This window comes from Amphiura filiformis, chromosome 17, assembly GCF_039555335.1.
Source record: "Amphiura filiformis chromosome 17, Afil_fr2py, whole genome shotgun sequence".
NCBI lineage: Eukaryota > Metazoa > Echinodermata > Ophiuroidea > Amphilepidida > Amphiuridae > Amphiura > Amphiura filiformis.
Window position 1 is genome coordinate 703,636 of NC_092644.1, and position 71,423 is coordinate 775,058.

General features: G+C 36.1%; 5 protein-coding genes across 5 annotated transcripts in view; all 5 read left to right on the plus strand.

Annotated features, from left to right (window-relative positions):
• The first annotated feature begins 5,768 nt into the window (after positions 1 to 5,768).
• Positions 5,769 to 10,021, plus strand: LOC140136766 (cytochrome P450 2J6-like). Its single transcript, XM_072158353.1, has 3 exons — positions 5,769 to 6,386; positions 6,787 to 7,754; positions 9,140 to 10,021. Exons 1-3 carry the CDS (start codon positions 5,987 to 5,989, stop codon positions 9,203 to 9,205), a joined length of 1,434 nt encoding a protein of 477 aa, XP_072014454.1. The 5' UTR covers positions 5,769 to 5,986; the 3' UTR covers positions 9,206 to 10,021.
• An 11,317-nt stretch (positions 10,022 to 21,338) lies between these two features.
• LOC140138294 (cytochrome P450 2J6-like) lies at positions 21,339 to 28,403 on the plus strand. The gene is made up of 4 exons (XM_072160206.1): positions 21,339 to 21,519; positions 23,699 to 24,664; positions 27,060 to 27,194; positions 28,225 to 28,403. The coding sequence occupies exons 1-4, from the start codon at positions 21,339 to 21,341 to the stop codon at positions 28,401 to 28,403; spliced, it is 1,461 nt and encodes a 486-aa protein (XP_072016307.1).
• Positions 28,404 to 39,829: 11,426 nt separating this feature from the next.
• Positions 39,830 to 46,620, plus strand: LOC140136767 (cytochrome P450 2J3-like). Its single transcript, XM_072158354.1, has 3 exons — positions 39,830 to 40,124; positions 41,295 to 42,260; positions 46,186 to 46,620. Exons 1-3 carry the CDS (start codon positions 39,911 to 39,913, stop codon positions 46,362 to 46,364), a joined length of 1,359 nt encoding a protein of 452 aa, XP_072014455.1. The 5' UTR covers positions 39,830 to 39,910; the 3' UTR covers positions 46,365 to 46,620.
• Positions 46,621 to 51,535: 4,915 nt separating this feature from the next.
• On the plus strand, positions 51,536 to 60,719 carry LOC140136768 (uncharacterized). The gene is made up of 6 exons (XM_072158355.1): positions 51,536 to 51,631; positions 53,467 to 53,650; positions 54,325 to 54,393; positions 55,008 to 55,247; positions 57,032 to 57,107; positions 59,291 to 60,719. Exons 2-5 carry the CDS (start codon positions 53,504 to 53,506, stop codon positions 57,098 to 57,100), a joined length of 525 nt encoding a protein of 174 aa, XP_072014456.1. The 5' UTR covers positions 51,536 to 51,631; positions 53,467 to 53,503; the 3' UTR covers positions 57,101 to 57,107; positions 59,291 to 60,719.
• A 5,750-nt stretch (positions 60,720 to 66,469) lies between these two features.
• LOC140138295 (uncharacterized) overlaps positions 66,470 to 71,423 on the plus strand; it is a 4,992-nt gene continuing 38 nt past the window's right edge. Inside the window, exons 1-2 of the mRNA XM_072160207.1 lie at positions 66,470 to 66,529; positions 70,688 to 71,423. The exon at positions 70,688 to 71,423 is cut by the window's right edge and continues 38 nt beyond it. Coding sequence (XP_072016308.1) covers positions 66,470 to 66,529; positions 70,688 to 71,423 — 796 coding nt within the window. The remainder of the gene's footprint in view (positions 66,530 to 70,687) is intronic.

The following is a 71,423-nucleotide window of genomic DNA, read 5'->3' on the forward strand; positions in this document are numbered from 1 at the left end:
GGCAAATTTTTGGGATCCCAATTTACAAACCTTATTGATCTAGATAGGATATGCCTATTTTGCGAGCGCAGCGAGCAGGAAAAATTGCCTACTAAAGCCAGCTATGGCACGATTTAGGGTGTAATTTCTGTGTGAGGATTTTGTGCCGCACTCACATTACCGCCCTCTACAGTCTCTCCACATTTTTATGTATTCTATTATTTTGTGATTGGATTTCTTTTGTTTTATATTGGTTTGTGAGGCGATCATTTGCAGGAGAGATAAAAAAAACCACTATTTTATGTGTTCTAATATTTTGTGATTGGATTTCTTTTGTTTCATATTGTTTTGTGATGCGATCATTTGCAGGAGAGATAAAAAAACCCACTATGTTATGTTTTGTATTATTTTGTGATTGGATTTCTTTTGTTTTATATTGTTTTGTGAGGCGATCATTTGCAGGAGAGATTAAAAACACTATTTTATGTTTTCTATTATTTTGTGATTGGATTTCTTTTGTTTCATACTGTTTTGTGATGCGATCATTTGCAGGAGAGATACAAAAAAAAACTATGTTATGTTTTCTATTATTTTGTGATTGGATTTCTTTTGTTTTATATTGTTTTGTGAGGCGATCACTTGCAGGAGAGATAAAAATAACAATATGTTATGTTTGTATTATTTTGTGATTGGCTTTCTTTTCTTTTATATTGTTTTGTGAGGCGATCATTTGCAGGAGAGGTAAAAAAACACTATGTTATGTTTTGTATTATTTTGTGATTGGATTTCTTTTGTTTTATATTGTTTTGTGATGCGATCATTTGCAGGAGAGATAAAAACAAACGCTATGTTATGTTTTGTATTATTTTGTGATTGGATTTCTTTTGTTTTATATTGTTTTGTGAGGCGATCATTTGCAGGAGAGGTAAAAAAAACCACTATGTTATGTTTTGTATTATTTTGTGATTGGATTTCTTTTGTTTTATATTGTTTTGTGAGGCGATCATTTGCAGGAAAGATAAAAAAAAACACTATTTTAAGTTTCGTATTATTTTCTGATTGGATTTCTTTTGTTTTATATTGTTTTGTGAGGCGATCATTTGCAGGAGAGGTAAAAAAACCCACTATGTTATGTTTTGTATTAATTTATTATTGGATTTCTTTTGTTTTATATTGTTTTGTGAGGCGATCATTTGCAGAAGAGGTAAAAAAACCACTATGTTATGTTTTGTATTATTTTGTGATTGGATTTCTTTTGTTTTATATTGTTTTGTGATGCGATCATTTGCAGGATAGATAAAAAAAAACCACTATTTTATGTTTTCTATTATTTTGTGATTGGATTTTTTTTGTTTCATATTGTTTTGTGATGCGATCATTTGCAGGAGAGATACAAAAAAACACTATGTTATGTTTTCTATTATTTTGTGATTGGATTTCTTTTGTTTTATATTGTTTTGTGAGGCGATCACTTGCAGGAGAGATAAAAATAACAATATGTTATGTTTTGTATTATTTTGTGATTGGCTTTCTTTTCTTTTATACTGTTTAGTGATGCGATCATTTGCAGGAAAGATAAAAAAAACCCACTATTTTATGTTTTCTATTATTTTGTGATTGGATTTCTTTTGTTTCATATTGTTTTGTGATGCGATCATTTGCAGGAGAGATACAAAAAACCACTATGTTATGTTTTTAATTATTTTGTGATTGGATTTCTTTTGTTTTATATTGTTTTGTGAGGCGATCACTTGCAGGAGAGATAAAAATAACAATATGTTATGTTTTGTATTATTTTGTGATTGGCTTTCTTTTCTTTTATATTGTTTTGTGAGGCGATCATTTGCAGGAGAGATAAAAAAAACCCACTATGTTATGTTTTGTATTATTTTGTGATTACAAAATAAAACAAAACATAACATAGTGGTTTTTTTTATCTCTCCTGCAAATGATCGCCTCACAAAACAATATAAAAGAAAAGAAATCCGATCATTTGTAGGAGAGATAAAAAACACTATGTTATGTTTGTTATTATTTTGTGATTTGATTTCTTTTGTTTTATATTGTTTTGTGATGCGATCATTTGCAGGAGAGATAAAAACAAACGCTATGTTATGTTTTGTATTATTTTGTGATTGGATTTCTTTTGTTTTATATTGTTTTTTGAGGCGATCATTTGCAGGAGAGGTAAAAAAAAACCACTATGTTATGTTTTGTATTATTTTGTGATTGGATTTCTTTTGTTTTATATTGTTTTGTGAGGCGATCATTTGCAGGAAAGATAAAAAAACACTATTAAGTTTCGTATTATTTTGTGATTGGATTTCTTTTGTTTTATATTGTTTTTTGAGGCGATCATTTGCAGGAGAGATAAAAAAAACCCACTATTTTATGTTTTCTATTATTTTGTGATTGGATTTCTTTTGTTTCATATTATTTTGTGATGCGATCATTTGCAGGAGAGATAAAAATAACAATATGTTATGTTTTGATATTGTTTTTTGCAGGAGAGATTATAAAACACTATTTTATGTTTTCTATTATTTTGTGATTGGATTTCTTTTGTTCCATATTGTTTTGTGATACGATCATTTGCAGGAGAGATACAAAAAACCACTATGTTATGTTTTGTATTATTTTGTGATTGGATTTCTTTTGTTTTATATTGTTTTGTGAGGCGATCACTTGCAAGAGAGATAACAATAACAATATGTTATGTTTTGTATTATTTTGTGATTGGATTTCTTTTCTTTTATATTGTTTTGTGAGGCGATCATTTGCAGGAGAGGTAAAAAACCACTATGTTATGTTTTGTATTATTTTGTGATTGGATTTCTTTTGTTTTATATTGTTTTGTGATGCGATCATTTGTATGAGAGATAAAAAACCACCCTGTTGTGTTTTGTATTATTTTAAGATTACAAAATAAACAAAACATGACATAGTCGGTTTTTTTATCTCTCCTGCAAATGATCGCCTCACAAAACAATATAAAAGAAAAGAAATCCGATCATTTGCGGGAGAGATAAAAAACACTATGTTATGTTTTTTATTATTTTGTGATTGGATTTCTTTTGTTTTATATTGTTTTGTGATGCGATCATTTGCAGGAGAGATACAAAAAAACACTATGTTATGTTTTCTATTATTTTGTGATTGGATTTCTTTTGTTTTATATTGTTTTGTGAGGCGATCACTTGCAGGAGAGATAAAAATAACAATATGTTATGTTTTGTATTATTTTGTGATTGGATTTCTTTTCTTTTATATTGTTTTGTGAGGCGATCATTTGCAAGAGAGATAAAAAAACCCACTATGTTTTGTTTTGTATTATTTGTGATAGGGTTTCTTTTGTTTTATATTGTTTTGTGAGGCGATCACTATTTTTTAGGAAAGAGTAAAAAAACACTATTTGTTATGTTTTCTAATATTTTGTGAGTGGATATCTTTTGTTTTATATTGTTTTGTGAGGCGATTGTTTTTAGGAAAGAAAAAATCTTAATGTTATGTTTTCTATTATTTTTTGAATAGTTTTCTTTGTTTTATATTGTTTTGTGAGGCGGAGAGAGAAACAAAATCTAACTGTTATGTTTTCTATTATTTTGTGAGTCGCTATCTTTTGTTTTATATTGTTTTGTGAGGCGATCGTTTTTAGAAAAGAGAAAAAATCTTAATGTTATGTTTTCTATTATATTGTGAGTGGTCTATGTATTTAGGTTGGGCAATAAAACCTTTTTGCTTATCGAAACTGGACTATATTTCCCTTTGGAGTCTTTGTTATGATTTATAATACTGGTTACAATGTCGCAACCGTTTCCAATGCTAAAATTACATTGATGTATTTAATATATTTTCTGCTTTTTTATTGAATGTTTTGTGAGGCAACAGTCTTAGTTCTATAGAAATGTGAGGCTGTAGAAAAAAAAAGATCCGATTTGTTTTACACCCTAATGCAGGCGTCACTGTGATCCTTGATTATACCCTCCTCAAGGATCGACGCCAGTTCGACGACGCTTCACGTCGAAGTCTTTGGTCAGTAGCTTCTTGTCGATGTGATGTCCTAACGTTCATTTTCAATAATTGTGTGAAGCTTTACCGAACAAATTTTGAAAAGTAGTGAAGCTTTGACATACATTTTGTGTTTTCCGGTGAAGTGACATCGAATAGTATGTGCTGAATGTGTCGAAACAGTGTCGAAACAGTGTCGAAAGCTGTAATTATATTTTCTCAGGCCGAAAGTGGGTCGTGAAAACAGAGCCTTCAAATTCATCCCCGTAATATTCTTCATTCTTCATAAAATATGTAACGAAAATAGTACTGATAACCGTATTCCTATAACGTAATTACAAAAAGTCACATGTGATTCGCTGATAACCGCGGTGTTTCCATGCCGTAGGTTTCCAAGTCTAATGAAAACTGAAGCTCCATTGTGCATGGTACCAACGCACATAGCAAACCCGGAAGAGATCAGATGATTGGTACTTGTTCGCAGCAAATTTTGACGACTTTCTAGTGGGTTTGAAAGTGGCGATTTCGAACTAATTTTTAGGAAACTACTCTCCAAATATCTAACTAACAGAGTTTAATGGTGAGTTAAATTGAGCACACTGTGAATACATGTAGTTTTTTGTACATAAAAATGTTTGGTTAGATGAGATTGGATGGGTGCCTTTGCGCAAAAAGTGAGTGAACTGGGCACTTTGTGTAGTACGAAATGATTTGGCGACTTTTGCCAATGGGTGAAGGTAGAAAACGGGCAAGGTTTGCATACTAATTGTTGGGGGAGGGGCTATGGGGTTTGTTATGTATGATTACGTACGAAATAATAAAAAAAATTATGTAAGGTAGTGTATTTATGTTTTGTATGATTGAGGCCCTTGTTTTTTTCTTTCTTTTTTCTCTCTCTCTTCCTTCCCTTTTTTCTCATTTTCTTTCTTTCTTTTTCTTTATCCTTTCCATGTCTTTCATTCTTTCTCTTTTCTTTATCCTTTCCTTCTTTCTTTCTCCTCTTTCTTTCTTCCTTCCTCATTTCTTCCTTTTCCTCCCCTTTCTTTCTTTCTTCCCATTCTTTTATCTCTTCACCCCATTTCCTTCTCAAACACTGGTGAAGCCTGACCTTTGCAAATGGTTGAAAGTGTGAAACACTGGTGAAGCCTAACCTGTGGAAAAGAGACCAAGTGAAGCTTCAACGATGAAAATAATTGGAAGGTTGATGCTTTAACCTAACATATTTGCCAATAGGTTGATGCTTTGCCTATATTTTCTGGGAAGCAAGTGAAGTGGGGTGAAATCCTGACCTTACAATTATTCAGTTTGGGTGAAGAGAGGTGAAGGCTTGAGGAGGGTGGATCCCAGGCTCTCAGTGACCCCTGCATAAATCGTGCCGTATCTAATTAAAGCATTCTCCTAAGCCTTTTTAGAGCGTTTTGTTTAAAAGGTGCCCCATGAATGTATGCCAAAATCGCTTCCCCCCTCTCGGCTGGCCAAAATTTGCCCCCCCCTTCGCACCCCCCAAATTACTCTCCCCAAGGGCTCATAAATATTGCACAGCCCGTAAGTTGTAGCCATGGTGCATGGCCATAATTCTCTACAGTAACCAGTGACGACCAGTCACTAAACCCAGTTTGGAGCGGTATGGACTTTGGTTTAGCAATGTTTAGCAGTTCTCTGGATATAACCAGGGTTTATGAAATAACATGGTTTTGGATCGTCACGTGCACGGTCTAAATGCAGTAGGGCCAACCAACACAGTGTCCGTCTGCCAAGCGCGAGCATCGAGGGATCATTCATGAATGAATTCTATCGAAGTGGCTGACCTCGACCTATGAGCATGCACGGCGAATTGTATTTTGCTATCGCTGTGTCATGGTGGTCTATATAGGTTCAATATTTACGTATATAGATTATATAGAAACTATGTAAACACAACCAATGTCACGCAAAACGATTTTAAAGGTTGTCACACGTTCTACATGTATATTCAAGTTCATGATAGTGCCCGTGTAACATGGCTGCCTTGCAATCTTTGTATAGTTACTTGGCAGTATTTTTTGACGTTCGTGCTGTGTTAGTCGGTTTGATTGTATTTCTCGTATTGTCATGGATGGTACGTGGTTACCTCAATCAGGTGAAAAACCTACCACCAGGTCCAAAAAGCTGGCCCTTAGTAGGTTGCTTGCCTCAGCTTATATACATGAGCGTAAAGAATAAGAGCAACATTAATGAAATGCTTGAGACTCTGTCCCAGCAGTACGGACCGGTATGCTATTTATCACTTCCTTTCGGTAATAAGGTAGCCATGGTTAGCGGTTACAAAGCTGTGAATGAGTCGTTGACTTGTCCTGGATTGGGTGAAGATCGAGTGATGTTTCCACAAGATTTTCCAGATGAACTTCTAAATGGCGCTGGTGAGTTTTATGTGTTATTTATTATTTTGTTTATAATTTTTGTTATAATTATGAGCCCTAGGGGAATGTTAAAAATGGAGGGTGGCACTAAAGGGGGGGGGGGAAAGAATTTATTCGCCGGTCGAAAGGGGGAAGCGATTGTTGTTGTTACTGGTAGTGGTGGTGGTGGTAGTAGTAGTAGTAGTAGTAGTAGTAGTAGTAGTAGTAGTAGTAGTAGTAGTAGTAGTAGTAGTAGTAGTAGTAGTAGTAGTGGTAGTGGTAGTGGTAGTGGTAGTGGTAGTGGTAGTAGTAGTAGTAGTAGTAGTAGTGGTGGTATCATCGTTCATACTATGTACATAATATCATAGGTTGTGCTTAGCCATAATAATTATTATGATAAAAATGTATCTATGTCTTACAGGGATTATCGATTCATCGGGAGAACAATGGAAAGAGCATCGCAGGTTTTCCCTCACAGTTCTAAGAGGATTTGGCGTCGGGAAAAGAAGCTTCGAAGATCAGATTGCTACAGAGAGTTCGTATTTGATGAACGAAATTGAGTCCAGGCAAGGTCAACCATTCGAACCAACCCTTCTCTTCTGTAACGCTGTATCTAACGTCATCTGCGCTGTTGTCTTTGGGAAGCGGTTTGAATACGATGATCAAGAATTTAAACATTTGCTACATTGGATGGAAGGATTGCTTGACCAAGATAATCTTATAGGTTATGCTTTCCTTCTGATGCCAAAATTAGCTCCATATCTGCTGAGAATTCCATTTTTCCCGCAAGGCCCCATCTCGCCCTTGCGGAAACTTCGTAGCAAAATTCAGGATATCGTGGATGAGCACCGAAGTACAATTGATAATGATAACATGCGAGACTACATCGACGTGTATTTGAGCGAAATGCAGAGGAAAAAAGAACAAGGAGTTCAAACCTATCTCAGCGACGTGGAACTCCGTGCGGTCGTTCAGGACTTCTTTGTGGCTGGTACCGAGACAACATCAACAACATTACGTTGGGCTCTGCTCTACATGATGAAATATCCTAACGTTCAGAAACGGGTACAGGAAGAAATCGACTCGGTAGTTGGACGAGATCGTCTACCTAGACTTTCTGATAAGCCTGACCTACCTTACACCCAAGCTGTTATACATGAGATCCAGCGCTTTGGAAGCATTGTGTTCTTGCTTCCTCTTCGCTACGCTAAATATAGTACAGAGTTGCTGGAGTTTACGATCCCCAAAGGCTCTATGTTGCTAGCCAATCTGTCCAGCGCTACTCGTGATGCGTCAGTTTGGGAAGAACCAGATGCGTTCAAACCAGAGCGATTCTTGGACGACAAAGGACAGGTCATGGAACTTCCGAAAATATTGTGTTCGGTGCAGGTATGTTTAAGGGTTTTTTTTTGTTTCGTTTTGTTTTGTTTTGTTTTGTTTTGTTTTGTTTTGTTTTTGTTTTTGTTTTGTTTGGGCGATTATGTAACAGTTAGAGTATTTGTGGCTTATAACTCTACATGATTTTTTTTATTTGGCAGCGGGTCAGTGGAGAGAAGTTGCCATTTGCCCCCCCACCCCCTTTGGATATTTCACGCCTCGTGCGCACTAGCCCTGTAAACGACCACATTCAGTTTATTTTGGACTAAAATAATCTGAAATTGAACAATTTATTGTACAACCACCCAGAGACCAATTTTTAGTAGTCCACGTCGAATGGTCCCCTGTTTAAAAAGGGTCCAGACTGAATGACACACTGCTTTGGGAACAAATACCCTGATAGACCCTTAAAGTCGTAGTCCGGCAGGCACAGGTATACGTCACTTCGATAATATGCAAGTGACAATTCTCGCTATTCGCAATAAGGGCGCCGCCAGCGGTTTGCGATGTAATCGTGATGTATCATGGGAAAATCGTGATGTATCATTGGAAAAGGTCGACATCCAAGTCCGCGCAATACGAATATTACCATGCTATTACATAGGAACACGTGACAATATTTTTTAGTTTGTCAATATAACGGTATTACACGTAAATCGATAGAGAAAAAATTAATTGTGCACATTTCAAATCACATTATTAAGTAGTATTATTGAGTATCGATTCGCGTGTAACACCTTTATTTTGACAAACTAAAAAATATTGTCACGTGTTCCTATGTAATAGCATGGTAATATTCGTATTGCGCGGACTTGGATGTCGACCTTTTCCCTAGGGCTCATTCCCAAATTATGCCCGGTACGCCAGTGGTCTAGCACCTCTTCAGCAGTGTTTAACAAATCTCTCAACGCTCATTTGTTTCCCAACTAATTTATAAAATTTGTGTGTTTAGTTTTTCTTTGTTTATCACTCGAGGGTACAAAACTTTGGAATTGCTCATTTATATGTGCCTGCCGGTAATTAAAAAATAAAATGGGGTATTTAAAAAAATATGGGAATGGGAAAAGGAGTAAATAATAAATTTGTTGCAATTTTTGCAAAATTAAGAATAAAACTTTGCAGAAAAAAGTTAGAATTTGAGAGTTTCTGTATTATTTTATGGTATTTTGATGATGCAAAAGGGGTGTAGCCGAACATGAAAGGGGGTGTAATCGAGCAGAACTTTAAAAAAAAATGAGGGAATTTGGTATAGTCGACTAAAAAGTGGTCTATTGACAGGCAGTTGAGTGCTCCCGCGTTTATCACGTGCTTAAGTACGCCGCAATGGTTTTAATTGTGAAATAGCTGGGGTTTTTTATTGTATGAATAATTCAAGTCTCAATATTTGTTCATTTCAGGTAAACACGCATGTCTCGGAAAACAGTTGGCCCGTATGGAACTCTTCATCTTTTACACGCATCTAATGCATCGGTTTAGCTTTAAGACGGCTACAGATGCAGGGAGTTTGAATACTCAGCCTAAACCAGGAGGCGTATTAACACCATACCCATACAATATTTGCGCTACTGCACGTTAGAGTATTACATAATAGGACAAACATCACTAAATGTTAGAAATGTAAAATTGGGGTTTCCCCAGGAATCAATACTGGGCCCCTTATGTGCTCAATGTACATAAATCACCTACATTTTGCTTTGCTGTTTTAAATGAAACAAAAATCAACTCGCATGCTGATGATGCAGCAACGTTTTACTCTTCTAATACTGTTCACAATGTTGATGTTCTCCTCAATTTCGATCTTGTCCAAATTACATAAAAGTTGGTAAAAAATAAAACTCTCCATGCTAAAGCGACCAACGCTGGGCTCTTCAGTTCCCGTCATAGCATTTTTAAACTGATGATCTAGCGGTGTATTGAAATGATATTATTTTGGAAAATGTAAGTCTATTAATATAAGTCAAAGTTAATACCTAGGTCTCGTTTTGATCAAAAAATGAGATGTGAACCTTACACCAACCAATTTTGCCTTAATAAATCGGGTTTTTGGAGTGGATATAGCAACAGACCATCGAAATATTATTTCCAATGCTACTGTGCTGTAGTCTGGGGAATTGTAACTAGTACACATTAAATCACGACGGAACGTTCTGAGGATCCCAAAAGAGCTTTTATTTAAAATGTGAAAATGATGGTCATAATAAAAGAGCTGGCTCCTTTGGTAATATTCGCAAAAGTCCACAACCAAAGCTGAGAGACTTTCCTTTCTGAGGGGGTGTATGTGTGTGTGTGGGGGGGGGGGGTGCGGGGGTGGGCAAACTTGGAATCACTTTCTACGTATCTCAAATAACCTTGTCCGGTTAGTACCGTATTCAAAAACAAACTATTCAAGTAAAATTTACTCTTATTAAATAATTTACTTTTGTAGCTGCCATGCATTTTTTAACATTATGTTCAAAAATAATAATGTAAATCGTGGTATTTTAAGGTGGCACGAAGGATCACTCTGAAGTAGGGAATTTTAGACATTGATGTGTATTGTATTTTTAAAAGTAATGAAAAGTTCATAAAAGTATACATTTTCAGAAAGTAAACGGGGCAAGGAATTTGACTAGCACGACAGATTTCTACAAAAAGTTAACATTTGTGAGAAAAGCACCAAATTTGATTTTCCATGCCAATTATTTTTTTCGGCACGTCATAATAACTTACCCTAAATATCCAAATTGACGAATTAAGGTATATTTTTAACATGTCTTTAGAATACATATGGATATTTAGGGTAATTCTGTAAGAAATCATCTATTGAGTAAAACAAAATACGTTCTCTATGAAGTAATTTAATGTTCTCTTTTATTCTTCTTGTAGTTTATCATTTAGAATATAAATATTGATCTTAAGGTGACCTAGTGGTATCTTTCATGCTATGACCAATTATAGGTCTATGTTGTTACTTGTTAGAATAAGGAATTCACTCATGCATTGTGTTTAATTGTGCATTGTGTTTAATTCAGAAACACTGCGAATTTTCAACTACGTCCACGCCGACTGCGCCGACATAAAAACCAAGACCTATTATTTAAGGGAAGGTGACCTAATTTGGAAAATCAAATTCTTTAAAACTTATGTATTACATAAAATGTTGTCCCTTTCAAGCATCCATGCAAACAGATCATGTAAATGACATTCAATACAGCGTAAAATTGGTTGATCACAGTGTTTGTATCAATGATAATCATCATGATCATGTTATAAATTTATATCAAATAAAAGATATTTTCTCATTAACTAAAATTAGGAGTTCCAAATTAGTGTATTTCCGAAGATATCATCAAATAACTGCTGAATTAGTCGTAAACGTGGTGGTATACAAAAGTTTTTTGGCGATTTTTTCAGAAATAATACTGATTTGGAACGCCTAATTTCAATATGATAATGAGAAAAATATGAGCTTTTACCGGATATCAAAATTGTTATTTTGATAGGGTGAAGTTGGGGATGCTGCCCTCAGTCGTCACCCACTGAGAAAACTATGTGGAAAAAAAGTGACGGATTTTGACCGAGTTTGTTGTTTTTAGAAGTTCAGAGCGCGATCTTGTCACAGCGGCGCGTTACAGCGATGCGTAACACGGGCGCCGTCACGATATAGACTGTAAGATAATCAGTCGTCACTACGAAGCATACACAGTATTATGAGAAGTGTAGACGGCTGATTGGAAATAGTCCACCTTTAAGGTTAGCCGAGAGTTTTTCATGCGCTTGATTTCAGAGGGGCGTAAGTTCATAACGGAAACAGCCATGCAGAAAATGAACAAGCGTACTGGGAGGCCTCAGGAGGCCTACTTACAATAGAATATCGATCCACGGTCAAGACATGAAACTTGGCTTAGCTCGTGCCCGGAGCTCGTGAGTCGGGGGGGGGGGGTATCATGAGGGGCGGCATGCCGAGTCGGATGCCGGGGGGGCACAAGCCGTTTTCGGCAATTTTCATAAGGATTTTATCAATTTTAAAATTGATTGGGGGCACTTCATCAAGCTACGCCCTGGAAAATGTGTTGATTTTGAATTTATAGATATCTTTGATGAAATAAATAAATGCTCCTATTCCCCTAATTACAATGGTAATAGGGTACAACAATAACATCAACAACAATACCAAAAAGCAATTATTTGCAAATCGAATTTGGGTAGAATATTCAACAAGACAGACTTAGCAGGCCTACAAATTTCTGAATTATATAAAGTGAAAAACAATCAATCACGCACGATTCACTGCAGTCGGCGAATCAATCAAATAAAACTAAAAAGAAAAGAGCAAGAAAGAATAAAGAAATAGAGAAAGAAAGAGAGAGAGAGAAAGAAAAAGAACGACAAAGAAAGGAAGAAAGAAAGAAAGAAGAAATGAAAAAAAAAGAAAAGGAGAAAGAAAAGAGGAAAGAAAGGTAGTAAAAATGAGAAAAGAAAAAAAAAGAGAAAATTCAGCCACACGGGGACTCGAACCCACAAAAATTGTTCATAACAGATTCCCAGTCCAACGCTCTATCCACCAGGCCATACATCAGCTTACGCAATTGCTTGTTCTCGAAGCGGATATATAACTATAATTTTGATGCAATTACTTGATTGCCGGCGCAGCCGGAATCCACTACAATAAAAGGACAACTTTCGACTTTTAAATGTGAGTGGTGAGTTAATTTTATTTTTGCCATTGCCTTTTGCACCGCGAATTAGCGAAAAATTGTCAGTAGATAGCGATTATGCCAATTAAGGTTTGGAATCTGCAGAAACAATAATGAACACTGATGGCGCTATTTATCTTAAATCTTGTTTTCATCTTTACAAGGAGTAAACATGAATGATGGCATTAAAACATCATAAAAATGTGTAATGTACGTCTACAGCAAGGAATCCTGACCTTAATACATCCAAGCTATTATTTACGAGATCCAGCTTTTTGGAAGCATTATCTTCTTACTTCCTCTTCGCTACTCCAAACATGAAACAGAGTTTCTTGACTTTACCATCCCTGAAGGCTCTGTGATGCAAAACAATCTGCATAGCGCTACTCGTGCTGCACCAGTTTGGGAAGAACCAGATATGTTCAAACCAGAGCGATTCCTGGACGACAAAGGTCAGGTCGTGAAGCCTTCACAACATATAGTGTTCGGTGCAGGTATGTATGTATGTATAAAGCTGTGTTTTTGTCGGTCGCCAGCGCCACTTAAACCAAAGCAACGGCTTAACAACAATTTATCGGACCCTTCTACTAAATTGCACTGGTACACTTTTGCCACGCCTATTGATTCTTGTGACTCTTGTCCCACATTTGGTGTCCTGATACCGGCACTAAATGTTGAAGTACGTCCTTTAGAAACCCCATCTTCAGCCTCACCTTTCATATGCACACACTATACAAAGGGATTATATTCTTTTGTAAAGCGCTCCGTTCCTTGTGGGGCGCTCAATAAATGCCTATTATCTTATGTTATGTTATTACAACATTACTGAAAAAAGAGTTGAGTATTGATCCAATATCCTGTAAATTAAACATGACGTACTGGATAGAAATGTTCTTTGCATGAAACAAGAAAGAATGGAAGGTGTCACTTGGGGTGACATCATGATGCTCCTGTTTGAATAACTTTGAATGTAGAGACGAAGAAACTTTAGTTCAAAATGTCTCGATACCTTTAGGAGCCTATCATTTTTTTGTCGGAAGGTGGGGATCCCGAATATACGGCTGGGGGTCATAAATTTGTGGAAAGAAAAATAGGGGGGTGGTCATAATTTTTTTTGATGCCAAAAATGTAGGGAGCCACAAGATAAGTTACAGGATAGATTTCAAAACAATTTTAGCCTGTTTAGGGGGTAAGGTGTATCGGTAGTAGTGAGGGGGGTCATAAAATGTTTGCCGACGACATAGGTGGTCGCAATTTTATTCACCTAGCTTTTTTTTAAATTTGGGACCCCCCTCCCCCACTTCCGAATTTATATGATAGCCCACTTGCAATGGTCCCCAAATGATTTGTGGGAGAATACTTCATGGATACGTCGGGTGGAAGAAGTTGCCAACCTTAGAATACAAAGGTCCTTTTAGGTCTTGGCGACTCAGAAGACGGGAGAATACTTCATGGGTGTGTCGGGTGGAAGAAGTTGCCAGCCTTAGAATACAAAGGTCCTTTTAGGTCTTGGCGACTCAGAAGACGGGAGAATACTTCATGGGTGTGTCGGGTGGAAGAAGTTGCCAGCCTTAGAATACAAAGGTCCTTTTAGGTCTTGGCGACTCAGAAGACGGGAGAATACGTCATGGGTGTGTCAGGTGGAAGAAGTTGCCGGCCTTAGAATACAAAGGTCCTTTTAGGTCTTGGCGACTCAGAAGACGGGAGAATACGTCATGGGTGTGTCGGGTGGAAGAAGTTGCCAGCCTTAGAAGACAAAGCCCTGCTGGAGCGCAGCCAATTTTACACGCACCTTGGGGCTTTGGGGCTCGAACTCACGCTGCACCGCTATCATGAATTCTGAATAAGCCTAACGCCTTAGACCGTTCGGCCACCTAACTTGTTGGTATCCATCTTGAAACTTTTTTGGACTTCAACATAGGCTTACCACGTGACAAGCAAAGACAGGAAACGTACTATATTTTGGAATTTTATTTGCTTAAAAACACTAATGTGTATTAATAGCGCTCAATTGTTGATAACTGCGTGTTCTACATACATAAATCCGACAATAAATGGACCTCTCATACATGCACAGTTTTTGTATAAATTATATCGATTTTGACTCACCGGGCCACGTGCTACTCCTATATACATGTTGGCCAGTATATGGAGCCTACCATTTTTCGTGTATACACGGTCTGGATTTTTGCAATAACATTGATAGTAAAAGTCCACGTAGGACTTTTAGAAATACTGGTGTGGTAAACGGCGTCCACTGCTGTAGATTTGGACCGGTTTCCATCACCATAATCATAGCGCAATGCAACCTATTAGATCGTAGTGCATTTGTTATGTGTGTGAGACGAATCTAACTGTCGCGGTAGATTGAAATCATGCTTTGTTGAATGCATTTTGAATAGTCATGTAATAATTATTCTCTTCGAATAGAGTTAAACTTGTTTTTGCAATATGTATGCCCTTTAATTGCAAGGTCTCCACGCTTATTGAACGTCGAGGTCACTGACAGTGTGTTAATGTTGCCTGTATTAATATTAGTGTAGTAGCAGGTACAATACAACATGGCTGTCTTACTAACTCTGTACAGTTATTTGGAGGCATTTGTTGACGTTCGTACTGTGTTAGTCGGTTTGATTGTATTTCTGGTATTGTCATGGATGGTACATGGTTATCTCAATCGGGTGAAAAACCTACCACCAGGTCCAAGAAGTTGGCCCTTAGTAGGTTGCTTGCCTCATCTCATATACATGAAGGTAAAGAATAAGAGCAACATTCTCGAAATGATTGAGACTCTGTCCAAGCAGTACGGTCCGGTATGTTGTTTGTCACTTCCTTTTGGCAATAAGATGGTCATAGTTAGCGGTTACGAAGCTGTAAATGAGTCTTTAACTTTTCCTGCATTGGGTGAAGATCGACCACCGTTTTCTCAGGATTATCCTGATGAACTTTTAAATGGCCTTGGTGAGTTTAACGTGTTATTCAGGGGCTGTGCAATAATCTATATAAATAAAAGGAAGTCGCTAAATCTTGTGCGCGAATAGACTCAGAGATGATTTCACTTTCAGCTCTGATTTATTCGTACATTGATCGGGTACATATTGCCATTAAACCATCTGAGGTTCATTTTGCAAAAATTGATGGTAACTAAGAGAATAACATAAAAACTGTCGTGTTGCTATGCAAAATCGCATGCAGTGGCATTGTGGGTAATAAGGACAGTGTGAACCGCGTAATAATATTTCCATTAAAAAACCATACGCAGAGCAACATTGCCCTGTTTTCTGCCAACTGCGAGGTGGCCAAGAAATGATTCAGGCTATCCAGATGCACAACATCGCGTACTTTAAGAATGATCTTACGAGCTTTTTGCCCCTACACAGAGCTACGCACCCCATTTTCCGCCACTGCACCGAAGTTGGCAGCCAAGAGATTAAGGCTACGTCGCGTGAATTTTATTATTTATTCTAGGCCTATAATGAATCGTCGTTTAGTTTTACAGCCACATTCATACGGGAGATTGAGGAATATACGGGGAACGCATTGCACTTTATTTGGTAAAACGGTCAAGACCAAGAGTTGGCCTCAAAATCAGTGAAAATATGGTTAAAACCGGGGTTTTTCCCGGGATTTTTTGTTGTCAAAACTCAGTGGTAGCGCGTACCGTAACTAACTGGCAGCAGGGGGTTGTCGTTAGTACGTTGGCGTACTGAGCAATGTGACGCGCACGTACGGGGTGCCAGAGAAATAGAAAAGAAAAGAAAGGAAGACAAAACTGAAAAGGTAGGCCTATGGATGGGTCGGGTTGTGGATTATATGCATGGTACTGGATTCGGTTAAGAGATTACCCGCCAAGATGATAAAAATCGTTGAGGATACGAGAGGAAAGAAGGAAGCTAAAAATAAAAGAATAAATAAATAAATAAATAAATAAATAAATAAATAAATAAATAAATAAATAAATAAATAAATAAATAAATAAATAAATAAATAAATAACGTAAAAAAAACTAAAATAATGAGAACAGAATTAAATAGATAAAATTCAAACGGGAAATCACAAGCTAAGCAGGAAATATGAAAAACGGGAACAAAATGTAGAAAAAAAGCCAAAACTAAAAGGAGAAATGTAAGAAATGGTAGATTTATAAAATAATGCATGGGAACGGGGCTCAATAAATGAATAACATGGAAACGGAAATCACGAGCTAAGCAGCATGGGAACAAAATAGACCTATGCAAAAGAAACTGAAGAGAAAGAAAGGAGCTAAATGAATAGAAAAAAGAAGAAGACAAAAAAGGTAGGCCTACGGGTAGGCCTATTATACAGGTTATGATTACAGTAACTAAATGAAACGGGAGCAAACTAAAGAGGAAAGAAAGAAACTAATCAGGAAAATTAAGGGAAAAAAGAAGTTAAAATTAGAAACTAATCACGAAAAATAAGAAAAATAAATAACAACTGAAGGAAACGGGAAATCACAAGCTAAGCAGCTGATAAAAATGAAGCTATAAAGGGAAACGTATAAGAAAGGATAGATTTAGAAAATAATGGGAATGGGGTTAGGCCTAGATAGATAAATAACATGGAAACGGAAAATCACAAGCTAAATAGCATTTTGTTTTAATGGAAACAAACTAGGCCCGTGCAGAATAAACTGAAAAGAAAATGGAAATGCAAGAAGGGACCGGTTTAGAAAAATAAAATTTACCTTTCAATGATTCTACCTTTTCAGTAATTCCTCCTGTTTTAGTGATCGCTCCCATTTACTCATCTAGCGGGGACCCGCGCGAAGCGCGGGTATCCCGCTAGTTATAAATAAAATTGGGTTGGAGCAAGCCGGGGGATTTTTGTAAGGTCGAAAGGCGCAAGCAATTTTTTTTGCACATGATGGCGTAGACCGGGTACCTTTTACTCGAGACATCTACACATTAGTTTGGTCACCGATAGCTTCACATTCGAATTGTTGCGTAACTATTTGGTGCAAATTTAATTTAAGGCACACTTTAAATAGGAATCGGTTAGAGCAGTAAAAAAAGGGTGATGTTTCAGATTCCTTAAGGCTCCAGCTTATATGATGTAGGATGCCCGGGGTATGATGATATATCTCATGAGTATTTATTTTTAATGAAATCCACCAAAAATGAATAATATTAGTTATTAGTAATACCCTAATTTTGACATAAAATGGCCATTTCCAAGAATACGGATGCCCTAAATCTTATGCACCTTTCAAAAATGGATTCCGTGGCATCAACTAATTTGCCCCACAGGGCAACAAAGAATTACTAACCGTGAAATATGGATATCCAAAAATCTTAAGCTATAAAGTAGCCCCTGAAAGAGGGTACGGCTTGAAGAATGAGGGAAATTATAGGGTAAAAAGTAAAAAAACAAAGTAGGGTTAGGGTTAGGGTTAGAGTTTAGGGTTTAGGGTTTAGGGTTATGGTTTAGGATTAAGGTTAGGGTTAGGGTTAGGGTTAGGGTTAGGGTTTGGGTAAGAGTAAGGGTTAGGGTATGGGTTCGGGTAAGCGTTAGGCTTTAGGGTTAGGGGTATGGGTAGGGTTTAGGTTAGGGTTTAGGATTAGGGTTAGGCTTTAGGGTTATTATTATTATTATTATTATTATTTTTATTATTATTATTATTATTATTATTATTATTATTATTATTATTATCATTATTATTATTATTATTATTATTATTAATATTAATATATTAATAATAATATATTTAGCAGCCCTGGCGAATTTGTACTTACAGTACTACCTTTTTGTAGAAACCCGATAGGTGGGATAGGCCTATTTAATTTGTGGTGTGTAAATAGCTAAAACATTGGATTTGTCTCAGCAAAGTCATTTTGATAGAGTTTGTGTGTAGAGGTTAAATACCACTAATTATGTATTACACGGGTTTCAATGGGAAAATGCCGAATTTCGGGTGGAATTTTCACATATTCAGAACTCTCACAGTTCAATGCCACTAATATCAGGTGAAACTATATGATTTAGATGCCAAATGATCAAAAATTCAACATATGTTGACCTGAGACTTTTCTTGTTTTATCGCACTGAACCGTAAACACCTTAAAATGACAGTGCGCCCTCGAAGCTGAAAGTTACAACTAAAAACCGAAGCCGTGCGTATGAATTTTGGTACTATTACATCAAAAAATTCTTTTTTGGCTATATAACTTGATCAATTTCAGCGATTTTAATGCAGTCTTTTCGAATGCCGTGAAAACAAATAGTTACTCGTCGTATTTCAATGTATTGCCCAGGCCTATTAGTGGTATTTAACCTAGAGTTGGTTAGCAAGCAGATTTCCGCTTGGAAATTTTACCCGGTACGCCACTTGTCGGCACCACACTAGTAGTATTAACAAATTCTCACAAAGCTCATTGTTTCAAAACTAATTTATTTCTGTTTCATTTGTTTATTTTCAAATAATCAAGTTTCAATTATTGTCTCAACTCTTCGTCTTTTACACGCATCTGATACATAGATTTAGCTTCAAGAAAGTCACAGAGGGAGAAAGTTTGAATATTGAACCTAACCCAGGATTAATGTTAACGCCATATCCATTCAATACCTGTGCTATTGTGCGTTAAACGTGGCTATGCACTTGCTTGCGACGTGCCTTTCGTGTAATTATTTTTGATATACTTTTAATGTTTTTTAATGGACTAGTAATTGTAGAGAGTAGCGAGTTATAACTTAAATAAAAGTGTAACGCCTATACATGAATTAGAAAATAAATAAATAAATAAATAAATAAATAAATAAATAAATAAATAAATAAATAAATAAATAAATAAATAATATTTTTTAAATGTTTTCAAATTGTTATTGGAAAATACTTTTGCCAACATTTTTTGCCAAATATTTTATCAACAATTAAATAACATTATATTAGAATATTTTTAGTAGGTTATCAACAAAAATTAATGTTTTTGAATTTTATGAAAACGTTTTATATCCTTTATATATTCTTTGTATAACCCGAGATTTAATCGTTTTCTGGCAACTTTTTCTAACCTTTTCGGAATGATGTCAAAAAAGTTTTGTGTATTTCAATACAGCGATTATTTAGTGGTGTGCTCACCCAAAATGTTTGCTTTTGATTGTATTGTATTGCATTTTTTGGATTGAAATAGTTTTATGTTTTAGATAAACGTTTTGCTAAGTTTATTCCCTCAGAAGACTTCAAAGTTAAAGATATTGTCAGAAATTGTGAGAATTGAATTGAATTGTTGGATTTGAAGCAGTTTGGTTTAAGGTGACAAATCGGCACGTGTCCTTCAACCTCCCAAATCTGGATTGTATGTGAGTCGATGGGTGTGTGTAATTTTAAAATGTCGATTTACCAAAATATGTGAATACAGTATACTCATAACAATGTAGATTTACCAAACCATGCAGTGTCATGTATAATGCATGTAGATTTACCTGCGGTGTCACGTATAATGAATATGTAAACATAAGGAATGGTGCAATAATTATGTGTACCGCCGGGATGGTCAATTGTTTGGCAGGCCAAAAGGTGGGAAAGCATTTTTGGCAGGTCGAAAGGGGATTGGTGGTGGTATTATCAAGCGATGTTTGGCAGGTCACATGGAGGGGGGGGGGCAAGCGATTTTTGCACAGACAATTTGGGCACCATTCTATACTACGCCCTAACAAGGTGTAGAAAACGTTAGGAACACATTCAAATATGCAAAATATCCTAATAATCTATGCACACTAATGAAATCTGATTGGCTTGTGTTGAGGTAATGTTCTAATTTTCTATTTTTATGAATACAGTAATGAGTCTCATTGGCTTGTGGTGATGTAGTGATCTATTTTTAGAATTGATGCAATATACCATATTATGGGGATGATTAAGTGATGTAATTTACCATAAATAGTTAAGATTATTCTAGAATGATAAGAAATGGTATATAAAGCCTGGATAGGAAATAATTGCGACAGCAGACTAGAGTTCTAAGAGGCAATTCTGTGAAACCTATGTTGGCCAGTATTGGTACAAAGCTGCCATTATTGAGTGAATTCTTCAAACTTCTGTTCGCGGTTCTTGTGCGTGTGTTGGAGAGAATAAAATACGCCAAAAGCGGTAGTAGAGCCAATAGCGCTCGATTTTTGTCGACTCAAAGAAGCGGCAGACTGAAGTATCTCCAACAACGAACTGTGATATTTTGCTGGACTAACATAGTGTGTTATCCGTCTGTCAAGTGGAGCAGAAATCTTGCTCAGGAGATCTCCGAGAGAGGAGCTTAGAGTCAACATAGATGACCATTTGGAAAACACTGGCACAGCAGCTAGGATAGTGTGAGCATTGTCTTCAAGACTGGGACAGAGATTGTAGTAGACAGGATCCTGGACATTGACGGATCTTTGATCAAGAACTGAGATTATCAAATGAATCGCATCAGAAAGTCAGCCAATCATGATCGGCAGGCTTAGCTAAGTAACCATAGCATAAAGAAATCTTTATCGTAATTGTAATACTGTATAAGGATTTGATTGATAGCCATACTGCACTAATTAATAAATAATTAGAACTTGTTCTATATAATAAACAGTGTGTTTGCGTGTTGGTGTTGTGTGAGCTCGGAAGCAGGCGATTTTGGCCTGCGTCATTTTAGTGACCATAACACAAGGTACAAAGTACAAATGGAAATAAATACCGCGCCTGGGCAACATGGCTGTCTTAATAACTCTGCACAGTTATTTGGAGGTATTTTTGGACGTTCGTACCGTATTAGTCGGTTTGATTGTATTTCTCGTATCGTCATGGATGATACATGGTTATCTCAATCGGGTGAAAAACCTACCACCAGGTCCAAGAAACTGGCCCTTAGTAGGTTGCTTGCCTCATCTCATGTACATGAAGATAAAAAATAATAAGGGCAACATTCTCGAAATGATGGAGTCTCTGTCCAAGCAGTACGGACCGGTATGTTGTTTATCACTGCCTTTTGGAAATAATATGGTCATAGTTAGCGGTTACGAGGCTGTGAATGAGTCATTGACTTGTCCTGGATTAGGTGAAGATCGACCACCGTATTCTCAAGATTATCCTGATGAACTTCTAAATGGCCAAGGTGAGTTTGACGTATTACTGTGCAATACTTATTAGCGTTAGTGAGGGCAAAAATTGGGGGTGGGGCAAGCCAGGGGGGGGGGCAATTTTTGTCAAGTCGCAGGGGGGGGGGAGTAATTTTTAGCACATATCAACGTGGACCGGGTACCTTTTACACATTATTTTAATCACCGATATAGCTTCACATTCGAATTTTGCGTAACTATCGTGAGCAAATTAGAGGAGTTCTTGAGTAACGCTTAAAAAAGCTGAGGAAAACCAGTACAGTACAGGATGTTCAAATATGCAAAACATTTCAATATCTAGGTTTGCAAATTGGGAACCCTAAAATTTGGTATGATTTGGGGGGCAATTTTTTGGCAGCCCGAGAGTGGGAGGGGGGGCAATTTTTGGCATACCGTTTGGAAACTTTATCTCCGGTGCTCATAATTGCCAAACCAAATATTATCATCAGTATAGCTTAAGCTGTGACCAGAGCCCGGGAGGCACTCACATATATTGACATACGCCATGTGCCCATGAAAAGACCCCAGTATGTTTGGCAAATTCTGCACCCAATGACCCCGTTTTTCAGCAGCCTACACTGAATGACCCCTAAACAATTAGTCCCAAAATTGAAATTTCAACACGCTACGCGCGCATTTTCAGCAAAATGAACGAGTTTTGTCTATTTTGTACTGTACAATTGGGTAAAAAGTTATTTTTGATTGTCAATGATTTCCCCATTTTTGACGTTGCCAACACCGAATGATCCCCTTTTTCTGAAAATGTCTGCACCGATAGACCCCTAGTTTCATACGCTGGACGGCACAGGTACGTCACTTCATATTCGAATGCCCCCCCCCGGGCAAGAGCTAAAATTCAATAGTGATCCTCTCCCCCCTATATACATGAGTATATGTTATGAAATCTTAATTTGTCTTACACTTATATTCTGCATATTCTTTATTCATCATTTGGTTTTTTCTGCTTAGTTCTACATGAATGTATAAAAGAGAGTGGGGGTGTTTGTATGTATGTAATTGTATTTTATTAGCTAAATTAAGAAACTTTGTTCAGGCCTTTTTGGCCTTCTGAGCATCTCCTCATTCATGTGTATGTTTTGCTGTTATTGTATTGTTGTATTTTTGAATGAAATAAAGATTGATTGAATATACGACACGGTTTTTTGATATGATCATTTACTAATTTTTCTATCAAAACATTTATATAATGTTCAATTCTAGACCTGAATAATACCAACAACTATCACACTAATAAACAGTATACACTATATTTTCATATAATTTAACATAGATTTTCGTTTCTAAATCACATTTTTCTAGCTTTTTGTGGTAATTGTTATTCTATAAACTGCATATTTGTGTTTAAATTGAGGGCGCTATTTACATATATTTTAAATCTTATTTAGCCCAATTATATGAGTTATTCCTTTCATTTCGTGATAAAAAGTAGTTTGAAAATTTCCTTGCTATATGTTACTCATTTTTATGATTTTCTAATACCAATACACAAATGTCTACCATTTGTAAAAATGCAAACAAGATTTAAGATAAATAGCGCCATCATTGTTCAACTTTTCTTAAAAATGACTCCGTTTACATGCCATCAAACAACCGTGACGACGCCTCTATAGTTATGCCCAGCCCACCCCTACGTCCACACACATAGACTCCCCCCAAATAAATTCAAAAAGGTCGAGAAATGTGATATTTTGTTTTCTCATTTCAGAAAGAATGTACGCATAATGCGTGAATACTTTGATTGTAAATGCAAATAAGGCGCACGTATAATTCAGATGGCCCAACTTTAACTCAGCGTCCCATAGGACGTGCGCTAATTATCCTTAGTCAGTGCCATTTCCGATGATACTTAATAAATTTGAGATCAAATGAAATTTCAAAAACCTTCATTAGCATAATATCGTTATAATACTTATTTTATTCGCTATTTCGTGGTGCAAAAGGCAATAGCAAAGACATACTAAACTCACCACTCAAATTTCAAAGTCGGAAGTTGTCCTAATCCGTGCAGGGCATCGATTTGGAGACAAACTGTCGGATTATTATTATTATTATTATTATTATTATTATTATTATTATTATTATTATTATTATTATTATTAATATTAATTAACACTATATTATGCAGAATTTTATATCATTTTATCTATGTCATAGGACTACTCATGTCATCGGGTGAACAATGGAAAGAGCATCGCATATTTTCCCTCACAGTTCTCAGAGGATTTGGCGTCGGTAAAAGAAGCTTCGAAGATCAGATTGCTACAGAGAGTGCGTATTTGATGAAAGAAATTGATTCCAGACAAGGTCAACCATTCGAGCCAACCGTTCTTCTCGGTAACGCTGTATCTAACGTCATCTGCTCTGTTGTATTTGGGAAGCGGTTTGAATACGATGATCCCGAATTTAAACATTTGCTGCATTGGCTAGAAAGAATTCTTGCCCTAGATAATCTTGTCAGTTTCCTTTTCCTATTGATGCCAAAAGTATCTCTATATCTCTCGAGAATTCCATTTTTCCCGCAAGGCAACATACCCTCCTGGCGGAGTCTTCGAAGCAAACTTCAAGATATCGTGGATGAGCACCGACGTACCTTTGATAATGATAATATGCGAGACTACATCGACGTGTATTTGAGCGAAATGAAGAGGAAAAATGAACAAGGGATTCAAACGTATCTCAGCGATGTGGAACTCCGTGCCGTCATTCAGGATTTCTTTGTAGCTGGTACCGAAACAACATCAACAACATTACGTTGGGCTCTGCTCTACATGATCAAATTTCCCGACGTTCAGAAACGGGTACAGGAAGAAATCGACTCTGTAGTTGGTCGAGATCGTCTACCTAGACTTTCTGATAAGCCTGACCTGCCTTACACCCAAGCGGTTATACATGAGATCCAGCGTTTTGCAAGCATTGTATTCTTATCTTTTCGCTACGCCAAACACGATACAGAGTTTCTTGACTTTACCATCCCTGAAGGCTCTGTGATACAAAATAATCTGCATAGCGCTACTCGTGCTGCATCAGTTTGGGAAGATCCAGATATGTTCAAACCAGAGCGATTCCTGGACGACAAAGGTCAGGTCGTGAAGCCTTCACAGCATATAGTGTTCGCTGCAGGTATGTATGAAAGCTGTACTTTTGTCGGTCGCCAGCTCCACTTAAATTAACCAAAGCAACGGACCGCTTCTCTAAATTGCACTCGGAAACTTTTTGCCACGCTAATAGAGTCTTGTCCCACATTTGCACTCCCAACTAAATGTTGAAGTATGTTCTTTCGCCTGTGATCTACATATACAAAAGTATGCTACAAAAGAGTTGATTTTCGATCCAATACCCTGTCAATTAAACATAACGTAAACCCCATTTGGGAGTTGATAATTCCCAATTAAACCACACTGCTACTCACCAGAGAGGTTTACTGACACAACTGATAAATTGGGATAAAATTTGCATATTCATGAGGTGATGTAATTACTTTCATATTCATGAGGTGGCGTCACTTATTTGAATATTCATGACGTAACGTCACTTATTTGCATATTCATGAGATGACGTCACTTACTTGAATATTCATGGCGTGACGTCACTGATTTGTATATTCATGACGTTACCTCATTTTTTGCATATTCATGAGGTGATGTCACTAATTTGAATAATCATGAGGTGACGTCATTAATTTGTATATTTATGAGATGATGTCACTAATTTGTATAATCATTACGTGACGTCACGAACTAGAATATTCATGAACGGACTTCACTAATGTCCATATTTTGTAAATGACGTCATTAATTTACATGAGGCGACGTCACTAATTTTCATATCCATAATTCGTCGTCACTAATTTTCATATTCATGAATGGCGGCACTGATTTGAATATTCATTACGTGACGTCACTAATTTGAATATTCATTACGTGACATCGCTAATTTGAATATTCATTACGTGACGTCACTAATTTGAATATTAATAACGTGACTCACTTATTTGAATATTTATTACGAGATGTCACTAATTTGCATATTCATGAGCTGACGTCACTAGTTTGCATATTTATTAGATAATGTCACTGATTTGCATATTTATGTGACATCACTTATTTTCATAAATATTTGAGTATTCTTGATGTGACGTCTCTAATTAGTATATTTATGAGGTGACGTTTACTATTTTGCATATTCATGCGGTCAGCTCGCCAATTTGCATATTTATTACCTGAAGTCACTAATTTGCATATCCATGGGTGACGTCACTAATTTTAATATTCATTACGTAACGTCACTTATTTGCATGTTCATAAGGTGACGTCATTAATTTGCATGTTCATCAGATGACATCACTAATTTGCATATTCATGAGGTGACGTCATTAATTTGAATATTCAATACGTGACATCACTAATTTGGATATTCATGAGGTGACGTCATTAATTTGCATAGTTATAAGGTGACATCACTGATTTGCATAGTCATGAGGCGATGTCACTAATTTACATAGTGTTGAGGTGACATCTTTAATTTGCATATTCATGAGTTGACGTCACTAATTTAAATTTTCATTAGGTGACGTCATCAATTTGCATGTCCTGAGCTGATGTCACTCATTTGCATATTCCTGAGAAGACGTCCCTAATTTGAATAATGATGACAATGATATTCATGAGGTGACGTCACTCACATAGGGCCTGCAGCACGTGGCTTCCATGCTATCCTACTTTCATTCAACTCGAGCTGGGAAGGTAAATCCCATAAGCCTTTGCGTGTACACCTGAGAACTTGTCATTTTACATCACACCGATTAGCGCTGATGCGCACATCCTTGATCGAAAATTTGTACTGCACCGCATAAAATATTTTACACAACACAGAGGAAAAAGGTCACAGCTCAACAGTTGAGTAAAAAATTACTCAACATTGAGCTCATAATTATAGGTCACAACTCAACAAATGAGTAAAAAATTACTCAACATTGAGTAATTTTTTACTTATTTGTTGAGTTGTAACTCAATGTTGAGTATTTTTTTACTCAACTGTTGAGCTGTGCCCTTTGTACTCAGTGTTGAGTAAAATATTTTTTGAATTGTGCGCATTGCAAGTCGACGAAAAGTCGAAAAGGAAAGCTCATGCAGCACACTTTTCTTGGCATCGCTGAAACAGGGCGGAGCCCTGGCGAATTTGTATTTTTTTTGCAGAAACACGACAGGTGCGATAGGCCTATTTGTGGTTTGTAAATAGCTAAAACATTGGATTTGTCCCAGCAAAGTAATTTTGATAGCGTGTTAGCAAGAAGATCGTGCAATTTTACCCGCACCAGCAGTGTTCACAAATTCTCACAAAGCTCATTTGTTTCCAAACTAATTTATTTCTGTTTCATTTGCTTATTTTGTGGTCATTGTTTTTCCTTACTTATCATGTGCTTTGGCACACCACTATGGGCTTGATGAGATAACACAGGGGTTTGTTACTGTCCTAATTGTATAAATAATCAAGTTTCAATTTTTGTTAATTTTAGGTAAACGTGCATGTCTCGGAGAACAGTTAGCCCGTATGGAACTCTTCATCTTTTACACGCATCTGATGCATCGATTTAGCTTCAAGAAAGTCACAGAGGGAGAAAGCTTGAATATTGAACCTAACCCAGGATTTGGTTAACGCCATATCCCTTCAATACCTGTGCTATTGTGCGTTAAACGTGGCTGTGCACTCGCGACCTGCCTTTCGTGTAATTATTTTTGATATACTTTTAATGATTGTTAGACACGACACGATCGAACAATCGGTCCTCATGAATATGCGAGAACTTACACCATACAATACACGGGGACTTTGACTGATTGTACGCGCTCTGTTTCTTCCTCCTCTGTGGTGGCGTCACTCACATAGGGCCTGCAGCATGTGGCTTCCATGCTATCCTACTTTCATTCAACTCGAGCTGGGAAGGTAAATCCCATAAGCCTTTGCGTGTACACCTGAGAACTCGTCAGTTTACGTCACACCGATTAGCGCTGATGCGTACATCCTTGATCGAAAATGTGTACTGCACTGCATAAAATATTTTACACAACACTGAGCAAAAAGGTCACAGCTCAACAGTTGAGTAAAAAATTACTCAACATTGAGCTCATAATTATAGGTCACAACTCAACAATGAGTAAAAAATTACTCAACATTGAGTATTTTTTTACTTATTTGTTGAGTTGTAACCTATTATAAGCTCAATGTTGAGTATTTTTTTACTAAACTGTTGAGCTGTGACCTTTTTGCTCAGTGTTGTGTAAAATTGTTGCATTGTGCGCATTGCAAGTCGACGAAAAGTCGAAAAGGAAAGCTCATGCAGCACACTTTTCTTGGCGTCGCTGAAACAGGGCGGAGCCCTGGCGAATTTATACTTTTTTGCAGAAACACGGCAGGTGCGATAGGCCTATTTGTAGATATTTGATAGCTGGTTAGCAAGAAGATCGTGCAATTTTACCCGCACCAGCAGTGTTCACAAATTCTCACAAAGCTCATTTGTTTCCAAACTAATTTATTTATGTTTCATTTGCTTATTTTGTGGTCATTGTTTTTCCTTACTTATCATGTGCTTTGGCACACCACTATGGTCTTGATGAGATAGCAGGGCTTTGTTACTGTCCTAATTGTATAAATAATCAAGTTTCAATTATTGTTAATTTTAGGTAAACGTGCATGTCTGGGAGAACAGTTAGCCCGTATGGAACTCTTCATCTTCTACACGCATCTGATGCATCGATTTAGCTTCAAGAAAGTCACAGAGGGAGAAAGCTTGAATATTGAACCTAACCCAGGATTTGCGTTAACGCCATATTCATTCAATACCTGTGCTTATGTGCGTTAAACGTGGCTGTGCACTCGCGACGTGCCTTTCGTGAAATTTAACTTTTTTTGATATGACTTTTAAAGTTTTTAATGGACTGTTAATTGTAGTGTGTAGCGAGTTATAGCTTAATTAAAAGTGTAAAGCCTATGCATGAATTAGTAAATAGATCAGCGAAATAAAAAGTGGGCAGAAACAGGTTTGTATTTTTGAGAGCATGTCAAAACAGTGAGGGTGTTATTTACGGGCTTGTACCGGGAAAACGAGGTTGAAGACTACCTATATATTGGAACATATGTTAAACTTTTATGGATTTGCAATCGACTGGTTATCATAAAATCTCAAACAGCCCCGGAAAAGCCTTAAAACGAGCAAAGAAAGATGGCATACGCAGCAAACATACACAAAAAAATTCAACATTTTAAACGTGTTATATTTTGGGTTTTGCTTTAGATAAAAACATGTTAATGACAATAAATGTCGAGTTATATAAAGGTCATGGAAACGTTTTGTATGAAAACAAACTACAACAATATTTTTAAATGTTTTCAAATTGTTATTGGCAAATATTTTTTGCAAACATTCTTTAATTGCCAAATATTTTGTCAACAATAACATTATGTTAGAATATTTGCAGTAGGTTATCAACAAATGTTTTTGAATATGTTATGAAAACGTTTTGTATCCTTTATATAACCAGACATGTAAACGTTTTCTGGCAACCTTTTCTAACCTTTTGGGAATGATGTCGAAAACGTTTAGTGTATTTCAATGAAGCGATTAAGTGGTGTGCTCACCCAAAATGGAAGTTAGCTTTTGATTGTATTGTATTAAAAAAAATGTTATTCAAATGTTTTTTATGTTAGGGAATATATTTAATTATGCATTAGATAAACGTTTTACAAAGTTTATTCCCTCATAAGCCTTGTGAGAAAAATTGTGAGAAACATAAGATTTCTTAGATTTGAAGCAGTTCAGTTTAAGGTGACAAATCGGTTCACTATCCGGTTCGTCCTGAGCGCTCAAAAAACTGCGGTTATCGCGACTGGACCTTTTTCAGAGCCCAGGAGAAGCGTGAAAAATCAGCTTCACAGGACGAACCGGATAGTGAAACTTCCAGGGGGTTCACAATAACTTTACCTTAGAAGGAACTTCGGAGCAGCTTCGCCGAGCATTCCAAACAGCAGGTGTTCCCACAGCCTTCAAACCATACCGCACACTCTGACAAACACTTGTGTCACCGAAAGATAAAGTAGACAAATTAAAACAGTCAGGGACCGTCTACGAAATCTCCTGTTCAGACTGTGATGCTATGTACATTGGTGAAACAGGTAGAAAGTTGGAAAAACGGCTATCTGAACATAAATCAAAGGCTGCCGGTTCAAAATCGCTGTACATGAGCATATTTCCAGGAGCAAAAACACCCATCAAATAGACTGGGAAACGTAAATGTGCTGGAAAAAGAACCCAAAGAATTTTCCAGAAGGGTCCTAGAAGCCATTCACATCAGGAAAAAAGGACCAAACTTGAACAGAGACACTGGACTGGATTTAGATCCAGTTTGGGACAACCTACTCATACCCAAGACCACCAGGGGGACGAGGACAACACCTTTGACGTCATCTTCTTCTAGTGTCAGCAGGGGCGGACTGGCCACTGTGGCGTTGTGGCGATCGCCACATGGGCCGCTTGGTTCTGGGCCGCTCAGGGCCGGTTGCTCAAAAAGAAGAGAAAAGGAAAGAAAAAGGAAAAGAAAGGAGAAGGGGAGAAAAAGAGAAAGTGAGAAAAGGAAAAGAGGAGAAAGAAAGGGAAAATAGAAGAAAAGGGGAGAGAATGGGGAAGACATCTTAAGACATAGGCCCTAGGGCCTGAGGCATAGGTCTGAGAACCGAAGGCGTAAGGCCCAAGACATATGCCCTAGGGCTTAAGGTATAGGCCCTAACACTAAGCTATTATAGGCCGGCCACTAGTACACCGTCGCGGTATCACCTACAAATGGCCTTTTGAATCAATTCTCTAGACCGTAAACACAGCAAAAGGCCAATACTCTAGATGCGATACAGTAAAATTTTTAAATTTTAAGCCAACAGCAAAATATTGGGCTGGCTGTCAATGGAATATTGGTATTTCATTGCGGCTGCGGAATGAGGCTAGGGCCGGTATGGTCATTTGGTATTAGGCAGACATAGGAGAAAGAAAGGAAAAGAGAAGAAAGGAGGGGGATCATTGAGGGGGATGAGTAATATAAGGGCCTACACAGTGTGCCCGCTGTTTGTCTGCATAGTGATAGGGCCTAAGGCCTGTAGAAATAGGGGCTGATAGGCCTACAGACACTCGACTTTCGAAGTAACGGGGATGTGCGGACATGGGACACCAGTTTGAAACTATACATGCTATAGGGGTCTTTTGGTGAAAGCTTCGACACCATATAACCAAGGGGGTCATTCAGTAAGGAGGCCACAAAAGGGGGTTCTTGAGTGAGACCTGGGACAAAACTTGGGTCAAAATATAAAAGTTGACAAATTTTTGATAATTGTTTTTCAAAAGTCATCAAAATGGAAAGTGTCAATTTTTTCGCGCATCGCGCGAATTTATTCCACTGCATCATCACCAGTTTAGCTTCAATATGCCAAAAATGTCTGTGCGCTTCGTGCGCATTTGTACAATAAACTTATGTCGCCAAAAGGTGCAATTTCAAGAATATTTTTCCAACCCCAATGTCAAAAACAAATCTACGCCACTGTGGAGTTTTTATCACGCTCGCTATGAAATGATCAATGCAATTTTTGCCAAAGCTCACTACCATTCGCTAGATGCTGTGAACACCAAATCGCAATAGTTTTAAAAAGTTGCTATTAACCTTTACCCAGTAGGCCTAAACAATTTGTAGCATTTGTCTTTTAATGATTGAATATATATACTCACGATATGATAACACAGTTCTGCAAAGATGTAATTCTATATGTATGCAAATGAGTCAAAACATAAAACATGCACACTACTTATATAAATTGAATAACTGTTGGTTTGATCTTGATTAGATTATTGCAAGTGAGTGACAATGTATAAAGAATATTTCAAGTCTGTACAAATGGAATTTGGCTTCAGAAATCGTTGTCAAATCCGGGCTTCCTGACCCCCTAGAAGAGCTAAAACCCTTAGTTGTCCGGGGGCTTCGCCCCCTGGACCCCCACCAGGGGCTTTGCCCCTGGACCCTACCAGGGGCCCTTACGCGGGCCCCTGGACCCCATGCGCTGGTCGCTACGCTCGCTTCGCTCGCTGCGCTCTATATGAGTAATAGCGCCGGTCTTAATAAATTTGCCACGGCCGCCTAAAACCACCAGTCCGCCCCTGCTAGTGTGACGTCATCGAAGGTTGTCAACAAGTCATAAATCATCAGAGCCATAACATCCGGCTGAGGACGCAGTTGGTACTGCGAAAGCGTTCCCGGTAAGCGATCAAATTTTAAGTAGTGTTGAAGTCAAAAAAATCTTCAAATTTACTTTTATTATATTTTAAGAAAAATATTTTTTTAAAGTAAGATTTTATGAACATCAGGTATCCTTTGAAGCGCATAGGCCCCTGAGTACTACCTGCCGATCTAACATTCCCTCTGATTGGTTAATTACATGATATCTTCACTTTAATCACCAATCAGAATGGAGTTTTGCAAATAATTCACCCCAATTTTTTGTGTGGTGGAATTATTCCAACAATGTTGCTGATTGGTCCAATTAATAATAAAAACTTCTTTTTGGCCAATCGGCAGGTAGTTCTCGTGGGGTTAAGAGATTCTGCCAAAATTGAAGTCGGCATTAGAATGTAAGTCTTACACACGTCCAGTGCAATGTCTACAATACCAGAATGATATCTTGCATGTATAACGGATATGTAAACAGGGTCATTATAATTTACAAAACCTTGCTATGGCGTATATAATAAATAAATGTGTAAACATAATCATAATTTTAAAATGTAGAGTTACCAAATACTGCAGAGTCATGTATGATGGTTATGTTACATAAGCATGCTAATGTAGATTTACCAAACCCTGCAGTGTCATGTATAATGAATATGTAAACATAATCATGATAATGTAGATTTGCCAAGCCCTGCAGTGTCATGTATAATGAATATGTAAACATAATCATGATAATGTAGATTTGCCAAACCCTGCAGCGTCATGTATAATGAATATGTAAACATAATCATGATAATGTAGATTTACCAAACCCTGCAGTGTCATGTATAATGAATATGTAAACATAATCATGATAATGTAGATTTGCCAAACCCTGCAGTGTCATGTATAATGAATATGTAAACATAATCATGATAATGTAGATTTGCCAAACCCTGCCGTGTCATGTATAATGAATATGTTAACATAATCATGATGATGTAGATTTACCAAACCCTGCAGTGTCATGTATAATGAGTATGTAAACATAATCATGATAATGTAGATTTGCCAAACCCTGCAGTGTCATGTATAATGATTATATAAACATAATCATGATAATGTAGATTTACCAAACCCCGCAGTGTCATATATAATGAATATGTAAATATAATCATGATAATGTAGATTTACCAAACCCTGCAGTGTCGTGTATAATGAATATGTTAACATAATCATGAAAATGTAGATTTGCCAAACCCTGCAGTGTCATGTATAATGAATATGTAAACATAATCATGATAATGTAGATTTGCCAAACCCTGCAGTGTCATGTATAATGAATATGTAAACATAATCATGATAATGTAGATTTGCCAAACCCTGCAGTGTCATGTATAATGATTATGTAAACATAAGCATGATAATGTAGATTTACCAAACCCCGCAGTGTCATATAAATTATAATGAATATGTAAATATAATCATGATAATGTAGATTTACCAAACCCTGCAGTGTCGTGTATAATGAATATGTTAACATAATCATGATAATGTAGATTTGCCAAACCCTGCAATGTCATGTATAATGAATATGTAAACATAATCATGATAATGTAGATTTGCCAAACCCCGCAGTGTCATATATAATGAATATGTAAACATAATCATGATAATGTAGATTTGCCAAACCCTGCAGCGTCATGTATAATGAATATGTAAACATAATCATGATAATGTAGATTTACCAAACCCTGCAGTGTCATGTATAATGATGAATATGTAAACATAATCATGATAATGTAGATTTGCCAAACCCTGCAGTGTCATGTATAATGGATATGTAAACATAATCATGATAATGTAGATTTGCCAAACCCTGCCGTGTCATGTATAATGAATATGTTAACATAATCATGATGATGTAGATTTACCAAACCCTGCAGTGTCATGTATAATGAGTATGTAAACATAATCATGATAATGTAGATTTGCCAAACCCTGCAGTGTCATGTATAATGATTATATAAACATAATCATGATAATGTAGATTTACCAAACCCCGCAGTGTCATATATAATGAATATGTAAATATAATCATGATAATGTAGATTTACCAAACCCTGCAGTGTCGTGTATAATGAATATGTTAACATAATCATGAAAATGTAGATTTGCCAAACCCTGCAGTGTCATGTATAATGAATATGTAAACATAATCATGATAATGTAGATTTGCCAAACCCTGCAGTGTCATGTATAATGAATATGTAAACATAATCATGATAATGTAGATTTGCCAAACCCTGCAGTGTCATGTATAATGATTATGTAAACATAAGCATGATAATGTAGATTTACCAAACCCCGCAGTGTCATATAAATTATAATGAATATGTAAATATAATCATGATAATGTAGATTTACCAAACCCTGCAGTGTCGTGTATAATGAATATGTTAACATAATCATGATAATGTAGATTTGCCAAACCCTGCAATGTCATGTATAATGAATATGTAAACATAATCATGATAATGTAGATTTGCCAAACCCCGCAGTGTCATATATAATGAATATGTAAATATAATCATGATAATGTAGATTTACCAAACCCTGCAGTGTCGTGTATAATGAATATGTTAACATAATCATGATAATGTAGATTTGCCAAACCCTGCAGTGTCATGTATAATGAATATGTAAACATAATCATGATAATGTAGATTTACCAAACCCTGCAGTGTCATGTATAATGAATATGTAATTATAACCAAGATAATATATAGTTATCAAACCCTGCAGTGTCATATATAATGAATATGTAAATGTAATCATGATAATGTATAGATTTACCACAATATGCAGTATCATGTACAATGAATCTACCAAAAAAGCCTCTGTTTTGTGGTGAATGGCTAATTTGTGTGTGCCTTTAATTTAAACCAAAGGAACAAAAGAAAACTGAAACAAAGTAGGTGACAAATAAAATGAAAGTTATGAAAAGTGCAGAGAAGTAAAAACTGAAATAAAAACTGCTTTAAATAAAGCTTCATTGAAGAAACTGTGTTGTCTCTTTGTTGCGCTTGTTGTAATCTTTTTGCGCCTTGGCCAGTTTGACACTTTTAAAACTGGACTTTTGTCTATTCAATTGCTTGTAACTTTACTTCTTGAGGTCACATTGGATCCAATGTGGTGTCATAATAATAATTTTTTCGTAAGAGCATGTTTATAGTGAGCCAAATTATCCGATATTTAGCGTATATTAGCGTATAAGTACTTTTCGGTAAATCGCACAAGCCTTTGTACACCTGATGCGCACATCGTTTATTGAACACCGTTACCGTACGTGACGTCAAATAACGAGTTTTTAGGTGTACTCGCAAAGGCTTATGGGATTTATCGAAAAGGTCAATTGTTATTGCAGTATTATCTTTCCATATACAGCCTATGATACGGGTTGAACTGGTTATTATTTTCGTGGCTTTATTGTTAATTTCCTTGATTTCTAAATTTCAGAGCTGTGAATACTGAATAGATGTGTTTTAAATGACGAAGATGTCATGATAGTCAAGCATGGTGAAAACATCTCAATGGTGAAAGTATATGTGAGCATTTTTGACATTTCATAATTTGAATAAAAATATAAGCACTGGACAATAAGCTTTAAAATGATACCAAAATTATATACATAGCATAAGTACTTTTTTAAGATATGGATAATTTTGTAAATGATTTGATATTGTTGGTCAATTCCTTTTCTGAGTAATGGGCTAATTAATTTTCCGCTTTACACAGGGTTGAATAGGGATTATCATAGTTCAGCTGTCATTTATTGATTAAATAAACCTCTTTTTAATAAGTACTTTCAAGGATTTGAAATTCCACTCAGTTCCAAGGTCAATACCATGAAATTAAGAATTCCAAAATTTCTTTTATGGGAATGTCATCTTTAAAGGCCTATAACTCATAACATGGCTGGCGACTTGTTCCGGGTTTTGTAGGAGCTGGTCACATATGTGAATCAAAATCAAACATGTTTGTTTGATAAAATACGTTAAAAAAATATAATATCACAATAGTAATGGATGGTTAAAATGGTGTTATTCTTGATTTATGACAATAAATTGGTTAATAAAACATTAAAAAAATTAAGTGATGGAAGGTTTCAGAAAAATCACAAATGGATTAGAAGTCATCCGGGCTTTAACCGCGTTGCCACGGGGATGTCCCGATGAACAGCGCGTGAAAATGGAGTATTTATTGATATGAATGTATGCTGTGGTCCTGAAAGAATAAAAGAATTGTGAAAAACTTGATTTTTTTTTGGCGAATGGGGTCCAGAAGTTGTCTAAAATCTAAATCTAAACAAATACTCAATAAATAATAAAATCGCAAAAGCGACATCTAATTGAGAAGAAAAATGGCCTACGATGAAAACACAAATACTTATACGAGAATATCGGGTATCTACCAGGTTTTAATGTGCATCCCCCCCAGGACTCTACCAAACCAACTTTTTTAGCTTCCTTTTATGGTCCTATAACACATTCAAGATGCTAACATAAAATATTTCCCGGCACTCCGGCCATATTCAAGGTTAAAGGTCAACACAGTGGTCAAATTTCAAAGTTGCTCAAATCTGGTTAACAATCACACCAAATTATTCCTCTCATTGCAAGGATTCAGAAAAAGTATTCTTTGACCTACCTGCGACTTACCGTTCTTGAGTTATAAGTTATTGTTAACCAGATTTGAGCAACTTTGAAATTTGACCCCTGTGTTGACCTTTAACCTTGAATATGGCCGGAGTGCCGGGAAATATTTTATGTTAACATCTTGAATGTGTTATAGGACCATAAAAGGAAGCTAAAAAAGTTGGTTTGGTAGAGTCCTGGAGGGGATGCACATTAAAACCTGGTATGGACCGGAACTTCAGAGGATGATATTGTCTGGTGCTTGTGACGGTTTTTTCATTGAATTGCTTTATCTTCTGATTGAATTTTATACATAGTTGCAAGACGTATATTTTTTTGGCATTCTTGTAGTGTGGGCCAATTTAAATCATTTGGAATGCTAGTTACGGTACCTTCGGTTCTTTTATAGCTCTGCGCTGCACCATTTCTATTTTTTGGATATCAGATGTTGTATATGGAGCCCATACAGCGCAGGCAAATTCTAAATGAGGACGAACAAGAGCCATGAACATTGTTGTTTGATGGACTTGGGACAACGGTGTAAATTTCTACGTATAACCATAGGGCTCTGCTCGCCTTGGCGACAATATTGTTTATATATTTAAACCATTTTAAATTAATTTGACGCCTAAGTATGCATTATGCGTCACACTTTCAAGAATTTCATTTCCCATACTATAAGTACACACAATTGGATGACGCTTTGTGGTGACTCTAAGTGTTTTACATTTGGAAATATTGAAACTCATTTGCCATTTGTTTGACCATTTGTACAGTGATGTAAGGTCAGTTTGCAGGATGTCGTTATCATTAGGTGTTCTGATAACCCTATAAAGACGAATACTGGTTGAACTGTCTATGTGGGAGGCAATGTCGTTTATGAAAACCGAAAACATCAAGGGGCCTAACACCGTTCCCTGCGGGACACCAGATAGAACTTGGGCCGGTTGGGCTGATTCGCCATCAACGACAACTTTCTGCGTTCTATTCATTTACCAATTTTGTATTCATTTCCAGATTGAACCCCTTTTACCATAATGGTCTAGCTTCTTAAGCAGTCGTTGATGCGGGACGGTGTCGAAGGCTTTTTGAAAATCGAGAATTTGTAGATCTGTTTGCAAGCTATTATCAAGATTTCGTGCAAGGTCTTCTATGGTAATTATCAATTGAGATTCACAGCTATGGTTTGATCTAAATCCATGTTGAAAGTCAGAAAGAATATTGTATTTTTCTAAATGAGACATTATGACGAAAGAGAATGTGCTCCATGATTTTGCATGTGACTGACGTGAGGGACACTGGCCTGTAATTGGCCGGATTGTTTTTTCGGCCCATTTTTAAAAATTGCCGTAATATTGGCAGTAAGCCAGTCACAAGGGATGTTACCTGTTCCAAGTGATTGGGAAAATATAACTTGATAACGAGAGCCAGTTCCTGATTGAACTCTTTCAGTATATATGAAGATACTCCATCAGGTCCGGAGGCTTTCTTTGGATTTATGTCCTCAATGAGTTTTCTCACTCCAAATTATTAATAGTGGGGAAAGGGTCACCTTCCATTTTGGGTATTTCCGTGGTGTCTTCAATTGTAAAGACACTCGAATACTGGTAACTGAGGGCTTCTGCCTTTGCTTTGCTGCTGGATATTTCAACTCCGTCCACATTAAGCGTTGCAACTCCACAACTTTCACGCCGGATTGTTTTGACGTGGGACCAGAATCTTTTCCCAACAGTTGTACTCCATGTGTTGGGTGATTCATCTACCAGACCTCTCAGATAATCATTTTTGGATTTGGTCATTTCTCTAAGAACAGTTTTTCTAATTTTTCAGAAATGTTCCCATAGAACATCAGACTTGTATTCCTTTCTTATAAACCCGTTATTTTTTACGGATGAGCCTTTAATTTTATTTCGGGCGATAGCCAGGGTACATCCCAACGCTCCCTGATATTTTTTGAGGGACATGCTTCTCTACCATTCCATCGACTTCATTGGTGAAGTACGACCAGTTTTCACTGGTAGAACGCTCATTGCTCGTAAGAAACATGTTTTGGAAAGCAAGCGCATCATTCTCAAAACATTCCTTGTTCATTTTCGTGTAAACAAACATTTTGCGTGGAGGTTTTGTAATACGCTTAGCTTTAACATTGATCACAGCAATCCTATGATCGCTCATTCCAGGACAAACATCGACCTGCTCCATCAGATCTGGGTTGGTGGTTAATAAGAGGTCTATCATGTTATTCAAACGTGTTGGTTCCTTTACTTGTTGGATTAAACCATGTTCTTCAACGGTATCCAATAAAGCTCTGTTGACTTTGAGCCATACTGAGGATTTGGCTTAATGGTGTTGGTTGCCCATTCGACATCTGGAAAATTAAAATCACCACCCAGGATGACATTAGGTAACGTACCATTTTGTGTTATCTTGCTTAAAGAAATACTTAATTGTTGGATAGGTTCAGGTTTGTAATCGGTGGGTCTATAAAACGATAGAAAGTTGTATGTAGGGTATCCAGGAAAATGCTGGGATATATTTGAAAGATAGTCTGAAAAAGTAATGCCACAGTGACTCGCATGTAGGGCTGTAGCAGTGTGGAAAGATTGTGGATATCAGTGGATATCAGTATGATTTACCACTAATTTTGGCTATGAAATACCGCGTGAAATGCAGCAAGATTGTTTGTTTATTATCAAACAATCGGATTGACTGTAAGATTGGTATCACTTTTTGAATTAATGAGTTATTAAAATTACACTTGGGACAGTAAATAAGATTTAGCATGGTTTTAGATAGATTTTGTACCCAGCGAGAAATATCATAGAACAATAGCGGTTAGGTTACGTGTAAATATGTCATGCGATCAAGCAAAATCAGTCGGAACTCGGAAATATTAAATTTTCAGTTTCTTATAATAAAGTAAAAAGTATTTACAAAGCTTGATTTTGCAGGAAACCCTATTGAAATTGAACAATTAGTTTCAAAGATATGAGCAATTAAAGAGTTTCCAAGACAATAGGAAACTAAAGGAAATAGTTCCTTTGTTTGGCCATTATCTCAAAATCAATATTTCCGAGTTCCGACTGATTTTGCTTGATCGCATCACATATAGTCTCGCTGGAGTATCTGTTTATTCTTCTTTATCAGTCGTTTTTTTTTTAAACTTGCTGGTCATGCTACCGCGTGAGTCTAATGTAGTAACAGGTACAAAGTACAAATGGAAAAAGAAACACCACATGGGCAACATGGCTATCTTACTAACTCTGTACAGTTATTTGGAGGTAATTCTTGACGTTCGTACTGTATTAGTCGGTTTGATTGTATTTCTCGTATCGTCATGGATGGTATATGGTTATTTCAATCGGGTGAAAAACCTACCACCAGGTCCAAGAAGCTGGCCCTTAGTAGGTTGCTTGCCTCATCTCATATACATGAAGATAAAGAATAAGAGCAACATTCTCGAAATGATTGAGTCTCTGTCCAAGCAGTACGGACCGGTATGTTGTTTGTCACTTCCTTTTGGCAATAAGATGATCATAGTTAGCGGTTACGAAGCTGTAAATGAGTTGTTGACTTGTCCTGGAATGGGTGAAGATCGACCACCGTTTTCTCAAGATAATCCAGATGAACTTTTAAAAGGCCTTGGTGAGTTTGACGTGTTATTTAGGGGCTGTGCAATAATTATTAGCAATGTGGAGGGTAAACTTGGGGGTGGGACAAGGGGGGTTGTCGGGGGGTTGTCAAAGGGGCAAGCAAATGTTGGCACATAAACGTGGATGTAGCCACACATTATTTTGATCACCGATAGCTTCACATTCGAATTTTGTGTAACTATTGTGAGCAAATTCGAAGAGTTCTAGAGTAAGGTACGCTTTAAAAAGCTAAGGAAAACAGTACAGTATCAGTTTGCAAATTGGGAACCCCAACGTTTGGTTTGTGGGGGCAATTTTTAGTAGGCCGAGAAGGGGGGCGGCAAGCAATTTTTGGCACACACCGTTTGGAAATTTTATCCTCGGGGCCCATAATTATTGCACAGCCCTTTATTATTATCAGTATATAGCTTAAGCGTAAGGGGTGTCATTTTGTGATCATCTCTTTCCCCCTAAATACGACGCCTCTATATTTAATGATCATGACTACCCCTCATGCCAACTCCTCCTTCTTCCACACACACACAGACCCCCCCCCCCCTCCAAAAAAAAATAAAAAAAGGTCGAGACTTTCAGCAAGAATGTTTCGCATAACGCGCGAATATTTTGATTGTAAATGCAATTAAGGCGCGTGTATATTCAGGGAGCGCAACACCAATTAAGCGTCCCATAGGACGTGCGCTAATTCTCCTCAGTCAGTGCCATTTCCGATGATATTTAATAAATTTAATATCAAATGAAACTTCTGTAGATTCCAAACCTTAATTGGCATAATATCGCTATCTACTGAAAGGCAATGGCAATACATTCTAAACTCGTCACTCACTTTTCAAAGTCTAAAGTTGTCCTAATCCGTACAGTATAGTCTTTGTCAAAGACTACTCGCGATTTAAGGGGAGCTGCGAGTCACAAACCGCGATGCCCACGAATAGCGAGCGGAGCGAGTTTATCTGCCTATGGATAATATAGGTATACGGTCTGTATTATTATTATTATTATTATTATTATTATTATTATTATTATTATTATTATTATTATTATTATTATTATTATTATTAACACAATATTATGCAGAATTATGTATCATTGTTTTCTTTTATGTTCAGGTGATATAATTCCATTTCCAACAATTATTATTATAAAACATGTTTTCTATATCTTACAGGAATTATCATGTCATCGGGAGAACAATGGAAGGAGCATCGCAAGTTTTCCCTCACAGTTCTCAGAGGATTTGGCGTCGGTAAAAGAAGCTTTGAAGATCAGATTGCTACAGAGATTGCGTATTTAATGAAAGAAATTGAGTCCACGCAAGGTCAACCATTTGAGCCAACTCGTCTCCTCTGTAATGCTGTGTCTAACGTCATCTGCGCTGTTGTCTTTGGGAAGCGGTTTGAATACGATGATCCAGAATTTAAACATTTGCTACATTGGCTAGAAAGAACTCTTGCCCTAGATGATCTTGTCAATATTCTTTACCTATTGATGCCAACATTTTCTCTATATTTGGCGAGAATTCCATTTTTCCCGCAAGGCAACATGTCATCTTGGCGGAGTCTTCGTAGCAAACTTCAAGATATCGTGGATGAGCACCGACGTACCTTTGATAATGATAACATGCGAGACTACATCGACGTGTATTTGAGCGAAATGCAGAAGAAAAATGATCAAGGGACTCAAACGTATCTCAGCGATGTGGAACTCCGTGCGGTCATTCAGGATTTCTTTGTAGCTGGTACCGAAACAACATCAACAACATTACGTTTCGCTCTGCTCTACATGATCAAATTTCCCGACGTTCAGAAACGGGTACAGGAAGAAATCGACTCGGTAGTTGGACGAGATCGTCTACCTAGACTTTCTGATAAGCCTGACCTGCCTTACACCCAAGCTGTTATTCACGAAATCCAGCGCTTTGGAAGCAGTGTCTTCTCAACTCTTCGCTACGCCAAACACGATACAGAATTTCTTGACTTTACCATCCCTAAAGGCTCTGTGATGCAAAATAATCTGCATAGCGCTACTCGTGATGCGTCAGTTTGGGAGGAACCAGATGCGTTCAAACCAGAGCGATTCTTGGACGACAAAGGTCAGGTCGTGAAGCCTTCACAACATATAGTGTTTGGTGCAGGTATGTATAAAAGCTGTGCTTTCGTCGGTCGCCAGCTCCATTTAAACCAAACCAACGGCTTGACAAAAATTTACTACACGACCAGTTCTCTAAATTGCACTCGGAAACTTTTTGCCATGCTTATAGATTCTTGTCCCACATTTGCACTCCCAACTTTAGGAATCCTGGTACTGGCACTAAATGCTGAAGTGTGTCCTTTCACCTGTTATCCACACTCTATACAAAATTATAAGCGGGCACAAAAGGAGAGTGCGTACTTTGAAGTGAGTAATCTTTTGTATGCTTCTCAGCTGAAAAAGAGTTGAGTATCGATCCAATACCCTGTCAATTAAACATGACGTAAACCACATTTGCTCTAACAGTGAAGGTTATTGGGACTTGATAATTCACAATGTTGTAAACACCAAACCACACTGATAAATTGGCATAATAAAATAATAAATAGTCTCTTATCATTGTTATCTCTTATAACAATTTTCATATTCGTGAAATGACGTCGCTAATTTGCATATTCATGACGTGACGTTACGGTTTTAATATTCAAATAAGTGACGTCATCTTATGAATAACGTCACTTATTTGAAAATCCATGACGTGACATCACTAATTTGTATATTCATGAGGTGACGTCATTATTTGCATATTCGTGAGATGACGTCACTAATTTGCATATTCATGACGTGACGTTACGTTATTAATATTCAAATAAGTGACGTCATCTTATGAATAACGTCACTTATTTGAAAATCCGTGACATGACATCACTAATTTGTATATTCATGAGGTGAGGTCATTATTTGCATATTCATGAGGTGATGTCAATAATTTGAATAATCATAAGGTGACGTCACTAATTTGTATATTCATGAGATGACGTCACTAATTTGGATCATCATTACATGACGTCACTAACTACCATATTCATGAGTGGATGTCACTAGTTTACATATTCAGTAGATCGTCTCATTAATTTGCATATTCATCAAGTGACGTCCTTAATTTGCATATTCATGACCTGGCGTCACTAATTTGCATATTCATGAGATGACGTCGCTAATTAAAAAATTCATTATGTGACGTCACTAATTTGCATACTTATGAGCTGACGTCATTAATTTGCATATTTATTTGATAATGTCAGTTATTTGAATATTCATGTGGTGACGTCACTTATTTGCATATTCATTACATTACGTTACTAATATGCAAATTCATTGAGTGACGTCAATTTCAATATCCTTAACGTGACGTTATTACTTTGCATATTCATCAGATGATATCACTTTTCCCCCAAATCGGTAATCAACTGGAACAATCTGCCTTACTCATTTATACAAATTCAAGACCCTGCCAGCTTCAAATCTGCAGTGATGGAACAGCTAAGACAAGACTAAGCAACCCAATTCCTACACGTCTGGTTCCAGTAGGGAGCGTTGTGTAGTACTAACTACAGATACAGATACAGATACTAATTTGCATATTCATGAGCTGACATCATTTATTTGAATATTCATTACGTGGCATCACTAATTTGCATATTCGTGAGGTGACGTCACTCATTTGCGTATTCATGAGAAGACATCACTTATTTGCATAATGATGTCCATTTTTTTGGATCTTATTTTTACTGCTTGTTGTCTTTATGGTGTCCTTTTTGATGTTGTAATGTATAGTCCTACATGGCGAGATGATAATCAATGTAGTCCTGCTGGGACACATGTTTACCGCGAGAGGGGGCTTTTTCTGTTTTTATCTGTTATCATTGACTTCTTGAGTCTGGAACTTGTGGTTAGTAAAATCAATGAGGCAAACCATTACCTAGTAAAAACATCCAGTCATAACCTTCATTTTTAGAGCGAATATGAATTACTAGATGGAAATATTCGCATAAAACAAGTAAGATTTGGCTAATGGAAGGTGTCACTTGTGTTGACATCATGATTCTATTCCAGTGCTTGTATTGGCGGAAAGGCGGAAATTCGCTTGAAAGTAGAGACGTAGAAACTTCAGTCCAAAAATATCCTGATGCCTTTACAATGGTCTCCAAATTATTATTGCTTTTTGCAAGGTATCAGGAAAATTGTGGTGGGAGAATGCTTTACGGATGTGTTGCCAGCCTTAGAAGACAAAAGTCCTTCAAGGTCTTGGCGACTTAGAAGAAGAAAAGACAAAGACCATTAACGCGGCTGTGTACTCTAGCCATTGTTTCTTTCTCAAAATTGAGTTTTATGATATGTTTGTACCTTGTTATGTTTTTTATAAATACAAGGAATGAAAATCCAGATTTGTAAACTCAACTGCAATATTTTAAGGATTTTATTTCACTATTCCACTCGTGTTTGAAATTGAAAAGGAAAGAAAATCTTTGTTGTACCAGCAAGGTACACGCGCGCAACAACTCATCGCGTTGCGTATCGCGCAATTTGTTAACGCACAAATACGCGACGCTTATCTGCATGCGCGGCGCATCTTATGGAAACACCACGGAAGCACTGATTTTACAAAAACCTAGCGGTCAAATGGCTCCGTTTTAGCTGATAAAATGTGGGTTTTTTCAAGTTCTTTCCCCCGATTTAAATATCAAGTTTAGAATGGATTTCGCTCAAACTTCTCAAGGGGCTGTGGATTTACCCGATGTTCACGTAATATAAGTTACAAAAACGAAAACTGTCGCATTCTTCTGTGAGATTCGATGAAAGTGCAAAATGTGACCACTTTAAACTTCAACGGCCATTATTTCAATGTTCATTTTCTCGGTAAAATGACGATTTAGGTACACGATAACTCAATAAATACAGCATCTATAGGTAAGCAAATATGATCATCGTAAAAAGCATGATCGACTCAAGAAACGGTTTTCTCATTTTTTATATTTTGGTCTATTTCCGATTTGGGGCATCATTTTGTGCAAATAGGCGTTTTTGAATTTTAAAAAGTTCATTTTGATGCCTTATATGGTCAATATCTCAAAAAATAAGGCCAATATCAAAAAAATAAAAAAACCGTTTTTGGAATGGAGCCTCAAGATTGAGCTAAAAACAAAATAAAATATTTTGGAAAGAGTGTTTTTTTGTTATGATGTACCTAACAAATATTGCCAAAAACTCACTTTTTGTGATTTTCTTCAAAATTGTTGTTTTTACCCCAAATCTGTATTTATATTAAGATTTATTGATGTCTTGCCTTCATAAAAATGTATACTTTTATATGTTTTGCGCGAATAATTACAAAGTTATTGCACTTTTACTACATGCATGTCTGAGAGTACACAGCCACCTTAAGTCACTTGATAACCATTACACTCATCAAAATCATTGTCTTTTGTGTTCATTAATTGTTTAAATGGCATTGTGTCCTTTATGGCGTAACCACGTGACTTTATAATTGTAATTGAAATTCTCCCAACCCAACCCTTGCAAGACGTCAACAATTTTGACTGTTAATTTCATCCAATCATCAAGGATTATATCTGCTTGGGCAAACAATGTGGTTTGCATAGTTGCTGTACAATATTAACCATTATTCCTAAATGGTTTCTAGGATTTGTGGTTTCTCTGGGCTATTTTTGCACATAAAGCCTTCTGTGCCAAATCACTTGGTCTAGAATATGGGTGACATATGTAGGTGACAACAACGCACTACCGATATTTCTTATTAGCGCAGCTTAACGCAGGTAGCAGGGCCAACCTTGAGCTAGCTTCGCCCGGCCCCGCTTAGATTAGAGCGTATCCAGAGCGGGCAGCCCTGCTAGAGTGCAACCAATGTGTGCTCTCGTGCCTTATTTCTGTTTCATTTGCATATTTTGTGCGCATTATTTTTCCTTATTTAACACGTGCTTCGGCGCACCGCTATGGTCTTGATGAGATAGCAGGGTTTTTTTATTGTCCTGATTGTATGAATAATTTTTTTCAATTGTTCTTTACAGGTAAACGTGCATGTCTCGGAGAACAGTTGGCCCGTATGGAAATCTTCATCTGTTACACGCATCTGATGCATCGATTTAGCTTCAAGAAAGCCACAGAAGGAGAAACCTTGGATCTTAAACCTAACCCAGCATTTGTGTTAACACCAAGTCCCTACAATACTTGTGCTATTGTGCGATAAACGTGGTTGTGCACTCGCGACGTGAAATTGCGAGAAATTTTACTTTTTTGATATACTTTTAATGTTTTTTAATGGACTATTAATTGTAGAGAGTAACGAGTTATAGCTTAAATAAAAGTGTAACGCCTATGCATGAATTAGAAAATAGGTCCGCGAAATAAAAAGTGGACAGAAACGGATTTGTAGTCTTGAGAGCATGTCAAAACAGTGAGGGTGTTATTTACGGGCTTGTACCGGGAAAACGAGGTTGAAGACTACCTATTTCAACAACTCTTCCTATACCTTTGTACAGGAGCCAACCGTTGTTAATCCGTGATGAATCCACACTTTTACTGTAGCGTATACGCGAACGCGAGCGAGACTACGCGTTACGCGAGAGCGCGTCAAATTCGTCATGCCTGGAACCTTTGTGCGTATGCAAGCTTACAAGTTGAATTCAGTATTTTCAGATAGCGGCTAAATTTTGCCGTTTTATTCTGTAGTTTTATTGATGATATTAACAGAGAAATCATCGAAGTTTTTGTAAGGCTTAGTGACAATGATTAACTGACATTTCCTCGTGAAATAATCGTGAATTATACGATCTTTAGCTTCTTTTCGTTGTTGAAAGGGATTCAATCATGTTTCACCGTTGTTCATCACCGTTTAACAACTCGCGTCCGGCGCGTCTGCGTGGTTTACTTCGCTCGGGCAGCTAAAGCTGCCCTCGCGAAGTAAACCACGCAGACGACGCGGCCGCATCGTTGTTAAACGGTTATGAACAACGGTGAAACATGATTGAATCCCTAAATATTGGAACATTATGTAAACTTTCATCGATTTGCAATCGACTGGTCATCATAAAATATCTCACATAGCGCCGAAAATGCCTTAAAACGAGCAAAGAAAACTGACATACCCAGCGAACCAAAAAATGTTTTTAAAACGTTTTAAACATGTTAACATTTTAATAACATTAAATGTCGGGTTATATAAAGGTCATGCAAACGTTTTAAAACACACTACAACAATATTTTTAAAATATTTTCAAAATGTTATTTAAAAAAAAAATTTCAACAATTAATAACATTATGTTAGAATATTTGCAATAGGTCATCAACAAATGTTTTTGAATGTAATGATGTAATGAAAACATTTTATATCCTTTATATATCCTTAATATTGCCCGACATTTAAGCGTTTTATGACCTTTGCTAACATTTTGGGAATGATGTCGAAAACGTTTTGTATATTTCAATGCAGTGATTATTTAGTGGTGTGCTCAGCCAAAATGGAAGTTTGCTTTTGATTGTATTGCTTCTTTTTTTTAATTTAAATAGTTTTTATGTTAGTGAATATATTTACTAACTACTTTACTATTATATATGTTTTAGATAATCGTTTTGCTAAGTTTATTCCATCCGAAGCTTTCAAAATTAAAGAAATTGTCAAAAGTTGTGAGAAAAATAAGATTTCTTGGATTTGAAGCAGTTTAGTTTAAGGTGACAAATCGGCACGTGTCCTTCAACCTCCCAAATCTGAATTGTATGTGGGTGTGTGTGTGTGTGGGTGGTGTGGGTAGGGGGGTGTGTCGGGAGGGGTGGCTGTGGTGGTGTGGGGTGTGTGTAGGGGGGGGGGCGATTGTTACGAAAGTATTAGTATTAAACCGGATTTTATCAGACGGCAAAAACTACATCTAGAGAATTGGAATTTAATGCATTTTAACATTTGCATCTTTTGGAATTCACCATGTAACTCAAAAGGGCATTTCTTGATGTGAATGTCACAGAGCACTTTCATCAGTGTTTACTCAAAACATTTTATATTTTAAGAAAAAGATTTTTAAAAATTAGATTTTATGAACATCGGGTAGGCTTTGAAGCGCCTTAGTGTACAATCGTGCTTTTGAGAGATTCTGCCAAAATTGAAGCCATCCAGTGTAATGTCTACATTATAAAGAAAATACACAATACCAGAGATTATATCTTGCATGTATAACGGATATGTAAACATGATCATTATAATTTACAAACCGTTCTGTGGCGTATATTATAATAAATAAATTTGTAAACATAATCATTATTGTAAAATGTAGATTTACCAAACTCCGCAATGATGAATATGTAAATGTAATCATGATATTAAATGTAGATTGATTAAACCCTACAGTATATAATGTCTACACAGACTTGACATTAAGTATGGAATTATTCTTCACGAAGTGCCAAGACTATTCTGGAAGTTTGATTCATCGCTGTCTGATGCATTTGTAGTGCTGAAAATTAAAAATGTTAAATGGAAGTGCGATAATATCAAATCGCTTTAAGTGAAGCCTTCACTTTGAACATGTAGGAAAGAAGGCAGGAAGGAAGTCTATAAGCTTTTATGAGATTCAGACAAAAAATTAACAAAAGTTAAGTTTCTTGGATATGAATTTGTATCCATGCATTAACATGCAGCAACCGAATAAGACACCAACATGCCAAATACGATTGATCATTAGGCTAAAAATTATATAATCATGCGATTTTTACGGGATTTTTTGGCTAAAATTAAAAGAAAATATTATGTCGCTCAAAATAGTTTTGTAGGAGCAAACATAAATATCAGTGAGCTTCAAAACACTCTTGCTCTCTAGTTTGATCAGCTCGTAATCTGCGGGACTTAATAATATCGCGGATTAATATCGATATATTTCGAGAATTTTCTTGTGACATCTCACCAGAAACATCATGGATAATTCATTCTAGTCCTATTATACTCTGTCTACTTTCTTTAACACGCACATTATAGACCAGACAGGTCAAATATATCACTCTCAACGTAGGTCTACTTTTTGGCGTAATGGTAAAAGCCTAACAATTCTCGCCAAAAATACGAGCTGATCAAACTATAGACGTTTGATCGTCCAACCAAGTTCGGCTGATGTGGTAGGTATAAAATAAACAATGAGCATAAAGGATGGTCCGACGATTAGCCCAATTGCAAGTCTTTTGGTGGCTAAGTGTTTTAGTGCAGGTATGGGTGGAACATTAGGGGGTAGTATCTCTCTATATATTTTTTATTTCATGTTTGTCATTTTAAAACGCATGGTGAGGATGCCTTAAATAAAAAGTATTACAGCATATTCAACAATTGTAATTAATGAATCTATAATATCATAGTTTTTAAATAGATTCTTAATTTATAATAACATTGCAGAATGATTTTATTCAATACATTAATAGGTTATTTTAATTCTACTTTGTTAAACCAGCATTGCGCAAATACTTGACGTTTATATAATAAAGAAATAATAACAATATCATGAATTAGATGTATGTTGAATACTTATTGATTACATTAAACATGCTGCTTGCTTAGAATATCCGGTCAGACGCTTTAAGGAATGTTTATACATTCAACAATTTATAGTGAATATATTCCTTGTACTGTGGTCATGGTGATTAAAGTATTTTTTGTTAGCATTTTTTAAAGAAAAACAAATCTTGTTATTACTATTTATTCCTAACAGGAGTGTTACCAAGGTATCTTGTTGATGTTAATTTGGTAGTAGTCTTAATAATAATAATAATAATAATAATAATAATAATAATAATAATAATAATAATAATAATAATAATAATAATAATAATAATAATATTTGACAGCTTCATTGCTTTTCTTACATTATTTTCATACTTAAATTTTTAACAAATAATATTGCAAGGTTTCAATCTAATTGCAATACTCTACGTGTTTGAAGATATACCACAATCACAGTTATTGTTATCAACAGCTTAACCTAAATTCTTTTGCATATAATTCTTAATTAAACACCAGATAGGTCAATTTCAGTGAACAAAAATTTGCATGGAAATAAACGGCCCTGGTCACGGACCGAGAAGCACAATAGTAAAACACTGACATGTACAGATATTTACTTTTGGCACTGAACTTCACGCACGAATTCCTCTTTTGAAATTTTCTTCAATTAAGTAACAATAAAGTATTTCGCTGGTCCCTTTGTATCTTAAAATATCATAGAGTAGTCGTGTTATTGCTATTTTGTCATGGAGCCAGTTTCGTAGGATGAGTACCAAACTGAGTCTAGTTAGTAACAAGAACTCCAGTCAGGGTGTGTCTATGGGATATTGTATTATGCAGAGTTCAGGCGCAGGAAGTAGTATATCGAAAAGCTGCTCTGTGTATTTTATTGTATTAAAGCCATAATGTACGATTTCCATCAAATTTTAATTTTGTTATTTTTAATATTTAATTTTTAGGAAAGGTTTATGTCCGGTCCATTGTATTAAAGCAGATATAAAAAGATAGAGTGAAAGAACCCCCACTGGCTATTTTGGCCGTTTAACGTGGAGATCTGATTCCATTTAGATTTTGGGGAAAAAATGGATCAATTTTATATTATGAAATTGAACATTTTGGCTTTAATATGGGCAATTGAATAATATACATTTTTCTAAATGGTTAATTACGGAGGAGTACGGGCCAGGAAATACAAGATATAGGCCTACAGTTAAAAGCCTGATGTCCATTAAGATAGTAATATGTTCATGAAAATATATAACACAAGTTTAAAATTAACAATAGCAATACAAACATGAACAAAATGTTTTTCATTCGCCGAGTCCTTTTAAAGCGTTAGTTCTCGTATGTACGCACACGTCGTCTTAAAAGGCTACACGACGTATTGCTGGTCGAAGCAGCCAAACAAAAAAAAATCAATTTTCATTATTTAAATCAATATATTATTGATGCTTTGCGAAAGTTCATTCTACAAATCATATATTTTGAAAACGTGCTTGATTTATTGTTGTTAATGAGTTATGTACGTTTTACAAAAGTGTTGTTGTTTCAGCCCTCTTTATAACATAACTCAAGAACCATAGGACCTAACAAAAGTATATCTGTGATATTTGAATTCTTCTACACGCTCGCTATGAAATGATCAATGCAATTTTGCCAAAGCTCACTACCTTTCGCAAGATGCTGTGAACTACCAAATCGCAACAGTTTAAAAAGTAACCTTAAGTGTGTGCATAGGACCTATTGTAAAATAATATGCGCTGGAGGGTAAGTAATATGTTTAATATGTGAAAGAAATTTAGCAAAACAGTATAATACTGATTTTTTTTTTGTTGAAATAGCTAAAGGCAGCACATAAGACATGTAGCATTTGGGCGCCCGAATTCTATATTATGCACCTGTAGCAAGGTTCAATGGTTTTCAACTTAGTGTTGTGAATGGTGTCATAAATATCAGCTCGTCTTTCTGGATATTCTCATCAAGTAAGTACTCCAATCTATCTATTAACTTATGCATATCGGTTGTTTTTGTAAATTCTAAGCATTAAAGATAAGTTACAGTTACTTTTGTAACAAACAAATTGCTTAAAAGTGAGGAAAGTAAGGCTTAATCATGAACGTAAAGTGAACTGACGAAAACACCTTAGTATACACATTAACCATGCAAACTATATTGTACACGTACATGTACACAATTTGTACATGTAAGTATAGAACCTCATAATAATTAAGTAAAATTTACTAATAAAATAAAGTTTAATTACGGAAATAAAATGTTACATAATAGATATTACATAGTTCTGAGGTATTTTTTTCTTAATTCTTATGCTGTTCTATAGCTTTCTATACTTACATGTTAACGTTATGTAAATATTTCTCTGCGTGTGGAGAGAGTCAAGTTGACTGTCATGCATGACTAAAAACTATAATAAGATAAATACAAAAATAATTGTTGACATTTATATAGTGCATTTCACGTGTATCAAAGCGCTTTACATTTATTCCGCTGTCATTAGAATATGTCAGCTGCCATACAATGCCCAAGGCGTGCCCATACCTTTGGGCGGCGCTACAGCTCCCCATTTCACCCCTTGGTAGAGAGAGGCAATAATTTTGAGGTAAAGCTCCTTGCCCAAGTGCACAACACGATGTCACCGCCATGCGCCAAGGCTCGAACTCGCAACCCTCCGATTGCCAGGTAGAGCCTGTACCGCTGTGCCACCGTGCCCTCGGTGTCACAGGTTACATCGCCATCGTGAAAACATGTTACCTGTTTAATGTTCATGAACAGATTTGTGCAAGATGGTTCGATTGGGCTAATATATTCCATCTAAAATATGTCATACCACCGTAGAAGATTTGAGAAAGGTTTCCCACAGAGGGAGTGTGTTATTCATATGGAATTGGCTAGGGCTAATTATTTTGAAACCAATACTCTTTAGCACAACTTACAATTCGCATATGAAAGCTCTTCCTTCCACTGTAGCTAAGTTTTAAAGGCAACGACTGCAACTTTGATATCGAATGCATTCCCTGACCTAGATCTGCTTTGCGCAATTGTATAAAGTATCACTCTTTTCTCCAATATGTAGCGCTTCGACTTTGTGTCTCAGGTTATTTTGTCGGATTCCGTTACACTGCCAATCTTACTTATCCTTTTCATCCCATGCGGGACATTAGGCCATAGCCAAGTTCCTCCATCCAGTTCTGTCTTTAGCCCTCTTCTCTGCCTCAGCCCATGATAAGTTTAGTTTCTTGAGTTCTGCTGCCACTGTTCTCCTCCAACAGTGCACTTCGCTTATATTTACAAATGCGCTTTTATAAATACGCACGTGACCCATGGGCACGACATACCAAGACCAGCAAGTGTGTCCAAATAATCATGCATTGACCACTATACAGAAAAGGATAGGAACTCTGTAAATAAATATCATCAAATTTATTGAACAAATTTGTTACACATGTTGCAATTCCGAATTTGTAAATATGTTATCAAAATCAACATTTTGAAAGTATTTGACGACGGAAAAAATATTCAACGACGGAAACGTTTGCAATATAATCACAAAGTTGAGCAAAATAGACAATTTTGCTGCACAGAAGTGTCATGTTGTTCCGCCTTTGCATTGATTTCATATATGTAATGTCAGCCAGGATATGTCCATCAGGCTGCATTGCGTATTGTTTCTGATTGTTGCAAGAACTGCTATAGTATTTTACATAGCCTACGATCATAACGATAATGTAATAATCTTGAATCCACTGCTCCCATACGATCAATAAAATCTCTAACCGAAGATATTCTTTTTTAATTTCAGGTAATACTGAGTAAACGCGCCAAATAGAAATATCAAGATGGCGTTGAATGCACGACAAAAGATGTTCTTCTTCGTGGGGTTAAACATCGCACTGTATGGGTTGTGTCTTATTGTTCTTGGTGCTTGGCATCTCGACTATACCCCACACGGCGCTGCTGGTGTATCCATGTGGTGTGGGATCATTGTAAGTATATTTTTTTCGGACAATGGCCGACTGGTGATGTGATCAACATTCGGGCGGTCATACTTCGCTAAACGTCGTGCTTCATGTTCAATCACACCATATAGCGCTCAGTATATTATAAATCACACATTGATTGCAGATATCAATAACACGCGCGAAATCAATTGTGATGCCATCCACTACTAGAGCGCCAAACACACACAAACACTAGTAGAAGAAGAACGTTAATCCCGTTAATGTTTCGTGGCCAAATCTTGGAACAAAGGGTGAAAAGGCGCTGAACAAATCTGGCTTGGGCTGCCCTTTTCAAAGTGTCAGGCATTTTTGGTAGGGGTCAATTAAGGTCAAACAGGGGTCAAATTTATAATTATCCTAATTCCTTTAAAAAATATTCTATATTAATCCCCTGGTCATAAGGAATCCAAAAAGGTAAATTGTGTCCTATCTGCGATCTTTGGTTACGGAGCTAAGGTCAGAAACATGACAAAGGTCAACGTACTTTGGACCAGATGCATTTTTACTAAAGATGTTACGATTGCCCAATTCCAATGATTCTGGTGTTTAGTCATATGTTTTCTGTCATAACAAACTGAACTGAACAACGTGTTCTTATCCTTTGTGGAATCACCGTTATCTAATTTGATAGATGTTTTGATTGAAAATCTTCATTTCAGTTGATCATGTGTGGAGTTGGTGACGTAATCATTTCCATTGATTGTGATGACAAAGACTACATTGGAGGTGTAAGTACTGAAGACACATCAATTATTATTAGATCAGGCCAAACGATAAAAGGCTAAGTCCAACGAGTTTACAAGTACACAAGTTGTACTGCATATATGGAATTGGACCTGACTTGCAGCAAAAGTCAGTTTCTTAGGTCTTCTCTCATTTTAATCTCTGCAATGATATTTTATATGCTTTAATAACCTCCTTCAGAGCCTTAGAAAACAGGTGAATACAGGTGAAAAAAGATATTTAGAAATAAGTCATAAGGGCGGCTATTTTAAAGGAGAAATATGCCACAATTCAATGTGACTATCAGAGAGCTTTAGTTGAGAGTCGATTTTACCACCAAAATCAGCTTCAAATGACCGATGTTGCATAAACATCACTGTTACTATTATAAAATTCTAAACACACCTTCATTCTTATTAAAGATGTTAATATTGGTATAAGTATAAAAACACCTGAAAATGTTCCTCTTACTATCACTGTTTTTTAGATATAGCTCAGTTTATTTAGATTTGTTTCAATAAGTATTGTACCAATTTATGTAACATTATAGTGACGTGGCAATCATACAGTGTCACCCCTGTACTTAACTTGCACTCTTTTCCCCATTTGATAATTACAGTTTTCCATCGGCGCCATATTGGCAAATATGATCGCCGTATTTGTCGGTATCGCTGTTATCGGCTTTTCCACCTGGGCAGCTTGGGATGATCTTGACATCGGAATCATATACGGAGTTACTGAGTCAGCTATTGAAATCTATGTCACCGTGGTTCTTCTTGGCGCCTTTTCCATGATTCTTGCGCTAGTTGCCCTCATGTTTGATTGCTGTTGTAATGGTAGTGGACTGACGATTTATGATGTAAGTTTAGATTTAAAACACGATATACAATGTAATTGGTATAGACGAATCCAATTTTAAGCGCAGCATCTCAATGGCAGCCATTGTTGTGTCCCCGTCGGGTCTATCCCACCTGAAATGTGAACTGATGCGGCCTTGACGGAGATTTCAAACTGCATGCCATCACCCGTGTTACACGTGGACACAAGAATGATTTACATATAATATATATTACAATAAATTTTACAACACAATACAATATAGCATTGATTTTTAAGCGACTTTAATCCACCCAATTGGGCAGCCACAGTGCAGAGGGGACCCAGTAATAGCCGAATGTACAGCTATGTACACTATATTAACAAATTTGAATTTATAAATTCGCAATGGGGTCATCTTCTCAGCCATTACACAATCTATTAGAAAAAGTATTATTGTGGTAGGGGTCATCTCACCAGATACATTATACTGGTACCAAGTCACAATGACTGCATTTACTCCACACCGGAAAACAAAATGGCACTTTTGAAAAGTCAATACGTCACAAATGTATAGGGTCAACTCTATAGTGTGAAGTCTTAATGGCAACCTCCAGGTCTCTTCGCGCATTTACAAAATCAAATTTATAAACATAGTGTACAATGGCTGGATAAAGTAAGAAGGTATAAACCACAATAAGCCATATTGCATGTTTTCCATCAATTTTAAATTTGTTATTCTTTACTAATTGAAATTCTGAAATAATATTAGTATTAATAACCGTCTGTTTTGCCTGCTAAGATATTCTATGGCTAGTTTAGTTTTTAGTTAATTGACTTTAAGGGATCTGGAATGACAGTATTTTTAATGGGATATGAGAGCACCTCAGACGTATCGAATTCCATTCTATACGAAGCATGTCTTTCTGATATCAAATATTTTTCATTTTTGAAAATCACGATATAATACAAATTTTATGACAAATTATAAAAATTTGATATTTTTCAAATTTTTGATATATAACAGTCCTCGAAGTAAATTTTATAAATCTAATGATGTATTCTTCAAGTGTATGTAGCTGGGAGGAAAAGCCGACGATCAATTGAAAATTTTTACCTTTCATATTGAAGATATGGATTTTTCCCCAAAAAGACCTAATATTTTTGGGTGTTTTGGGGAAAAAATCCATATCTTCAATACGAAAGGTCCAAATTTTCAATTGTTCGTCGGCTTTTCATCCCACCTACATACACGTTATGTATAAATCATCAGATTTATAAAGTTTACTTCGAGTACTGTTAAATATCAAAAATATCAATTTTAATGATTTGCCATAAAATGTGTATTACATTGCGAATTTCAAAAATAAAAATTATTTGATATCAGAAGGACATTTTTCGTATTCAGAATGCAATTCGATATGTCTGATGTGCTCTAATGTCCCACAATAAATACTGTCCAAACGTTCATACCCCTTCCCTTAAGCTATTACAACAATAGAGAATTCTAAACCAACAAATTAAGGCCGGTTGCATTCGCTGAGACGGTCAGTACTACAAGGTTATAATAATCTGAATTAGTATTATATTTCTTAATCTGCATCTTCCGAAGAGAGTCCGATTCTAAATATTTGCATTGGAAAGCAATTATAGGACTGGAGTCCTATGTCTTGGTAAATTAAATTGCAATGTGTCTTATATTTTTTATATGTTTTTATATTTTTATGTTGAAAATGTTACTATCGACCAGATTCATGGATTAAAATTAACCAAAAAAGGACAAACCGTGTAAAACTGAAATATTTTGATATCTATGTTCTTTTGCAGGATTCATATCCAGAACGTGGATACCCCGCACCTGCAGGAGTTTATCCATACCCACCACAATATCGTTAAGAATCAGGTAATTAGACTATAACACACCATAACATACCCCACTCCCACCCCCACCCCACCCACCCCCGCCGGTACCAACCACCCTCCCTCTGCACACCACCACACACAAATTCGTCAGACACTACACACTACACACCCTTATTGGATTGCATATTATAACAGACTACAGTCAGTCTACTCTGAAGTACAAAGTACAGACGCGGACGCACACATTGTGCCGACTTTGAAATTGTATACGCGCGCGTTGTCACTTTGTACTTCAGAGTAGACAAACTGTATTGTAATATGTGATGCGATCAAGCAAAATTAGTCGGAACTCGGAAATAATGATTTTGAGATAGCGCCAAACAGAGAAAATGTTTCCTGCTGTTTTAAACTCTTTAATTGCTCATATATTTGGAACTACTGGAAAATGCATGTTTTTGGCACTTTTTTCAAGAAATTAGTAAAATAGTGAACTCCAGTTAGAACTACATGAATGAATAGGATTGAGCTATGTTTCATTTGGCAGTACCTGATAATTTTTATTTAATCCAAAAAATTAGTGCTGTATTTTTCTGGAATAGGGAGTAGTTGTTCAACTTCAATGGGGTTTCTGCCAAATGCAGCTTTGTAAATGCTTTTCACTATCCAATAAGAAGCTAGAATTTAATATTTCCGAGTTCCGACTGATTTTGCTTGATCGCATCACATATATATAATTATTGGCAATATTCATTTGCTGTAAAAGTAATATAGTCTTTGACATGTTGCTTGAACTTGCTTCATGGCATTATAATGTCCAAGGTCATCCAAATCAAAGATTTAAATTCTTTAATCAAATTAATCATTCTGTGGATTAATCTAGATTACCAAATTTAGCAATCGCTTTTCATTTCAATCAATCAAAATGCTGTCTAAGCTACCGAGAGTACGGTGGCCTAAGGTTGTTCGGTTCATGATCACAAGGTTATGGGTTCAAACTACATTAGGGCCAACGTGGTGTGTCCTTACATTATCTTACTTGCCCCACTCCACCCAAGTGTGCAACAAGGAGCTGTTGGGATGAGGTAGTCATCCGGCGACGTTATTGTTGTCTCCCAAATGGCAAATCGTGTGATATATTCTAGTGGCTGCGGAATAAATGTAAAGCACTTTGATAACTGTTTAATTATAATTGTTCTAAAGGCGCTATAAGTCAATTTATTTTAAAAAAATGAAATCCACTTTACGTATCCGGAGACAAGTTGTGTGAAGATAATCAGATTGCACTCAATAACATTATGAATATCATCTAAAAGCGATACAATATTTGCAACCCTAATAAGTAAATTATTACTTGAAGACATTCATTGAAAAAGTAAATTGAAGGATGTGCAAAAATATTTAGAGCAATTGTTGGCAGGCAGTTTGTGAACCACAAGCACAATAACTAGCTCAATTAAAAGGGTTAAGTAGGTGAATACGCAATCCTGACCCTAATGTTCTCCTTCTTCAAGCATTTACTAGCTTGAGGATGAATTGGTTAACACTCTCCACGCGGGTGTCGACTGCAGTTGACAAGTTTGAATAATATTTCAAAAATTCAAAAATTCAGAATTTTACATTTTCATGACTATATTTGGAATCGGCATGAAAAATGCATTAAAATGAGTACAAACAAGTCTAGTATTGGTTCGGTGATTCTTAAGATAGCTCTTGATATTTTGAGAATATCTCAAAACTTGGATATTTTATGTTTAAACCTATGTCTAGCACGCAGAGAAGTCCCAAACATAGCTTAATAGATATTCTATAACCTATATACAAGTTGTGTCCAAATGATCGGAATAAGTTTGGATATTTATTGAAAAGATCTCCACATCTTTGAAAAACTGGATCCTTTTGAGATGATCAGAGTGACCAATCGTTATGATACGTTTCGTATTTGAATACTACACTTTCAACATGACTTGGGGTAGTTATGGGTCCGGGTCAAGTCAATATTAACAATAACATAGAAAAGCAAATTACGAAAAAATCATCTTCTGCTATACTAGCACCATTTTTCGCACGCTACTTTACGCTACCAAAAACCAACTACTATAATACGTACAGGTTTTAGTAGCATTGGTTTATTAAATAAATTGTTACATAACTTTGAATTATTACTTTGCAATTACTGTTACTGTAAACATCATTGTTATTGTTTTTTGTGTGTGTTTTTTACAGAGACCGCGGGATCGTCTAGAAGTATAACCAGAGTTACTACAGATCAGTAAGACTATTTTAACGGTGATCCGAACTTCTCCTGAAGATGTTTGTGTCAGAGGGATTGTATTTTAAATAAAAGAAAACCATTATGTTTTTAGAGTGTACAAAAATAATTACATATAGATTTTCAAACTTGTTGAGCAAGAGTTGCCCCAATATAATTTTACCGCGATTTGCCAGCTCTGTATATCTACATAATTGTGTTACATGTTTTTGGATAGTCTTGAGACCCCACGGTTTGATATCGCGATCCGAACCTGAGATCGGGCAAAAACCCCACTCTATAATCACACGTTTGACAAAGGTAAACAATCGGTACAGATCTTCTCTTAATGTAATTATTTTGGACACTCAAGCAACAGAAAGCATTCAACGGTATTGTTTTACAACTTCCATTATTTAAATATTTGTTTTATTATAATTTCTTAGGTTTTAATATAAAATGTATAATATTGGCTAATTAATATTGAATTGAGAGTAAAAAAATCAACCCATTCAAAGTTCGACTTTTTCATCATATATATAAAGTATATTTTTATAGCCATTTACATGCAACTGTGACATGTAACCCTATTGTTTCAGTTTGCTGTAATAATTATCAATCTAACAAAATAATAAAGTGTCACTGTATTCAAGAAGCTCAATTGCTGCAGCCTCAATATAAAATATATACTTTGAGAGTATACAACAGCAGGAAATTAGAGCAAATTATTTTCCCGAGGTACTGATAAGCTGAACCGGGGGAGGTGAGGGGTGGAGCCAGTACCGAAGGAAAATAGTTTGCCAATCCCCGATAAAAACCACGCAGTATTTGTTTTATGACACCTCACTGTGACTGGGGATGATAATGTAGAAAAAGTAACCACGTACTTAATTGTGATTGTAGCAATTGACCAATGAATTGGCATGATTTGTTCATGAATATTTATGAGGTGTTATAGATGTTTATATATAATATCTGTCGTATCAAGTAAAGAAATTTATAAGTGCATTAGGCGGAGGCGCCCTATAATATCGTTAATTTTGGACATTTAATTATTTAATTGCTTTTTCACCCAGGTTTGTCGGGTGGAAAATAAAGAAAATAATTAAATATCCAAAGCTAACGCTAATGGTGTTGTAATCAGCCTGCTCCTCAAATGAAATTGCAGTATTACAAGCAAACAACCAAGCGGATACTGTGTTATTATACTAAGAATTTTGATTGAATGAACACAGCTTTCAACAGCTGTACACAATCCAACCGTGTATACCGTATTGCGTATTTCAAACTACAACGCGAACGCACGACCTTGGATACAATACTAACCAATTACGAGTTGGCATGGTTGGATTCACTTTCTTCGTTACGCACGCACAGTCTCAAACGCTGACGTGCATCGCGCAATGTACGCAAAAAACAATCGTCATGCTATATCAGGCTGTGTTCAATCAATTGGAATTTCTATTGTGGTTTGCGGTTAAATTCTATAACATCATTGTGAGGTCAAAGGTCACAGTGAAATAAATAGTTCAGTACTAATCTTGATTCATTGTCGAATCAGTGATGTCGATCATGTACATATTAGCACACTTTTTATCTTAACGATTTCAAATCAATTTTATTTTTCTACTAAGATTATTAAAATAACAATTATATAGTCAATGAAAACAATTGTATTTTACAAATGACAAAAAAGGTGTATTTATGTATAAAAGTTTACAAAATGCCTGAGTAAACAGTATTATGAACGACAAGTTGCTCATTACTCTTTATATTTATTTACTATAGTAAATATTGAAAATATTGTGAAAGTAAGCTATTAAAGGTGGTGACCCGATTGACAGTCTCGTCCCCCATCCTTACCCCATCAAAATGGTATCATAGTCACGTTTTTCTCATTAAGATATTGAAATTGGGAATTCCAAATCGGTATATTTCTGAAGATCTTTACTACGTTTGAAATTTATTCAAATTTTTTTGGATAATATCCTCGGAAATACACCGATTTGAAACATGTGGAACTACTAATTTCAATATGTTAATGAGAAAAATGGGGTCTTTCATTCGATATCAATATGAAGAGCTTTGTTTCAAAACCCCTTACATCAACTTGCCCATTTTTGAGAACACATCAAAAAATCGTCAAAAAAATCACTAATACATGGGGTTTGCAACAAAAGCAGTTTTTGGCAGGGTGCTTGGGTAGGATTAGTGGATGTAAGGGGTTTTGAAACAAAGCTAGCTCTTCGTATACTACGGTATTATGATCATGATGATTTTCATTAACAAAAACACCGCAGACTCTATCATGCTGTATAAATGTCAGTAATTCTATAAGGAATTAATCACATTAACAAGAAACATTTACGTGTTCTTTTTGCATATTTTGTATGAAAGCTTGAATGGGACAACATTTTATGGTATACGTAAGTTTTAAAGAATGCGATTTCAAATACATTGTATATCGGGTCACCTTCCTTAAGAACGCCAATGTTATATTGCGATAATATATTAATTTTAAAATACGAAACTTTACTGGGATATTATAGATACTTTTGTATGGATAGATAGATTAGTCAAGCCCTATATAAATAAATTGTCGAATACTCGATGCCCGAATGGGGTGTACGTTTCTTTCTTAATGTATTTGAATCTTGTTGTCACGCGCGCGTTGTTGTGTGGGGTTGGTGTATTGGGACGGGGTTATGGTGATGGATGTGTATGGGTCCCGTTAGGTGTGTCTTTGGGCACATGTGTGTATGTCGACGTTGACATAGCAATAGTAGCTAAAAGAATTAATGCACACACCTGCCAACATGATGCAGTCATGTCTACAGTAGAATTCATCTCGACCTTTGCAGGACTTAAACCCCATTAAAAGCTATTAAACCAAGATAACACTCATTGAAACAGCTCAACTGATTAAATCGGATCTTCTCTGGTTGTGCACAAGTGTCTGTTTTACATGTGCGATATCGCAATAAAGCTGGTATTATAGCTTCAGTTGGGTAACCGATTCTAAAGTAAACGAATGGAAACAATGGTATGTGTACCTTTGTTCACGAAATGAGACAATGGCCTGCTTTTTGTAAACCAGCATTCTTGAAAATGAGCAACATAATGATTGTTGACTTAACACGGTTTGGAAATAATTTCTTCATATTTTTGGTGTTATCTGTCGTTTACATATCCTTCCTAAAACACAAAAGTGCGACCCTCTCCAAACACCTAAATTAGCTAAAAATTTAGGACATGTTACAAAACTATATTTTCTAGAATTTCATAGAATAGTTTAAATGTAGCTTGTACCGTTTTTTTTTTGTGGCATCCTTCAGAACGGAGCGGTCCGTTACCAATAGCTCAATATTTTCGGTCAAATCTCCATTCAACGGGGAGTTGGCTAGCTATGAGCTAGCTATGCTTTGCCCTCACTCATATTCTACGAAAGTGCGACCCCTTCTGAACATCTAGCCTAGCTGTAATTTTAGATCATGTTAGAGAAATATATTTGCTAGAAGTTTGGAGAATAGTTTCAATATTGGCTGGTTATTTTTCACACAGTGATGTTATAGGCAATGCCCATATACCTATAACATACACTGTTTGTAGAGGTCACGCGTCAATGGTGAGAGCACTGTGTATTGTGTATAGGAAAACGGACAGTAACTGCAGTATGACAAAACCACATCGACCTGCCCATCGACGCCAATCGTTACAGCGCCAGCCTTATTACTTTAGTACTTTAATATAAGTTTAACATTTAAGATTAGAGAGGGTGCTGAATTATTTTCTGGAATCATCAGGGAATCATTGTGGGGGAGGTATAGGATGCGATATCGCCATTTTTTACGTCACCCACATTTTGTTTCATAACCACTAATTAGGACTTTTTTGGTTTTAACTATTGCCCCCTCTCCTGCGCCCAATCGACCTAAGCTAATCTGACCAGCACGGCCTCACCTGGGGGTAGTACTTGTTTTCATTTCGCTCTCACTGTCAAATTATATAGAGCTACTGACTTTTTACTGATAGTCATTTCCTTCAATTTCGGAGAAAATTCTGTGAAAATAGCATTTTTGTAAACATTTTTAACCGAAGATCAAAGTTGCCTATAATTTTGTACATAGCCAGAAGTTTCCACAGTTGCATGGGCGCCATAACATAATGACGTCATGGCGACATTATGTGGGGAATGTTTGTACGTTTTTTGGTATCACTATAGGATACCATAGTAGCTATACATTAGTCCCAAATGTCACGGTATAATGACGTTTATAATTGATAATTAGGGGGTCGCATCAACCCCCCCCCCCCTTCGTAGTCCGTGTTACAAAATATGACTCAATAGTTTTAGGGTTAATTGTCTCTAGTACGGATCTTATTGTATATTTCTTGTAACATTGACGGGAACAATGATTAGTCACATTATACAAAATATTTCTCTATCAACTAGCCTTAGCCTTAGCCTTTATTGGTAACATATCATGGCCAATATGTGTTTCACCGGCTTCTCGCATTCTTCAGCAATTGCTGCTGGTGCTTTTTCACAGTTATCATCTGGTATATTATGCACTTAGTCTCATCAAATGAAAATAAATAAATAACTAAAATAAATAAATAAATAAATAAATAAATAAATAAATAAATAACAACATTTTACTCAAGTTAGACTATCTTTTGAACAAAGTGCTCAATCCCAAAAGGGAGAGCGTATAAAAATTCAAAGAACAGACCTTCCAGAATAGGTAGTCGTTACTCTGAGTTTCATGCCTAAAAAGGCAATCGTCAGATATTAAATAAATATATAAATAAATTAATAAATAAATAAATAAATAAATAAATAAATAAATAAATAAATAAATAAATAAATAAATAAATAAATAAATAAATAAATAAATAAATAAATAAATACCAGAATATTGGTGACAGGAGACACGGCTATTAATGGTTATACTTAGTGTGACCAGCCTGCCACATTTTAAAGGCGAGTCAGATAACAAGAGCCACATTTTCCCAGGCATTTAAGTCAGATTTTATATTTGCAGTGTACTTCGTAGTATCAATATGTTGATCATATAATTATGAAATTAGTCAAGCAAGCTTATTTGCATTAATAATTCCATTTCCGTTGCATTTTGGATGTTTCCCGCTCCGAGATATACCATAACTATTAATCATGGACAACAACAATAAATATGAAGCCCGTGGATCTCCTTTATAGAACCCATATCTTTTTTCTGAGTGTTATCTTATTCTTACTTGTTGCACTATGGACCACAACAGCTTTATCCCAATGTCCTAGTTCAACAGCCTCAATTAAACAATCATAGTGCAAAATTTGACCTCAAGTGTTTGAGTTTTTGTACCCAAATTTCAAAGGTTATTCAATGAATGTACAAATGTATTGGGGTAAAAGAACTTTGTCCTGATAGATGAGCATGTTGTGCTACTTACCTCAACACAAACACCGCTCGGGACGCTCCCAGTCAACTCGCCTTAATATCCAAACCTTGTAAATTGTTTTATGACTTTGTGTTTTCCTTTTCAAAATCAATGAACCTTGGAATAATAAGGAATTCTCTTATTTTTTTAATATTTTTCTTGCCTGCTGAGTGCCTGAATGCGTCCTGTTTAAATGTGACCTTGTATTCTTTGGTGTAACCATTAACACGTTTCATATTGTAACCGGAACATATTGAGGTGATCATCAGGCCCATAGATTTGACCAGAGCCTCTATTATTTGTATACTATTATATGATGGGTTTGAATTCTAAGTTGCTATCATCGACTATTCTTATAATACTCGGATTGTTGTATGAAAGCCAAGGTCAGGGTAAGTGCAACAATGGCTGTAAATTGTTGTGCGTAAGGGCGTAATTTCGAAACCAACGAACCCTCTAGCATATTTTTTCTGGTGCACTAAAACGCTCAAAAATAACGCGTCCAAATGTTCACATGTCTCCTTACCCGCGGGTAGTATGGTCAGTCAAACTTCGGGGATGCAGTGTTCAGACCCAGACATATTTAGTTTGACTCTTACCAAATTTATTTATTTATTTATTTATTTATTTCGGCTGATGGTGACATGAACATTTTGATGAATTGAGACCATTATTGGGAATAAAACTGGAAGTAAATATTATGACTATAGTACCTCAAATATGTAAACTTCATTGCCTGCCCGAATAGTGAATTTAGAAGTGATTTTCGATCTATCAGCCTGGTAGAAAGACTGTCGAATTCTGCACACTTGACATTCATGGCTCCATTCACATCAAAATTATGTTTTTCTTTGCGGCAATATTGAGAAGGAAAAACATTATAGATTGGTTTGCTCATTTTAATTCTCAGGTTTTCTTGTAGTACTGCTGCTATAATTATTCAGTAGGGGGAATTTATAGGCTATTTGGCATTTTTTTATGATCTGGATTTAGTACAAGTCATACCTAGAATAATATTTTCTCGATTTGAATTTTATCCTTTCTAGATGATCCACCCAAAAAAAAAATCATCGTATAGATCCCTGTACTAAGGGAGTGATCGTTATTTATGGCAGGGGGGGGTAATGGGAACACGAAATTTGTTGGGGTCTTGAGGGTGGAACCTGAAATTTTTAGTTGAACCAGGAGGGGGGATTGTGAAGTTTTAAATGGAGAAAATTGGGACGCGAGGGGGAACGTTTTTCCCAAAACGCCCATTCCCCACCCTGCCGTAAATAACGATCGGTCCCTAATCTGGATTCAAGTGTTGATGCAGATTGCAGATATTCTGCTTGGGGTATAAATGATCCAGGTCCAGGTGTTGAGATACATTTAATTTACTTTCATCCTGATATAGGCCTACTTAATTCGATGCACAATTTTGACAAGAATCAAAATTGATTCTTTCGAAAATCTGTGGCAAAAATGCAACAAAAAATTGAAAATTACCCTGGTTCAGTTCTCGAGACCCCCATTGGCGGCTGATCAGTTCCCAAGACCCCCCTTTTTTGACCGGCCAATCAGTTCCCTAGACCTCGAGTTCGAAACTGGCGGTGGCACACCCTACCCAAAAAATGTGAGTGCCCCCGGAATATTTCATTTACGGCACCGTTTATAATGCAGATTGCCCTCCTGGTCTCGCTAAATATTCTAAATCTAATGGATGTATGGACATGTTGGACTGTTACGAAAATGTTAAAGGGAAAACTACACTTGCGCCAACTCTTTTGGAGGTAAGAAGAGTCTTTAATTATAATTCCTATTGCGAGAGAAAACTTGTTGTTACACTTATTGAGGGTACAGTTTTCAAAGCTTATAATAGTAATACGTACGTTGTTCTACGGGTCCGAACAACCCGGAATTTTGCATTTTGGAGAATTTTTTTATTTGTTAAAATCATGTAAAATGAGCTGAACATTTTTAGAAACTTTTTTTTTCAGATTTTACGGTAATTTTACCCTCCAGGAAAAAAAATCCGCATAACCGACCGACCCTACTAAAATGATAGGGGATTTATAGTTCAGCACAACTAACACATCAAATTTCATTCTGAATACGAGCATATTCCGTTTGATATCAAAGAATTTTGATTTGTTTTTTGTAATTCGCGATATAATGCAAATTTTTAATGTTTAAATTATTAAAACTTGATATTTTTGACATTTAACAGTCCTACATGTAAAGCCTATGGGGTGACGATTAGAAATGGACGGCAATATTGAAAAACCCTCATTTTGGGCCATTTTAGACACTAAAATGCCCATAAAAAAAGAATAGCCTCTAGTTCGGATGTAAAATTCACACACAATGCTACCTGAGTGAGGACAAACATAATTAAATACATTTCATTCGGGGCTATATTAAAAACAAAACATGTCCTATACCCTAATGGTTATGGAACAAAGGTGCTCAGTGCTCCAAAATGCATAGCGATATAGTTGAGGAATATATTTAAACATGCTGGCATAACAAAACTATGAGTGATATGAAAAGAGAAATACCTTCAGGTGCATGCAAGTGAAAACATCTCATCGTTGCTGTGCTTTTACATATTTTTCTTTCAAATATTGTAAATATGGTAAATATGGTAAATATCATTTAGGTATAATTTAACACGTTTTGTGTATAATCATGTCAAAATAAATTAGGGTAGGGGGTCACATAAAAAATTAATTTGCAGCGGAAGATTCAGTCCAAAAATATCAGACAATATTTTTAACATTATTAGCATCACAAATTTGAAAAAAAAAAAAAACCAGTTCCATAAAAATCACCCTGGCTGTTTGTTGTTGTTGTTATTGTTTTTGAGCTGTTTCTCCATTGCGTACTTTTCACATACCACGTCATATAATTATTTCGAATTTTAAATATAATTACTGCTCAGTTGACTTGATTCTATCCCTGCAAATGTAGTCGATGTTTTCCAATAGAGGTTATCCATGTTCTATAAGCTGTATATCCTATCAACGACTGCTATACCTTGTTTAGGACATTCTAAAGAAGTACCTGCATGTGCAACCATGACTGTTTCAAAATAGCCCGCCAAAGTCATGCAGGTAACTCCGAGGTCGTGCATTGAATTAGTTTGAATGAGGAATACTACGGGAACCAGTACCTTTTGCTAGAAGTCACACATGAGTGAAGTGGATACCCTCTATGGCAGTCGAATAACATTGTAGTTTTGCTACAGCCGGAATGCACTTGTAATCTCAGAAAATGGTAAGATAGTGGTAAAGATTTGTGGCATAGGTATAAAAGGTTTATTAACCCTAACAAAAATCTTACAAAAGGAAAACCACTGCACATGCATGCATGCCACGTGATGCCATGACGCAATCATCCTAAGTCACATATACCCACCGAATCGCTGGCCGGGCCAGCGAGACCCCAGTGGCATGAGGTCGCATGAGTACACATCCCCCCTATATTTGGGCAAGGTGACGTTCCCTTGAAAATCATATTGGAAGAAAAAATAAGCAATAATTTCCCTGTACATCTTACTTTTAGCACGAAAAACACTATGTTTTGGGCCCAAATAGGGTACAATTGCCAATTTTGCGCGTTTGCCCCATCAAATAGCAGTAAATACCTCAATTTGTGGCTTCGCGCGTAAAAACAGGTCCCTTTAAAATGGGACAATAATATGTTCGTCCCCGACCCTCCCCGCTAAATTTTAATTCTACCGCCGCCACTGAAGTACAGAATCATAGTGTCTAAAAGACTATTATTCCCTGGCAAATTTGTACCACCTTTCGATATTTTCTTTAGTTGTTTTTATTTGTCATTTTAGAACATTAACATCACCCGTGACAACACCTCCTGCACCACGCCACGGCCAATATGTAGAAATTGATAGGATTGGCAACTAAAATACGTCATTTTCATTTTATTTTGATACAAACGCACGTTTCCAAATTGGAGAATATCCTCTAGTTCCAGAATCCATAGGCATGGATCCCGGGGATGGGGGCGGGGATTTATTTTAGCTTCAAAATACCAAACACTTATAATGTCGCCAAGAGGGGCTGAGTTCACTATACTTCAAGATAAATTTTCCAACCCCATCCCCCCAATGTCAAAAAGAAATCGACGCCACTGCCAGAATCTGTTGTCTACCTCTCACGAGTTTTGGATCACAATGCAATCTAACACCTTCTTTCGGTGCAAACATGTATTTTCTCCTTTAAAAGTAATTATGAATATTGTCACATTTTGGTAAAATTTAACAAAATCGCTGCAATATTCCTGAAAAAGAATTAAAATATTTCCGCACAATGACACCTTTTTTTTGCAATTTAACTGATTTAAATGTTTAATTTATGTTCCTCCAGGTTCCACCTTCATTTTTTTATTGGTAAAAAATTATCACATTTTCCAATAATGATGCTTTCAGAAATAGTTGCACTTTTTCACATCTTATACATAAGAAAAGGTGCCATCTGTCACCCACTGTCCTAGCCAAAACCGTAAATAAATAAATAAATAAATAAATAAATAAATAAATAAATAAATAAATATATAAATATATAAATAAATAAATAAATATATAAATATATAAATAAACAAATAAACAAACAAACAAATTAAAAAATAAATAAATAAATAAATAAATAAATAAATAAATAAATAAATAAATAAATAAATAAATAAATAAATAAATAAATAAATAAATAAATAAATAAATTAATTAATTAATTAATTAATTAATTAATTAATTAATAGATAAATAAATTTCAAAGTACTGTTACTAATAGTTTCACGGCATACCCTCACTTACGATCATTGGGTATACCGATCATCCGACGGATAATTTGTCATGATTTTAACTTAACATGTGCTGGTTGGCTTGGTTTGTCATGTTTCTGACACCACATAATGTGTATACATGTATGATCCTGTGTCATAAACTGGGGTACCTTTGTGTTACATAGTCAAAAATCGTTCTGAGCATTGTGACACCTTTTTTTAATGAAAATAGGTTCAAAAATGAGAGAGTAACTAACTCAAAAATCGTTCTGAGCATTGTGACACCTTTTTTTTAATGAAAATCGGTTCAAAAATGAGAGAGTAACTAACTAACTAACTAACTAACTAACTAACTAACTAACTAACTAACTAACTAACTAACTAACTAACTAAATAAATAAATAAATAAATACACAAATACATACCTGAATACTGACAAAAGTTATGGTAATACATAACATATCCTGTTTGCCACCTTTAAGGCGGGTTAGATTTGCAAGAGCCAAAATTTCCAGTTTCAGCCATTTGAATAAAAATGCAGTGTACTTCTTGTATCATACATTATGAAATTAGTCAAGCAAACCTATAATCGTATTAATATATTTCCATAGGCGTTGGTGGCTCATAAGGTTTTGATGTTTTCACGTTCCATGTCCTCCTAAATAGAACATAACCTTTCAGGGAGGTGAAGAAGGATAATTTAATAGGTAGACAATTTAATTTATTTCCCCCCTCAAATTAGGGAAAACTATTTACTGGGTGGGCAGCGGTAATTAAGGGTAGACGAAGTATTGTTGGTCGAAGCAGCCAAAAAATCGATCTAAATCAATATATTATTGAAAAATAACACTTTAATGTTTTGCAAAAGTTCATTCTACAAATCATATAATACTTTGAAAACTTGCTTGACTTATTGTTGTTAAAAAGTTGTTGTTTCAGCCCTATGTACAACATAACTCAAGAACTACAGGACCTTCAAAAGTATATCTGTGATATTTGAAATCAAACAGCAATCTGTGCATACGTAGGTTTAGTGACCAATACAACATGCTGGAAATGTACGAAAATAGCACAACTTTCACGAAAAATTGTATATCGTATTATATTTCACCTTGGAAATTTAATATCTTATACTATACAAACAGAGATGGAAAACAAATGTAAAGAACTGCCGCACTTTTCCAGGTGCAGACATAGACAGTGATCATAATCTTCTATATGCAGACGTCAAACTGTGTCTCAAAATTCTGAAGAAGGCAAGAACACTTGCCAATTATGACATCCAGAGTCTACAGGATGAAAGCATCAAAGAGAAATATCAAGTAGAAATAAGCAACACATTTCAAGCTCTATCAAACACTGAGAATACTCCAGAAGAATTGTGGTGTGATTTCAAAGACAACATTCACAAAGCTGCAAACAAAGTACTGGGAAAACGTAAAAGAAAAGCAAAGAAACCATGGATCTGTGAGGAAACTCTGCAAGTTATTGATGCAAAACGTCAGTTACGCCCACAGAGCCAGCACTCAACTGAGATCAATATTGAATACAAAAAACTCAAGAAGGATGTTGAAAAGAGGGTTAGAGAAGATAAAGAACTGTGGCTTGAACAGGAGTGTTCAAGACTCGAACAATACAATGCCATGCACAATTCGCGTGAATTCTTAAAAGCAGCCAAAACCTTTGATAGAAAAACCGCCACAAGGAACTCAAACATAAAAGACAAAGATGGCAAACTTCTTACTCAATCCGCAGAAATCAAAGGCAGGTGGAGAGAATTTGCTGAAGAATTATATGAGAACACAGACCATGACCCACCACCAATCATTGAAGTAAATCCCAGCATCCGTGAGCCCAGTATTCTCCTGGAGGAAATAGAAC

Bases quoted from the DNA above. Each gene is read 5' to 3' on its own strand.
- LOC140136766 (XM_072158353.1), top strand. From the start codon at position 5,987: ATGGCTGCCTTGCAATCTTTGTATAGTTACTTGGCAGTATTTTTTGAC. The intron at 6,387-6,786 runs GTGAGTTTTATG...TATGTCTTACAG, and splicing joins TGAACTTCTAAATGGCGCTG to GGATTATCGATTCATCGGGA. The intron at 7,755-9,139 runs GTATGTTTAAGG...TGTTCATTTCAG, and splicing joins AAATATTGTGTTCGGTGCAG to GTAAACACGCATGTCTCGGA.
- LOC140138294 (XM_072160206.1), top strand. From the start codon at position 21,339: ATGATGGAGTCTCTGTCCAAGCAGTACGGACCGGTATGTTGTTTATCA. The intron at 24,665-27,059 runs GTATGTATGAAA...TGTTAATTTTAG, and splicing joins GCATATAGTGTTCGCTGCAG to GTAAACGTGCATGTCTCGGA. The intron at 27,195-28,224 runs GTTAACGCCATA...TGTTAATTTTAG, and splicing joins TGAACCTAACCCAGGATTTG to GTAAACGTGCATGTCTGGGA.
- LOC140136767 (XM_072158354.1), top strand. From the start codon at position 39,911: ATGAAGATAAAGAATAAGAGCAACATTCTCGAAATGATTGAGTCTCTG. The intron at 40,125-41,294 runs GTGAGTTTGACG...TATATCTTACAG, and splicing joins TGAACTTTTAAAAGGCCTTG to GAATTATCATGTCATCGGGA. The intron at 42,261-46,185 runs GTATGTATAAAA...TGTTCTTTACAG, and splicing joins ACATATAGTGTTTGGTGCAG to GTAAACGTGCATGTCTCGGA.
- LOC140136768 (XM_072158355.1), top strand. From the start codon at position 53,504: ATGGCGTTGAATGCACGACAAAAGATGTTCTTCTTCGTGGGGTTAAAC. The intron at 53,651-54,324 runs GTAAGTATATTT...TCTTCATTTCAG, and splicing joins CCATGTGGTGTGGGATCATT to TTGATCATGTGTGGAGTTGG. The intron at 54,394-55,007 runs GTAAGTACTGAA...TGATAATTACAG, and splicing joins ACAAAGACTACATTGGAGGT to TTTTCCATCGGCGCCATATT.